We start from the raw sequence: 71,442 nt of genomic DNA on the forward strand, positions 1-71,442 counted from the left end.
ATCAATATTTTCAAAGCATTTTAATTTCACACTGAATATAAGTAGGCGAGAGGAAAATAAAATGAGCTCTCAGTACATCAATCGAAGTGGAAGGAGAAATTTAATTTGATCAAAAGATGGAGCAATAATGAGATGAATTACAACATTTTGTTGTATAATAAAGGTAATCAAGAGACTGAAGGACAATAGGAAATGACATCTGTTTCATTTACTGAAGGAGAAATCAATTTTTTATCTTGCATAGTACAGAAAAAGGACTGATGTACGTGATTTTTCTGAAATGCATATTGTTTATGTGTTAAATGTTTATTGAAACTCTTTTGCAGGATTGAATTCAGAGAATATATTATATGTGAACATTCCTGAGCTGATTGGCAGTAAAATGCTATTGCTCACCATATGGATCCTAATTGGATTTTTTTTTAGTTCCCTACAGTGTGAAAACAGGCCCTTTGGCCCAACAAGTCCACAGCGAACCTCCGAAAAGTAACCCATTTCCCTTTCACTAGTGCACCTTTCACTACGGGCAATTTAGCATGGCCAATTCACCTAATCTACACATCTTTTGACTGTGGGAGGTAGGCGGAATGCCCAGACGAAACCCAGGCAGACACGGGGAGAATGTGCAAACTCCTCACAGACAGTCGCCCGAGGCTGGAATCGAATCTGGGACCCTGGTGCTGTGATACCACAGTGGTAACCACTGACCCACCGTGCCGCCCCCCCCCCCCCCCCCAATTTTTGTAGGATATTTTAAACAAAAAAATCATTATTTAGATAGTTTAAGTTTTAAAAACTACAATGTTCTCAAATTTAAAATTTTCAGATACTATAATGAGATACATAGTTTTGTTAGTGACCTGAAGATAATAAATCGCAGAGTTCTGTGATTATGGAAATGAACAACAGGTAGAAGCAAATCCAATGTTGGATTGAAAAACAATTCAGTCTCCGCTTCGATATTTTTGAACCAACATTCTTGGCTGCTCTGACACATGTCTGCTGAAGGTGGGAATTCAATCCACGCCTCGTCGTCTTGTAGTAGACACATTACCAGAGCTCCACAAGAGCCTTTCATTAAGTTCTCATCAAGGAATGGTGGGAGTATTGTCACATCCTCACTTTGGTTATGCGAACGAAAAATAAACAAGATTCATTGCGATAATTTGCCTGATTCTGTGTGTAATGGACTAACAATGAAATAGTAATTCACAATAATAACGGTACAAAGCACAAATGGTCATACTTAAAAATTAATATCATGATAATTAAATGAAAGACATGTAGACATAATCGTGTGATATTGTAAATTCATTAAAATAAATAAAGCTATTCAATATATTCAAAGTATTTGTTCTTAAAATAAAAAGACAATCAGAATTTTTTGCAACATTAAGAAATCAGAAAAAAGTGTTATTCAATGTGACTATTCAGTTGCAGCCAAATTCCCTTCCTTCCACTACTGTACAACTTTCAACAATTCAAAATTTACTCTTATTGAAAAAGGAAAGAGCAAACAGCTGTAAATTCTTTTTCTTGTTTGCACAAAAAACTCACAAAAATTGAACAATTTTTTCACATTAAAATATTTAACTCAGTTTGGTCAGAAATGTAAGCATTGAAGAAAAATATAATCAATTCAAAACACACATCAATATTCACAATAATTGGGAGATTGAACACTGCAAATCCTTTTCATCCGTTGATGTACTGACCCATAATTCAACTGTTATACCCCTTAATGTACTGAGCAACTATTAGATATTAGCAATAACTAAATTACTAATATGCTATGAGTGAGCTGAATATTAATGAGAAATCTCACATTGCTAGTTGAACAAGCAATATGTATAAATAAACAGTATTTATTGGATAAAATGTCTTTAGATATCTCATTATGGATGGCGCTGTGATTACTTTGACTGTTAATATGAGTAGCAATCAGCTATTTCCAATGAGCATTGTATGGAAAATTAATGCTTTTGTTTTATGAACATGAATAAAATGCTTTGGTTTATTGTAGTATTGGCACTAAGAAATAATGGATTAAGGTAAGATATGAATTTCAAAAGTTTTCTGACAGGTTTCTAGTCAAACTATCAGTGAAAAATTATGGCTCAGTACAAATATTTTAAACACATGCCTTAAAGATATTTGTTAATTCAGAACAAAAAATGAAAAATTACCTCTGTAAATGTCATTGACCATATCTTTCGATTTTCCTCAAGTTTGTTGTTTTCCTATTTTATTCCTAATTTTGACAGTTACGGTTAAATATTCATTATATTAAATGTCATGTGAGTTACACATTATTGCACTTGGAATGAGCATAGAACATTGACCTATGCAGCACAGGAATGGACACTTTCCCAATGACATCATCCCGAGCATGATGCCAAATGAAACTCCTCCCTTCTGCCTGCCCTTGGCCCATAACCCTCCAGTCCTTCTATATTCATGTGCCAATCTAAATGACTGTTAAATGCTCCAATTGTATCGGCCTTCACCTCCACCCCAGAAGTCCATTCCAGACACCTAACACTCTCTGTAAAAATTTATTTGCCCCTTGCATCTCCTTTGAAGTCCCCACCATCCACCCACCCCACCCCTCCAACTTAAGTGCATGCCACCTAGTTTTTGACATTTCAATTCTCAGAAAATCATTCTGACTGTTAACCTTATCTATGCATCTCATAATTTTGCCTGATCTGATCAAGTCTCCCCTCAGAGTCCACTGCTCCAGAAAAAAATATCCTGAGCTTTTCTGGCATCTCATTATAGGTCATATCCTCTAAAAAAGGCAGCATCCTAGTAAGCACCCTCTGCGTCCTCTCCGAAGCCACTGCATCCTTCCTGTAATGTGGTGAACACAATTGAACACAGTACTCTCAGTATGACCTAACCAAAGTCTTATAAAGCTGCAACATGACATCCTGACTCTGGTAATCAATTTGCTCACCAATAGAGACAGGCATGCCAAATGCCATCTTTACCACCTTATCTACTTGCATGTTCTCTTTCAGGGAGACGTGGACTTGAATTACACGATTCCCATGAACAACAAAGCTGTTCAGGGTCCTGTCTTTCACCATATACTTTTTCTTATTATTTAATCTCTCAAAGAGCAGCATCTCACACTTACATGATTAAACTCCATCTGCTATTTCTCCGCCCATATCTGCAGCTTTTCTATGTCCCACTGAAATATTTCGTAACTCTCCACACATCCACTATTCCCCCAACCTTTGCATTGTCTGCACACTTACTAATACATCATTTATATTTTCATCTAAGTCATTTTTTGTACGCCATAAACAACAGAGTCCCAGTACAGATCCTGTGGAAGAACGAGGGAAAATAAGGGAAATATAGAATTCTTGAATAAATGAGACTCTTGAATGACAAAACAATTCTGATCAATAATCTCTGAATGTTATTAAAAAGAAACAATATTTTAATCCTCAGTTTACCAATCTTAATGAATATCTAGTCAAGATCCAAGCAAACCGTTTTGGAAATATTGAATCATTTTAATTGCTGAGTTCTAACATTATATGCCTTTACAGAATGAGGGTGTCGCTGTACAGGCCAATAGTTATTTCCCATTCCTAACTGCCCAGAGGACAGTTGAGAGTCAGCCACGTTGTTGTGGGTTTGGAGTCAGACCTGCCGTGGTGGGATTCAAATTTGGGTCCCCAGAACATCATCTGGATCTCTGGATTAACAGGCTAGCAATAATGCTACTAAGTCATTGCCTTCTCTATAAAGATTTTTTTTATTTTAATTATCACACCTTAATGAAATTTAGTCTTTCTAACAAGCATCATGAGATTCCCCCTTTATTTTTAATCCATTATTTCTTAATGCCAGTATCATCATGAAATATTAACATTTTTTCTGGTCAACACACCAGCAATCAACCAAAGATTTTTCATCCAACACTCATAGTAAATATCTCATACTCTTTCATCTCACTACTCATTTTAATGGAAGGATTATTAATCAGCTTTATCAATTATAAGAAGTCTAATGAATTTTCACAACAATATTTCAGTTCTCGCCAACATATCGAACAGTCACATTGCAATACAAATTTTCTCATTATTCTTAAATTTGTTTTCAGCTATTTTAAACCATTTTCTAGCGAATAACGAACAGGTTTAACTCCAATATATCCAGCTGTAGATGTGGAATTATAGCTTAGTACATCAATTGACTCAAAGACACATTGCACTCTACAATCTCCCAAACATAGCTAAATTTAATTTCATAGGTGGAAACTTACTTAGATTGATTTGATTAAATTTCACTTGATTGTTCACATTTATTGTAGTTCTTGCTAAAAATCCATTAAATTTCCAATGATTTAATTAAATACCACATGTTTGGAAAAAGGGAATTTGCTTTTAGCTGATCTGTCATCTTTAATACCTTTTCTTCTTTCCCAATTCATGCATATTGTTTTTAAATTTTTAGTTCAATGTATGAAAAAGTGATTTGAAGATACAGAAATGTTATAGCTTTTATCCCAAATTATTTGTCAATGTACAATATTTCACAAGTGTGTCACATTTCTTCTTTCTACCAAATGTCATGGATTGTACCTTTCACTAAAAAGGATAATCACATTCATTATCTATTCACGTTCTGTCTAATTCTGTCCCAAACATCTTACCACTGATTGGGGTTAAAATTTGACAAATTATAAATTACCTTTCTCTCCAAGAAATACAATGGAAAGAAGAGAGAATTCTTGAATCGCCTGCATTTTTGAATGAAAATATAATTCTGTTTGATAATGACCATTAGTTTTCTATCAACCTAGTTACTTTGTTTTAATTCTGTTTACTGATCTTAATGAATATTTTATCAACATCAAAGTAAGCTACTTTGAAAGCACTGAAACAGTTTTCTTTTTTAGAATTCTAACATTAGTTATAAATAAAAACGGAAAGATCTGTAGATGCTGTAGATCAGAAACAAGAACTTGAAATTTCTGGGAATAGTCAGCAGGTCTTGCAGCATTCGTGGAGAGAAAGCAGAGTTAATGTTTTGGGTTGACTGACCTTCCGCAAAAGCGTCCTCATTGTCAACACATCTGCCAACTATAAATAACTTCACATCTAGTTTTGTCGAAAATATCACATTTTTACCTTATTTGAATACTCATAATAATCATTGCTTATTATTCAGCCTAATCAATAAACTCCAATAACTGCTGTTGATTGTTTAGTCAAATAACAATGAGATATGTCAAATTTCTTTAGTTTACAACTTCCAGTTTTTTAAAAATCTAATTATTTCCAATATCTGGTATTAGATTTTTTCCATCCAGGTTTCCTACATTGTGGAAATATAGCTCAGTTCATCAACTGATGTAAACGTTTTAATTGTATATTCTCCTGATCATTGTGAATATTGATTTCCGCTTCAACAGTGGAAACTGTGCTGAAGTGAATTGGTTGTGAACAAAAATGTGTTTTGATGAAGGGTCACTGGACCCAAAACATGAACTCTGCTTCTCTCTGCAGATGCTGCCAGACTTGCTGAGCTTTATTCCAGCAATTTCTGATTTTATTTCTGATTTCCAACATGCACATTTCTATGGTTTCTTGCATTGATTGTCTTTCACAATAACGCTAGCATTTCTATATTTCTAACTATTACAATAAGGGTTTAATATTTTTCAGGCTCAAAAGCATTTAAATTTCATGGGTTACTTATGTATTCAAAACAGAATTAACATATGTTTGTTCTTTTCTTCAACAGTGGATCTTGAATTGGTCCAAATCACAAATTTGTGGAAACAAGGGACGTTTTCTTCAGCTGAGGAGTCATATTGAATCAAAAATACATTATTTCCAATTTATGACCTTTGCAATGCAGTTTAAGTTTCATTTAGGTAAATGAATAACTGTTGAATTATATTGAATCATTTGATTTATTGTTAGTCTTCACTGATTCTCCCTTCAACTTTCTGCGAATTATCACACGATTTATATTTAATCAAGACCATTGTTATTTAGCTCCAACATTATTATTTTTGTCAGTCCATTACACACAGAAAGTATCTGATTCCATCCCAGTCCAATTATTTTCATAAATATCTGAGCAGTTTTCATGAGAGTATCTACAGTAAACATGTGATTATAGTCCTCCCATTCCTGAGTGGGAACATTATGGAAAACTCTTATGGAGCTCTGGTAATGTCTCTACGAGTAGACCAGGATTCAATTCCCACCTTCCACAGAGGTGTATCAAAGCACCTCTGAAATTTGATGAGAAAATATATAAATATCTACCGAATTGCTTTTCACTCCAACATTAAATCCACTTGTAAGTTTTGTTCATTTTAATGATCACAATACTTCCAAATTATTTGCTTCGGGTCACGAATTAAGTATGAATGTCATTATGCTGCTTTTAAATTCCTCCAAAATTTAAAGAACTTTGTTGTCGTAAAGAGTTTACAGTCTTTACGACTGTAAAGGTGAGAGGGGAAAGATTTAAAAGGGGCCTGAGTGTCAACGTTTTGCGCCGAGTGTGGTGCGCATATGAAATGAGCTGTCAGAGGAAGTGGTAGAGGTTGGTACAACTACGACATTTAAAAGACTCTTGGACAGTTAGGTGGTGAGGAAAGGTCCAGAAGGTTATGGGCCAAATGCAGGTAATGGGATTAGTTCAGTTTACAAAACCTGGTCGGCATGGACAAGTTGGGCTGAATGGCCTGTTTTCGTGCTGTATCCATCTCCGTTTCTTCAATACACAAATTGTTACGATTGATAAAGAAAAGAGCAAATGGGTTTTAAGTTCACTTTGCGACCTTAAAAAGTGACATGAATTATAAAGAATTTTGTAACATCTAAAAAAGTCTGTGATTAGAAATACAAATAAATATGATAATTGAAGTGAAATATAATGAAATCAATTCAACTCTTTTTCCATGGTTAAAATATAAATTGATACTCAGAATGATTGTGAGTTTGTACACTGCAATGTCTTCACATTAGTTCGTATGCTGATATATAATTCCACATTTACACCCATTACTGAACTGAGCAATTATTGGCTATTAGCAACACATAGATTTTCAAAATTCTGTTAGTGCAGTTAGAAGAATATGAAATGTGATTTTGCAATGTGTAGCGATGAACAGAAATTATTGCAGTGAAAACCTCAATCTACAAGGGTGAGATTACTGTGATCATTCATATGAGCAAAAGTCAGATACCTGTACTTACAATGAGATTTGGATGGTAAGTTGTAGATTCCATTATGGGATAGTTGACCTGAAAGAAAAATGCATTTTCATATTGTAGTATTGTTCCAATGGATTAAGTTAATGAATAGATTAAATTAATTCATGAATTTCACTATCACCTTCAAAGGACAAACTTAAATTATTTCACAATTATTGTAATGATAATGACTCGATAATTATTTTTGTTAACCTGAACAAATAAATTGACTAAATATTTTGAAAGTACTTTGCTCTGATGTTGATTGGATGTTCATTAAGATCGGTAAACTGAAGAATAAAATATATTAATGGATTGAAGAAAAAATGAGCCATTCAGTAATTTTGCTCAAAAATGCAGATGATACAAGAATTATGTATTTCGTTCTATTGATTACTTGAAGGAACATGTATTTTTAATTGATGTAAGTTTGCAGTGCAAATGATCCATAAAAGCAAACATTCATTTAATGTGATTAATCAGCTGAAGGACACATTCCTCTTTTGCTTTTTTTTTAAAGCAGGACTTTCAAGAATTCAAAAATGATTAAATTTGTTGAACTGAACAGCAAATCTATGTGACTTCACTTCGCACAAAAAACAGCACAGGAAATTTAGAACATTTTTATCACGAGCTGGATGTGGCATTCAAAACAAGATAAATGTTTGTACTGAATTGAAATCGAAGCAAGTCAAACAGGATTCCACTATTAAAATAAAAATCAATTTGCATCCCATTACTGAACTAAAAATCAACTAGGATGGCACTATTACCATAAAAACCAGCATTTGCTATAATTGTACAATGATACCATGCGATATGTGTACATCAGTTGATGTACTGAAACATGATTCCAAACTTAAAGCTGGATCTACTGTATTTGAACAATTATTAAATATTGGAAACAAGTATTAATTTGTATTTAAATCAGTGAATGTCAAACTTTAAATTGGCAAGAAATCTCATATTGCTGTGCAACTGTGTGATGTGTAGAAATGCACAGAAATTATTGGAGTGAATAGCAATCTAACATGTGTTAAATAATAAGACTGAATATTAATTTCTGCTAATAAGACTGAATATTAATTGATGCTAATAAACAATGGATTAAACTAAAATGTGAATCTCACGATGCCTGGCACAAAGACTAAACAAAATTACTGTCTGATTATTGGAATGGCAATAAATTGATAATTAATGTTAGAGGTCTGGCAAATTAAATGATTAAATATTTTCAAATTAGTTTGTTCTGATGTTGATTAGACATTCATTAAGATAGTGAATTGAAGATTAAAATGACATGGTGATGTTTTGAAAAACAAAAGACATTGAGGGATTATTAATCAGTATTGTTTGGTTCATAATTCTCAGTTATTTAAGAATTCCTTTCTCTGCTTTTCTTCTCAATGAAAATAGTACATTTCCTGCAATTTTTCATATCATCAATATTTAGACATTCAAGTCACAATTAGGACAAAAATAACGAGATGAGGAATGTGGGTATCCTATAAAAATACAGTCACTGGCATTTACAGAGGATTTTTTCAATATTTGGTCTGAATAAACAAATGAGTAATTTTCATGGAGATTTGTTTTAAAATCTTGCAGGTATTGATGTACCCAGTCACAATTACACATTTATAATTGATTATTGCACTGGAAAATTATTGGAAATCTTTCACATATTCAGGAAGATCATCACATATACATTTTAATATTAATATCCTCAGGCATTATTATTAAAGAGTGATAATCAATCTGATCAACATGTAGTGGGCGGCACGGTGGCACAGTGGTTAGCACTGCTGCCGCATAGCGCCAGAGACCCAGGTTCAATTCCTGCTTCAGGCGACTGACTGTGTGGAGTTTGTGCGTTCTCCCCGTGTCTGCGTGGGTTTCCTCTGGGTGCTCCGGTTTCCTCCCACAGTCACAAAGATGTGCAGGTTAGGTGAAATGGCCATGCTAAATTTCCCGTAGTGTTAGGTAATAAGGGGTATGGGTGGGTTGCTCTTCAGTGGGTCGGTGTGGACTTGTTGGGCCGAAGGGCCTGTTTCCACACTGTAAGTAATCTAATCTAATCTAGTGGATGGGGTGATAACCAGATGTGTGCTGTGGATATACAACCCAAGCAAATTTTACCTACGAAGCATTTTCCACTGAACAGTAATTACATGGCCTTGAAGACAGTCATGTGTTTTTATGTATCACAGTGTTTGTGTGCACATTGATTTCAATAATGTTAAGCGGTTTTTAATGGTTTGGAAATGACTAATTGTCGAGTGATAAAGGTCCTACTATGTCCATGAACTGGATTGAAAGCTTCCAGCAGGGTGACTCCAACACCCTTTAATATTGCCATTGTGGAGAAGTGTAAAGTGCTGAGCCACTGGCAGGAAGTCAAGATGACAGCAACTCTGGATGAAACTCCTCCAATACACAACTATTCAGCTGGTTGTAACTGGATCTCCCTGAAACTTTGTGATCTCTTTGACTTGGGTTTCCACTGTTCTCCGCAGCCAACTGATACTAGCTGCTGTTTCATTGAGTTTAGCGAATTTTCTGCTCAGCCCAGTTAGTCCACCTTTGGGTGAATTGAGAATGTCCAATTTAGGATCGATGGTCATTTGACCTCTGTGGATAGTTAAAATATAATTCACTTTTGTAATAACAATTAAGTGATAATTATTTTAGTCATTTAACAAATAAAACGATTCAATATTTTCATGCAGTTTACACTGACATTGATTAGATACACATTAAGATCGATAAACCGAGAATTAGAATATTTTGGCAGGATTGATGAATTGTAGAAGTGTATACTAGAAGGAATTGTTTTTCATTCCATTGTATAGGCTGTTCAATAATTCTGTCTATCCTTCCATTTGTTTCCTTGTAGAGAATACTCATTTCTAATAGATATAATTTTACTATGAGCAATGTTTTGACATTTTAATTCGAGTTAGAAAGAAAATGAGGAGCAATTAACAGGAATGTTTTACAGAATTAAAGACACAGTAAATTTAAGTTACAGTGGCAACTTTCAGTATTTGCTCTGAATAGGCAGATATTTTTTTTTAATGGACACGAACTCAAAATATTTACATCTATGATTGTACTCAGGCAAAATTGCACAATTTTTTGTGATATTTGAACTGGAAAGCAGTTTGGAAGCTTGCTACAAATTAGAACTATCAACATTTCAATCTTTTTGCTGTTGCATCCTTGATAATTTATGATAAAGTATGACTATTGCTTTAAGCAACAAGAATCATATGCAATTACTGAATTGCAATATAAGATATCAATTGCATTTATTGGATGGAATGACAACCCAATGTTTACTGGGTTTATGGATCTCTGGAACAATAAGATACTTACTCAGATTGCTATACTGAACAGTAATTATGGAATTTCCTCAGCGTGGAAGCATATTATTCAGCCCATCAAGTGCACACTACTACACCGAAGATTATCCCACCCAAACTCATCTCCCTTCCATATTCCTGTAACCTGGCATTATAGCCAAGAAGACCTTTGTGTGGCTTTATGTGCAATAGTTTGTGTGAGTATTGATTTCAATAACATTGATATATTTTATATGATGTAACAACAGATTGATAATTGGGTGTTAAGATCTTAGTTAAAGTCAACAAATGTTTGGCTTTTACTGGAATTCCACCAGGAAACATTCTTAATCCACAATGCAATAAGCAAGATATATGAGAGATGTGAAAAGCTTATTTTCAAATGAACACATTCCAATATTTTCAAAGCATTTTAATCTTACAGTCAAAATGAACAGGTAAATGGAAAAATAAAAACAATTTTCTGACAATTCATAAATTGAACAATAATTTAAAAATCATTTTTATGAAAGGACAGAGTAATATTTAGATGAATCACAACATTTAGTTACAAAGTAGTTAATCAGTTGACTGACAAGAAATAGGTAGTGGGATTTGTTAGTTTACTGAAGAAGAAATCAACTTTATTTCAAATTTGTAGTATGAATGAATAATGTTTCATGTGTTTCGGTTTTTTCACAGGGGCAAGTCCAAACAAAAAAGAATGATCAATTGGATTTAGACATTTTAACCTTTAGATTACATTAGATTCCCTACAGTTTGGAAACAGGCCCTTCGGCCCAACAAGTCCACACCAACTCTCCAAAGAGAAACCCACCCAGACTCATTCCCCTACATTTACCCCTGACTAACCCATCTAATGCTACGGGCAATTTAGAATGGCCAATTCACCTAACCTGCATATCTTTTGGACTGTGGGAGGAAACCGGAGCACCTGGAGAAAACCCACGCAGACACGGGGGGCATGTGCAAACTCGACACAGACAGTTGCCACACAGAATCGAGGCAGCGGTGCTAACCACTGAGCCACCGTGCCACCCAAATTCTGCGCCATTTCTGCAACATTCTCAAATATTCTTCAGGAACTTATAAGCAACGTATTTAGATACAGGTATCCCCCGCTATCCGAAAGTAGAGCATTGCAATGAAACCTTTCATGAGCTGAAATGGTGTAAATCGAAAAAGCATTAATTTGTATGGGAAAAAAAATCCCCCAATTCCCTAAAAGCAAAAATCCACTTTGGATTTCTTTCAACGAGAGAAAACACGTGCTAAGGTAATTATTTTGGAAAAGCAAAGTGGCGTAAAACAAATTTTTTCAAAGTGGGGAATACCTGCACACATATTTCTTGGTAATGTGACAAAAATAACAATCAGATTTTGTGATTATTGCAACAAATAATAGATAGAAGCAGATCTAATGTTGGATTGAAAAGTCTGTGCTTAGTTACTTTCTAATCAAATTCAGAGTTGTTCTGATACAGCTCAATTGAAGGTGTGATTTGAAACCTTGCCTCCTGGTCTTGTAGTAGAGACACTACCACAGCTCCACAAGCTCCTTTGAAAATGTTCCCACCCAGGATGGGCAGGACTGTAATGGCATATTTAATGTGGTTACTCAAATGAAAACTAATTAGCTGTTTATTGTAGTAATTGGAGTGGGAATTAATTAGGTAGTTTGTGTGTGTAATGGACTGGAAATGGAATAGTAATTTACATTAATGATACAGTAAAGGAATGATGTTCTTAAGTAAATAGGAATCTCATGACAATTCTTCAAACGACAAATTGACTGCGTGATCATTGTACGTTGATTTTTTTTAAAAATGCATCAGTCATTCAATGTGAATATTCAGCTGAAGACATTTTCTCTTCCTTCCAAGAATGTACAACTTCTACAAATTCAAAATGAACAGTCTTTGATAAAGAAAGGAACAAACAGATGTCAATTCTACTTTCTGTACATAAACGTGAGATGAATTTTAAGTAAGTTTTACGAATGAGAAAAGGAAACTCTTATTGTTAGCATGAAGTGAAATATAACCAAATCAATTCAAATTTGTTTCCTCAGTTAAAATACAATTTGATAGTCACTGTAATTGAGACGTTATAGACTGCAATATCGTTACATTAATTCAGTACTGAGACATAATTCCACATGTATACCCCTAACAGTGAAGGGAACGTGGGCCACGAGTTGGAAGAGGTATGGGAGGTCCTTAATGGTTGATGTGCTCCAACAGGTTGATGTTAAGATGGAGGATGTGCTGAAAATATTGCAAAACATGGGGATAGATAAGTCCTGGGCCAGAACGGATGAAACTAAGGTCGTTATGGGAAGCAAGGGAAGGGATTGCTGTGCATTTCGCAAAGATCTTTGCATCCTCACTGTCCACTGGAGTTCCACCGGATGGTGGAAACCATTATTCTCTTGTTCAAGAAAGGGATTGGGATAATCCTGGAAATTATAGACAAGTCAGTCTTGCATCAGTTGTGGGCAAATTACTGGAAAGGATTCTGAAAGACAGGATTTATGATTATTTGGAATAGTATAGTCAGCATGGAGCAGATTATGCCTCACAAACCTTAATGAATTCTTTAAAGATGTGACAAAACACATTGATGGCAGAACAGTGTATGTGATGTATATGGATTTTAGCAAATTGTTTGATATGGATCCTATTGTAGATTCATTCAGAAAGTAAGGAGACATGGGATACAGGAAACCTGTCTGTCCAGATAATAAATTGGCTGGCCCACAGATGACAGAGTGACAGTAGATGGAAACTATTCAGCTTGGAGCATGGTGATGAGTGGTGTTCTGCAAGATTCTGTTCTGGGACCTCTGCTCTTTGTGATTTTAATAAATAACTTGGATGAGGAAGTGGAAGTGTGGGTTCGTAAGTTTGCCGATGACACAAAGGTTCGTGGAGTGGTGGATCGTGTGGAAGGCTGTTGAAAGTTGTAATAGCACATTGACAGGATGCAGAGCTGGGCTGAGAATTGGCGGATGGAGTGCCACCTGGGAAAGTGTGAGTGATTCATTTTGGAATTTCAAATTTGAATGAAGAATACAGGGTTAAAGGCAGGATTCCTGGCAGTGTGGAGGAACAGAGGGACCTTGGGGACCATATCCATAATGCCCTCAAAGTTGACACTCAAGATGATAGGGTTCTCAAGAAGGCGTATGGTGTGTTGGCTTTCATTAGCTGGGGGATTGAGTTTCAGAGCCAGGAGGTTATGCTGCAGCTTTATAGGGCCCTGGTTAGACCACACTTGGAATATTGCGTTCATTTCTGCTCGCCTAATTTTGGGAAGGATATGGAGGCTTTTGAAAGGGTGCAGAGGAGATTTACCAAGATGCTGCCAGGACTGCAGTGCGGGTCATATGAAGAAAGGTTGAGGGAGCACGGGCTTTTCTCATTGGAGTGAAAGAGGATGAGAGGTGGCTTGATATAGACGTACAAGATAATGAGAGGCATAGATAGAGTGGATAACCAGACACTTTTTCCAAGGATGGATGTGCTGATCACAAAAGATAATTTTTAGATAAATGGAGAACGTTTTAGGGGATGTCATAGATAGTTTTTTTACAGATAATGATGGGTGCGTGGAATGCACTGCCAGTGGTGGTCAGAGAATCATATCCATCAGGGACTTCTAAGTGACTTTTGTATAGGCACATAGATGATAGTAAAATGAAGGGTATGGAGGTTAGTTTGATCGTAGTGTAGGATAAAAGGTCAGCGCAATGTCGTGGGCCAAAGGGTCTGTGCTGTGCTGTTTTATTCTCCATTCTATGTGCTGAAATGAACAATTATTATATATTAGCAACAAAGAGATTTTCAAACTGCTATTAGGGAACTTCAGAATAATGATAAATCTCATCTTACAATGTGACTGTGCCATGTGCAGAAATGAACAGGAATTGTTGCAGGGAAAATTACGGTTTTCTAAATTTAAAGGGCTGAGATTACATCGACCATTCAAGTGAGCAAAAATCAGGTTTTTACAATGCGTGTTTCATCAGAAATGATTGATTCTTTTGGAGGTGTGTTGATCTGAAATAAAATGGATTTTTATCTTACTGTATTGGTACAAGGAAACAGTGGATTAAATTCAAATATGAACCCACTGTACTTGTCAGCAAGACTAAGTTAAAGCATTGTGTAATAATTGTAATGCCAATGACTTAATAATTGCTGTTAGAATCCTGAAAAAAGAATATATTGTACTATTTGCCCTACCAGTCAATAAATTAATTTAAAATGTCAACCTCAGTATACTTGTTAGCCAGACTGATTTAAATTATTATGCAATTATTGTGATGGTAATCACTTGATAACTAATGCTGGAGCTTAAACGTCTAGACTGGGTCTGCGGCTGGTGGTGAAGGAACCAACAAGAGAAAAAAGACATACCTGACCACATCCTTACTAATCTGCTTGCTGCAGAAGTATCTGTCCATGAGAATATTGGTAAAAGTGACTACTGCGCTTGTGGACATGAAATCCTGCGTTCACATTGAGAATAACCTCCATCGTGCTGTGTGGCACTATCACCGTGCTAAATGGGACAGATTTCAAACCATTCTAGCAGCTCAAGACTGGGCATCGGTGAGGCGCTGTGGGCCATCAACAGCAGTAGAACTGTACTCCAGCACCCCCATGACTGGCATACCCTCCACTGAATGATGAACATGAAGCCAGGGTATCAACGTTGGTTCAATGCAGACTGCATGAGGGAATGCCAGAAGCAGCATCAGACAAACCAAAAAATTAGGTGTCAACCTGGTGAAGCTACCAAACAGGGCTGCTTGCGTGCCAAATGGCATAAACAGCAAGTGGTAGACAGAACTAAGCAATCCCACAACTAATGCATCAGATCTCAGAATTGCAGTCCTTCCACATTCAGTTGTGAATTGTGGTGGACATGGAAACAGCTCACTGGAGGATGAGGCTTCACAAATATCCCCATCGTCAATTATGGGGAAGCCCAGCACATCAGTGCAAAAGGTAAGGCTGATGCATTCGGAACAATCTTCAGTCAGAAGTGCCGAGTGAATGATCCATCTCGGGATCCTGCAGTGGTCCTAGCATCACAGATTCCAGTCTCCAGCCAATTCGTTTCACTCCACGTGATATCAAAATGTGGCTGGAGGTACTGAATACTGCAAAGGCTATGGATTCTGACAACATTCCAGCAATAGTACTGAAGAAGTATGCTCCAGAACTTGCTGCTCTCTTAGCTAAGCTCTTCCAGTACAGTTACAACATTGGCATCTAACCGACAATGTGGAAAATGGCCCAGTTATGTCCTGTACACAAAAAGCAGGACAAATCCAACCCGGCCAGTTACTGCCCAATCATTCGCCTCTCCTTCATCAATGAAGTGATGGAAGGACTCAGCAACAGTGCTATCAAGCAGCATCTCCTCAGCAATTACCTGCTCGGTGACGCCCAGTTTGGGTTTCCCCAGCGTCATTCAGCTCCTGATCTCATTACAGCCTTGGTTCAAACATGGACAGAACAGCTGAATTCCGGAGGTGAGGGAAGACTGACAGCCCTTGACATTAAAGCTGCTTTTGACTGAGTATGGCATCAAGGAACTCTCGCAAAATTGGTAACAATGGGTACCGGGGGCAAACACTCCGCTGGTTAGATTCATACCCGGCATAAAGAAAGATGGTTGTGGTTGTGGAGGGTCAGTCATCTCAGCTCCAGGACATCTCTGCAGGAGTCCCTCAGGGTAGCGTCCTCGGCCCAACAATCTTCAGCTGCTTCATCAATGACCCTTGCCACGGTCAGAAGTGGAACGTTTGCCGATGAATGTACAGTGTTCAGCACCATTCGCGATTCCTCAAGTATTGAAGAAGTCCATGCTCAAATGAAACAAGATCTGCACAATACGCAGGATTGGGCCGACAAGTGGCAAGTAACATTTGCGCCAGACAATGACCATCACCAACGAGAGACATTCTAACCACTGCCCCTTTACATTCAACAGCATTACCATCACTCCATCTCCCACTGTTACCATTGACCAAAAACTCAACGGACTCACCACATAAACACAGTGGCTACAAGAACAGGTCAGAGACTCGGGTACTGTGACAAGGAACTCACCTCCTGGTACCTGAAAGTCTATCCCCCATCCACCAGGCACAAGTCAGGAGTGCGATGGAATACTCTCCACTTTCCTGGATGGGTGCAACCCCAATGACACAAGAAGCTCGACAGAATCCAGGAAAAAGCAACCTGTTTGATTGGCACTACATCTACAAGCATTCAATCCCTCCACCGTCAGCGATCAGTAGCAGAAGTGTATACTATCTACATGGTGCTCTGCAGAAATTCACCGAAGCATCTTAGACTGCACCTTCCAAACCCACGATCACTTCCATCCAGAAGGACAAGGGCAGCAGGTACTTGGAAACATCACCACCTACAAGTTTCCCTCAAAGCCACTGACCACCTTGCCTTGGCAATTTATATTTGTTTCTTCACAGTCATTGGGCCAAAATCCTGGGATTCCCTCCCTAATGGCATTGTGGGTCAAAAACCCACAACAAGTGGACTGCAGCGATTCAAGTAACCAGCTCAGCACCATCTTCTCAAAGGCAAATAGGGATGCCCAAGTCACACAAATGAATTATAAAAAAGCAAATGAAGGAATCACTGAGGATGGAAAGGACACAAAATGTACTCTGTGTTGAGGATTTCAATGTTCACCATCAAGAGTGGCTCAGTGGCAGTACTACTGATGGAATTGGTTGGGTCCTAAAGGACATAGCTGTGAGCCTGGGTCTGCAGTCGTTGGGGAGGGAATCAACAAGAGGGAAAAACATACCTGAGCTCATTCTTACCAATCTGCCAGTTGCAGATGCATCTATCCATGACGGTATCAGTAAGAGCAACCACAGTATAGACATTGTGGAAACAAGTCCCACATTCAAATTGAGAATAACCTCCATCGTGTTGTGTGGCAGTATGACCGTGCTAAATGGGACAGACTTTGAAACGATCTAGCAGCTCAAGACAAGGTGTCCATGAGGCACTAGGCCCCCAGGAGCAGCAGAACTGTACAGTAGCACAATCTGTAACCTCATGGCATGACATATCCCCCACGCAACTATGACCATAAAGCCAGGGGGTCAATCCTGATTCAATGGAGAGTGCAGGAGAGCATGCCAGGAGTAGCACCAGGCATGCCTAAAAATGAGGTGCCAATCAGGTGAAGCGACCAAACAGCAAACTTGCATGTCAAACTGTATAAGCAGCAAGTAATAGAGCTAAGTGATGCAGCAACCAAAAGATCAGATCTAAGTTCTGCATTCCTGCCACATCCAGTCGAGAATGGCTGTGGACAATTTAACAACTCACTGGAAGAGGAGGTTCCACCAGTATTCCCATTGACAATGATGGAAAAGCGTAGCACATCAGTGCAAAAGATAAGGCTGAAGCTTTCTCGGAGCTAAATATTCAAAGTCTTACATCCAAACGAAAAGACAAGCAGGTGGGCAGGGGTTGCCTGATCAGTAAGAAATGAAGTTAAATCAATAGCATAAATGAAGTGGAGTCAGATAATGTAGATTCACGAAGGTAAAAACACCATAATGGGAGTTACCTAGAGACCTCCAAGAAATAGTCAAGATTTGGGGCATAACACACATGAGGAAATAGAAAAAGCATGTAAGAAAGGCATGGTTACACTAATCGGGGGGATTTCAAAATGCAGGGGTACTGAGAAAATAGGGCTGACAGTAGATTGCAACAAAATTAATTTATGGAATTTCTGGAAGATGGCTTTTCAGAGCAGCTTGTGGACCCCAGTAGAGAACAGGCAGTACCGGATTTAGCGTTGTGCAATGAGGCACCCTTCACAAGGGAGATTAACTTGAATGAACCATGAGGTGGCAGTGACCCTAATATGATAGAATTTATTTGGCAGTTTGACAGAGGGAAGTTGGAATCAGATGTAACTCTATTACAGCTAAATAAAGGCAACTACTGAGACATGAGGGAGAAGCTGGAGAGAATTGACTGGGAGAAGAGCCTAATAGGACAGATAATGGAACAGCAATGGCAGGGGTTTCTGGGAGTAATCCGGGTGACACAGCAGACATTCATCCCGAGGAGAAAGACACGTATTAAAGAGAGCATGAGGCAATCATGGCTGACTTGGGAAGTCAGGGACAGCATAAAAGCAAAAGAGAAATCACATCATGTGGCAAAGTGCAGTGGGAAACCAGAGGATTGGGAAGCCGAGAAACACCAATGGACGACAATGAAGAAAGAAATAAGGAGGGAGAAGATTAAGCATGAGGGAAATCTAGTCAGTAATATTAAAAACAAGATTGCCAGTGTTTTTCGAGATATACAAAGTTCAAAAGAGGCAAAAGTGGACATTGGGCCGTTGGAAAATAAGGCTGGCAGAGTAGTTACGGCTAACAAAGAAATGGCTGAGGAACTGAATAAGTACTTTGCATCAGTCCTCACGGTGGAAGACACGAGCAATATCCCAAAACTTTAAGAGAGTCAAGGAGACAGAGATGAGTACGGTGGCCATCACCAAGGAGAAGATGCTGGAAAACTGAAAGGTCTTAAAGTAGATAAAACAACTGGAACAGGTGTACTACTCCCCAGAGTTGTGAAGGCAATAACTGAAGAGATAGTGGTGGCTTTAGTTGTGAGCTTTCAGGTATCACTGGGCTCAGGGCGGGTCCCAGAGGACAGGAAAATTGCTAATATAACCCCCCCAGTATAAAAAGGATGTAAGGTAAAAGAAGTTATCAGCTGATAAGCCTGACCTCAGTCGTTGATAAATTGTTAGTTAATATTACTGACAAAATGTTACCAACTGGTTACTTCAATTCCAATGCAATCTTTACAAACAGACCAAGTACCTTTAAGGTGACAACAACTTTTGTAATAACTTTTCTCAATCTCTCTCTCTCTCTCTCTCCTTGTTTTTCGTTAGACAATGGAGGGAGGGGTGGAAACACCACAGTGATGTAAGGTATATGTAATACAGTGAGGCATTGACTTGTAGACCCCTCGTAGTGAAGCAACACATTCACTGCATCATAAACAGAAAACAACATTTCAACCCCACGCACACCCAGCGTGACAGAAATAAAATGTAGATTGGTTGGACAGGCTGGGTTTGTTTCAGCTGGAGTTTGGGAGAGTGAGAGGTGACATGACTGAAGTGCATAAGATCCTGAACGGTTTGAGAAGGAGGATGTGGAAAGGATGTTTCACTTGTGGGTCATTCTTGAACCAGAGGGAACTGCTTTAAAATTGGGTTTCTGCTTTCAGGACAGAGTTGACGAGATTTGTTTCCTCTCAGAAGGCTGTGCAACTTTGGAACTCTCTGCCCCAGAAGGTGGGTGTACTGAGTATTTTAAGACACAGGTTGATAGATTCTTGTTAAGGAGCGTTGGGGGGAGATGGAATGCAAATCACGAACAGATCAGGCCTGGTCTTTTTGAATTTTGGATCAGGCTCGTGGGGATGAATGGTCACCTTCTGATTCTCTCTCACATGATCACAGGACTGAGAGCTTTGTTTAAAATACATTCACTGGATGTAGTTACCACTGGCTAGGGCAGCATTTATTACTCAGACAGGCAGGTAAGAGTCAACCACATTGCTGTGGGTCAGGAGTCACATGTAGGCCAGACCAGGTAACAATGGCAGCTTCCTTCCCTAAAGGACATCAGTGAACCCAGGTGGGTTTTTCCTGACAATCGACGATAATTCATGGTCATCAATAGCCTCATATTTCTAGATTTACACTGAATTCAAATTCCACATCTGCCGTGGTAGGATTTGAATCAGGGTCCCCAGAATAATAACGGTTCAGCAATGATACCATGAGGCTGTTACCTGTCTACAAAGGGAGAGTTTTAAGTTTGGAAACCAAAATCTTGATCAAACAAGTGGATGTTAAGGAGAGCCTATGGAATGGAGGAGAGTTGAAGGGAATATGGGAAGAGAATTATCAAGCCTGGATTCAAGGCAGCTGAAACTAAAGCCACCAACAGGGAGGAGAATAAAATAAGAAACTGTCAAGCAGCTGGAATTTGATAAGTGCAGATACCTCAGGGAGGTGTGGAATTACACTGATGGACAGGGTGAAGGCACGGGTAGGTTTAGAAGCAGCAAACCAAATTTTGAAATTATCTTTCTGAACGCAATGCATTTCAGGTTAAACCTGAGGTAGATGTCTTACGCAACTTGCTGTAAGGACACAGACAGTAGAATCTGAGATGATCATGAAGAAATGGAGGTAGAAGTTTCGAGACAAGCTTGGACTGTATTGGAGTAGTCACGCTGAGAGGGATCAAATGTTGGATGGAGGGTTTCAGCAGCTGATGGACTGATGCTGAGGAGAGACAGTGAAAACTGAGCAAGTGACCATTGCCTAATAGGACAGAGAAACTGATCGTCACCAGAAACTGACTGACCACATGGCTGTCAGTGAATCCAACACAAGTGAATGGAAACATTGCCCAGAGCCTGTTTCTGAAACATTCAACACAACCAGGAAATGGAAAGTGAATAATTAGCTGAAACCAAGGCCACTGCTCTGTTAGAGTCAAAACCATTCAATGTTGAGTTACTGAACATTACTGATTAACAGAATAGTCTAAGCTACAGAAAGTAATCTCCCAGAATCATGGTAAAAGGGGAAGTAAAAAAGCAGTGACATAATAAAACAACTGCTTGTATGAAAACAGCTCAGACCAAAGGGGCTGAATCCTCAACAAACTGACAAACGCAGATACCATCAGATTTGTAGACAGAGATTGGAATTCTTTGGAAAAACCCTTCCCTGCTAATGGTGTGTGCTGAAAACCATTCTCAGTGTGATCTGCCACTTCTTTCCTTCGAAATGAATTTTTGCTTGCCCTAAGAAAAGCAGGCGTATTGCTCACTGGCCCCCTGATTTACAGACAAAGGAAACCTGATCAGGGTCTCTCAGATAAATTAAGCTATTAGCGACAGTCCATCCCACACAACAAGAGTTTAGAATACAACAGATTCTAGTGAAACCAACAATGCAACGAAAAAGGCGAATTAATCGTTATACTCATGCAGCCTCTCTCAATCAAATAATCCCGGTCAATTTCTAAACGTTTTTAAACTATTCATATCAAGGTATACATGTTTGTTTCCTATCCTAATTTCCTCCAAAAATATCTGATTATTCTCTTGAAAATATATTTTAGATGTTCAATTAAAAATCACAATTTATTTCAAATTATTCCTAGTGCAGAACAACTTGCAAACTAAAATATTTTTTCATGTCAATATGGACACTCTATAACAAAGTTTTCAGTTCAGTCATATGTCCAAATATTGTTTCGGTTCATTATTGCAGTGAAGCGAAAATTAAAGTCTGTTTTTTTTTTCTGATATCCTTCCATTACTTTATGCCCTGATTACAATGTATGGTCTAACAGTTGACAAGCATTGAATAACATTGAATTTTCAATGCAAGAACTGGTACAAATAATCACATATTATTGAGCTCATTTATGGTTGTTGATTTCCAGGATTATTTTCACAGTATGATCACGTTAATTTCACTTAAATACTGACAGTAGAATTTTCACCTCTATAATTATGTCGAGTGAATCTCAAATTATTCTTATTTCAAGTAAAACCAAATTTACATTTTGTTCTGTTTTATTCCAGGAATGACAGGATGTGTTACATTATTATGAGAAACAGGAACAAGTGAAGGTGGTGGCTCTCAGATGTGAGGCCTTAAAGCCAAAGGGCCAGATCGTAGTTATAGTGGGGGAGGTACCTAGTGCCCCGCTCTCCTCAGAAAGCAGTGAGGATGGTGACACTGACTGGAACGGGTTAGATGATAAAGCTCCCATGCATGGACAGAGGAACGGCCATGGATGGTATGGCCCACCATTCTGTAAGGCCAGGAAGGCAGTGTCTATGGCACCACTGGGCATCAAAGCTCAAACTTGGACAGACGGGAGGGGCAGCGAATGGAACTGACAGAAACCAAACCTGAACCGTTCACCTGGCTGAACGACAGATGTTGGTGAATGAACACCCAGCCTGGTAGAGAAATGGTAATAATGGGCCTTATTGGGAGAATATGGATGAATTATTTGAGGTACACAGTCTCATCAATGATGATGTGCATATCCTCCTTCAAGCCAAGATGCCCTGACGTGTACAGCAGAACCTGTCGCTGTAATGAGAGGTTGCAGGTGTGTCCCGGTTCCCCCCAGAGCACAGCCGATCAATGGCTCCAGGCATTTACAGATATTGCAGGAACACACTGGGGAAGAGGACAGACTGAATGGGCTAAAATAACCTTGGTGACTCAGGGACCCATGGGTAATACAGAGGATAATACAGAGAGGAAGCCTGAGGTGTGTAAGGACCACAGGGATTACCAAACCCCATCCTGCGATGATGAAATCAGTTTGATGTATTTAAAATGGTACTACATTTAAATGTAATTATAAACATGGGACTCCCAGTGGGAGATAATTCTGACAACATTCTGAATTGGACCGTGAGAACTGAGGCAAACTCAGAAACACAAGGGAATACCCTGGGAGGGTAACCAGATCCATAATGTTACAAGGGAAGCAGGAAAGAGCACAGAGCCAGGGAATGTAGGCAGAGAGAGGGAGTTAGGTTTGTGGCCTGTATTCACATGTGCACATGCATAATTCATGAATATTTATTGACGCACTGTTAAGGGGCCAGCACCGCATTATGCTAATATGGAGCATCTTTTTCAGTTACCGATAAGGATTTACTACTCACCCCCTCAATGACTAAAATAAGAGCAGTCGGAGAGGGAACTCAGGAAGCTGGATGAAATAAACCTGTCCCTATGTAGACTGGGAGTATGACAAAATGTATTCAGATATCGAGGTGTGAAACTCAAAAAGGGACCATTCTGGGAGTTGCTCCTATTTATTCTAAAATGGCAACTATTGATGTCAACACGTGAATTTAAACATGGGGATGCTCCGGCCGGGACTGGGACAGAAAGAAAAGGAGAGGCAACCTCTTTGGAGTAGCTACATTGCAGGGAGACTGGGGCAGTCAGAGAATCTGGTGGGTTATAGCTCGGACCCACTCAGCGGTGTGCGTAACTCAAACAGGAATGTGGGTTATTATCTATCGACCCTGTAGAGATCGAGGGCCCTCTCACTCCCCACACAAATGGGATCTCATCAAAGCTGGGGCAGGGGAGGCAGTAATTGTGACAGTGATAGTTTGACAGAAGCTGGAAATAGTCTGGGTCCATACCTGTGGACATTGAATGGCAGACGAGAGTGGCGTTTACTGACCGAGGAGAACAGGCCACCAGGATACTATTACCTCAGGGATCCCGCAATACTCCAGTATATCCCACCGATGTGTGTTTGATGGATTTAGTCACCCTGATCTTACCAACACCTCATCACCTCAAGCAGTGAGAAAGAACATATCCAGATATTAAACAGGGTATTGGAGCAGGTTAGCCAGGCCAGGCTTAAAATTAACGCACAGAGAGTGCAACTGGGAAGGTAGGGAGAGACGGAACTGGGACATCATATTGGGGAGATCAAATCAGGAAGGGAGAGGGGACAGTCCCAGCGGGAACAAAAACTATGATGATAAAATTATCTACCCACACACCGTAAAGGGATCAGTCAAATTTTAGGATTGTTTAATTATTGTGGGAATTTTGTGAGGAATTATCCAGAAATAGAGAACCATCACGAGCCCTGGCAGAAACGCGAACATTAAGCAGGGGGTGAGGGAGGCAAAATGCACACAGTCAGCATGCCTTTGGTATAGTTCATGACTGGGCTCAGTGAAGGTATATCACCCTGTCTGGGGGCCACATTGAGCATGAAGAACAGGTCACAGAGTTAGTGGAAGCAGCTAACTTTCCCAGTGAAGCAGCAATAATGAAGATTAGTGCTCACAGGAAAGTAGAAACCCCACACCAACGGGGTAGTGAGCATGGGTGAGCATACTTACTGAAACGGTGCAGACATTTGAGGAGGATGCAGTGGCAGTAGCTTCAGAAGCAAGAAAGGAAAGTTTAAAGACATTCCCAGAAACAGTCCCACAGCAGGAGAAACAGGAATGGGAAAAGGGTGGGGCAGTAATAGGACATAGGATGATCCAGCAGTGCCACTGTATAAGACAAACATTATTAAGATCATATCATGGGCTGGCCCATATTGAGCAGGATAAAATGCTATATCAGATGATCAACTACAGGGATGTTCTGGAACAAGAAGGTTTTGTCGAAGGGGTGTAGTCTGTACACAGTGTGAGCCAGGGAAAACAATCAGGATAAAATGTAGGAAGCCACAGGGACCCAGGGGCCCACAGGAACAATTACAGATGGATTTTACGTACTCCCCATCCCAATCCCAGGGAAGGAAATCCTGCTGGGTCTTAATAAACAGGTTTACTCAGTGGGCGGGAGCATTCCCCTGCAGATTCTGACCAAGGGACACATGTTCCAGGAAACTAAGTTAAGCAGCTCTGTGGCCTGTTTGGTACTGAGCAGAAATCCCATCTCACATACCACCCCCAGAGCTCAGGGACAGGAGAAGGAATGAAGCAGACACTGAAAGCTAGTCTGACTAAGGCCCTGACAGAGACAGGCAGGGATGGGTTAGTGTACTCCCCACAATCCTAATGAAACTGACGTCAAGGATAGGGTGAAACAATTTGTGAAAGAACTGACAAAGCAACTGCATGAACTGAGAGGGGAAGTTGCAGACGGACAGAGAATCAGAGACTGGGAAAGAGAGCTCACAAACATCCGAGCTGACATCCCGAACCCAGGAGATCGGGTCAGGGGGGAAATATTAGTGGAAAGTATGGAAGAAACACATCAAAATGCTGGACTTGGCTGGGGGAGCCACAGAATTCCAGAGAGGGAACTATTCCATCATGCATTAGTAAGGAGCTCTGAATAAACATTGGTCGTGCTGCTCAGCACAGAACTCAAGGCTCCTCTTTGATATTTCTCCCAGCAACAGATGTGCAGGGGTTGTCGGCTGGAGGTCTGTGACCAGTGCCTCTGTTCTACAAGGGTCAGAGATGGGACATCTGTTGTTTTTAATACATATAAATGATTAGCCTGAAAATGTAAACAATTTAATTAGCAAGTTTGTAGATGGCACAAAGTGAAGAAGTTGTGAATTGTGAAGAATGTTGTCAAAGGAAACATCAAGGACGCGATCAGTTGGAAGGTTATGCGGAGAAATTGCAGATAGGTTTTAATTCAGACAAGTGTGACGTGATGCGTTTTGGGCGGCTCATTGTAAGAGGAATGTATACACTAAAAGGAAGTGCCCTGAGCAGAATTGATATACAGAGGTGCAAGTTCACAGCTCCCTGAATGTGGTGAAGGAGGTGGATGGCAGGCTTGCCTTCTTCTGTCAGGGGACTGAATATAAAACTGTCATCAGGCCACATTTGGGGTATTGTGGGGCGTTTTGAGCACCGCATTATAAGGAGGATGTGGAGGCTTTGGAGAGGGTGGAAATGGGTTTACCAGGTTGTTGCCTGGAATGGGAGAAGTTGGAAAATCTTGGATTGTTGTCTTTGGAAAGTCAGTGGCTGTGGAGTGATCCGAGAGGCACAGACAGAGTGAATAATCTGAATCCTTTTCCAAGTGGAAATTACCAATTCCACAGGTCATAGATTTAAGTGGAGAGGGGGCAAGTTTAGAGGAAATGAAAACCGCAAGAACAGCAGATGCTGTAAACCAGAAAGAAAAACAGAAGTTTCTGAAAACGCTGAGCAGTTCTGGCAGCATCTGTGAAGAGAAAATAGTTAACATTTCTGAGGAAGGGGGACTGTACCCGAAACATTAACTGATTTTTCTTCACAGATGCTGCATGACCTGCTGAGCATTTTCAACAACATCTGTGCAAGTTAAAAGGGAGTTGTGTCAGACAAGTTTATTATGCAGAAGGTGGTCAGTGACTAGAATGTACTTGCCTGAGAGATGGTAAAAACAGAAACAATCACAATGTTTAAGAGGCATTTGGACAGACAGATAAGCAGGCATGGGTTGGCAGGGATATGGATCATGTACAGGCAGATGGAATCAGTTTGGAATGGCATCATGATCCACACAGACATTCAGGTGCTGTACTGTTCTGTTTTCCAGGGGGGTGGAATGATAATATTTTGAGTATAATATGTCTCTTCTTTAGAACACACAGTAAGTTGATGCATTTTGAGAGAAGCAATGTAGAAAGGGAATATATATTTGAATGGCACAGACACAGGGAGCAGGACAGCAGGAATGCGGGACAATGTGTACAAATCCTTAAAGGAGAGAGAACATAAAGTGTTTTGAGTAAACGTATAGGATGCTGGACGTCATTAATAGAGGGAATGATAACATACTCATGCAAAAGATGCTGACCGTTGACAAAGTTCTAGTTAGGTCACAGTCAATCAGTGCATCCAATTGTGGTTAACAGATTCCTGGTCAGGATGAGGAAGTTAAAATACCACAGAGGGGCCTGTTCCATACTTTGCTTCTCTTTCAGGATGCATTGGTGACTCAAGGGTTAAACATTATCCTGCCAAAGGTCTTACTGCCGTATTGTAAGAGTACAAGGCCTGTACTCTTTCAATACAGACTGAACACCTCAGTAGGGGTGAGGCAGACCGTATCTTCGAAATTGAACCTCTTGGAGCCACACATGTGGATTCCACCATAACCCCAGACAGAGCAATTTACCCTTTCCAGACAAGACTGAGAGCCCTGGGCACAACCCTGTTAAACTGCCTCCTGCTCTCATTGTCTCACTTCCCCTCCATATGAGCATAGGTAAGTGAATCCCCCATTTACTGAAAGAAGAACCCTTCTGCCTTAATCTCTTCCCATCAACATATAATCATGGACAATACGATAATCAGTTTCTGTAATCCATCACACATTATCACAGGACATTGGCATTCATCAAGCTTTGTAAATTCATAATTACCAGCTTTAAACTATGTAGTAGCAATCGCCCATGTGACTGATATGTCTTTGTCTAATTCTTATTAAATATACTGTCTCTGTGGGTAAGGCAGAGGTTCGTGAAGATGAGTCTGTACAGGTAGACACTCGGCTACTTTAGAGATGCTTTGAAATTCTTGCCAGCTGTCCGATAATAAAGCTACTGCTGTTGTACAGAAAACTTGTGTCGTCTGGATTTGTGGAACAAAACATACATTAACAAGGAAGGATATGAGTGATCTTCAGGGTGTGGAGTACAGACTTACTGGAGTGGTTCACTGATGAAGAAAATGCAGTCACTGGATTGATTTGAAGAGATTGCTATTTTCTTTGAAATAAACAAGTTAAATACATTTTTGATAAAGCCGTATAAAATTATAACAGACCTAGATATAGCAGACAAAAATATCTGTATTTGATAGGTGATGGCACAATAATTAAGACCAGATGTAAGGTTTTGTGACAGCGGAAGATGAGCAAGTGTTTCTGTTGACTGTATTGGCTGGAAGTATGCAGAACATGTTGCCTATTATGGTGGTGCAAGTAGAGAATATCAATGATTGATAAAAACAATTAGATCAGTTCTGAGTGAAATAAACTTGCAGAGTTTGGGGTAAGTATGGGGAATGAGAATATGGGATTCTGCAACAGAGAGCCAGCTTGGATTTGATGGCCTCTTTCTGTGCTATAATGATTTTATTTGGACTTGCTTAACTTGCTCTGGTCACCGATTAAGTTGTCATATAGGTAAATCAGCTCAGTGTTCCCACTCAGACTAATACAGGCTGTCCCTCCACAGCAGGAGATAATGTTTACTGCTTTATACTGGGTTCTTTTGGTGGGGGGTTGGGGGGGGGGGGGGGGTGCGGGCGAACGGTGTGTGTAACAGTCTGCTAGCATTTATCTGAAATGGCAAAACAACAGTGCAGCCAGACTAGGGATCGACTCTGGAAATGTGGGGAATGCCAGAAGGGAATTCTTTACCCATCCCACCTGGAAACTGGCCAAACCAGTCAGACTGGGGAGCTGTTCACTTGCTCTGTGTGTATGGGGGGGGGGGAAGGGATTCACTCAGGCATCCATCCTGCTGAGACACCAGTCAATTTACTGATAGCCACAGTTGAAGGATTTTTTCTCTTTTTCACGCCAAGTAATGAACAATGGGTTTGGCAGCTCACAAAATTGTGCACATAGAGATCTTAGCTTTGGAAATGTTCACAACATTGTTGAACATGCACAGGTTCACACTGGGTACAGATTTTTATTTTCCTTTATTCATTCACAGGATGAGGGTGTTGCTGGCCCGGCAGCATTTACTGCCTATCCCTAATTGCCTAGGGGGCAGGTAAGAGTAAACCACATTGCTGTGGGTCTGAAGTCACAATGTTGGCCAGACCAGGTAAGGATGGCAGCTTCCTACCTGAAAGGGCATTAGTGAACCAGATGGGTTTTTCTGACAATCGATTAATGGTTATCATTAGACTCTAAATTCACAAGTTTTTTTTTATTGAATTCAAATCCCCCATCTGCTGCAGCAGGCTTTGAACCCAGGTCTTCAGAACACTATCTGGGGTTTTAGATTAACTGTCTCGCGACAATACCACTCGGCCAATACTTCCCCACATCGCTGTCCATCTGCACAGAGTGAACAGTGATTTTCTGGTTCATCAGAACAGGGTAATCAGACATACGTTTGCTCAATGATTGCAAGACTTGGATGTTGACGGGCTATTGACATCCATCTCCGAACCATGTATTCTGGGGTTTGTTTCTGATGATGATTGGAAGCACCGTCAGTCTTGTTATCTTTTGGGGATAAAACCAGTTTCAATTAGCTTTCTGTTAAATGCATGGCAATCAATTCTATCTCACAACTCTCAGGCAGATTAGTTTTTGTAGAAGGACTGTCCATCTCCCCAACCTCCTCCATCCTCACCTCCAACAGTACAATAATCTCATAGAGTCTCTTTATGATTATGAATGAGACAATCTGATCGGCTGCTTCTTTCCCTACTCCTATGTCAAGTTGGATCTTAAACTCCCCTTACTGCAGCTGTGATCCTGCATCATTGTAGTGTTGCTCATATGTCATGTCTTGGCCTATCAGTGTTCGTGATACTGCATGTAGTATATGGGGCCAACAGTGTAAGAGTTTAGCTCTTTCTTTCCAACAACAGCAGTAGAATTGTACTCCAACAAAACTTATAGAATCACGGCCAAGAATATCCCCCAACGTACCTCTTACCATCAACCCAGAGTATCAATCCTCATTCAACTGAGAGAATTCAGGAGGGCATGTCAGTCACAGCAGCATGAATACCTAAAAATGAGGTGTTAACCTGATGAAGTTCCCAAAGAGGACTACCTGTGTGCCAAACAGCATAAGCAGCAAGTGATAGACAGAGTGAAGCAATCCGGGAAACAATAGAACAGACCCAAGATCTGCAGTCCAGCCATGGACTGTTGTCAATGAAGTCAGAGCACAGCTGGAGTTCTGAGGACAGTTCTCTTCAAGATATTAACCAACAAGAATGTCAGACTGGATTAATTATCATAAAACTCAAGTTCTTTTGATATTCATATATTTACAATCAGTGTTCAATTCACCAAATGTAGCTGAAAGGAAAGATAATCTTCAAGTGATTGTAACAGTGGAGACATCTGAATACTTGATCAGCAAATTAAAGCCTGCTGTGTTGAGATAGTAATAATTTTAAAGATATTTTTAAAAAGTAAGGTGGCTTGAGTATAATGGAAGAAGTTGGTGGGTAGCTGATAATCTTGTTTTAATCTGAAGTTAATTTAGGATTAGTTAACAAATAAACACATGGTAGGGAATCCCAGCCCCATGGAGTGCACATCCAGTTCCATGTGGGAAATGCAAGACACTTCTTGTCTGAGCGACGACCACAAGAACATGTAGGTGACACGGGAAATGTCCGGAACACTCGTTTGACCACAGCTAAAGTACTGCACACACTTCTGATCCCCTTATTCCAGGATTGATGTGATCACACCAGAGAGGGTACAGAGGAGACTGATCAGAATGTTTCTACAATTGGAAAATTTCTGCTCTGAGGAAAGGTTGGAAAGGCTGGGGATGAATTCCGACGAGGATGAGCTGAGATTTTATTGAAGTGATAAAATGCTGAGGAATCCAGATCGAGTGGATAGGGAGGAGCTATTCATTAACTGAGAGGTCAGAAACTGGAGGATTTAGATTGAAACTAATTCCCAGAAAGGAGGGGAGAATTCATTTCACTCGGAGATGGTGGGGAGCAGGAACGCATTGATGGGATGGAAGAGGCAGTAACCAGCATCACATTAGAATAAAAGGACATGGATGTAACTGAGATGCTGGAACATGCAAGGTTGTGGACTAAAGTCTTCAGAATGGGATCATTGTGATTTATTTAACATTTCCCCAGAATATTAAACTCAAGTCCAATTTGAGAATTTATGAACATCATCCGACCTGAATTCCAAATGTCAGAATAAATTTATCAGAAAGTACAGCACAGATCGAGGCCACTTGGCCTATCCTGCATGTATTGGCTGTAATAGAATGACCCAGGCTTTACAGCGTTCTGTACTCACCAATGAGAGCAACAATTTCAGACTGCGTACTCTGCCATCTATGTTGTTATAACCTGTTTATTCAATGTATTTCTTTGACAGCTGCTCACCTTGTTTCCTGGTTTCTTTCCCAGCCCTAACTCCATTCCCCGTGGCCTTGAGGGGCTACCATTTCTGCTGTTTAATCTCTCCTGCCTTCTCCCGTGTGACAGACTGTCTTTTTGTCCATGTCTCACTCCCACCTTGCTCACAACTTGTTACATTTCTGATGGTTCCCAGACCTCTGTGACTTCACTGCGTCCACCGGGTCAGTGGCACGAGTTTTGAATTCTCTTCCTCATGAGATAATCGGAAATCTTTCTGGCTGCAGTTTCCCCCAGATTTTATTTTGAAAAAAAAAAGAGGATTTGCGTCAGAGTCAAGTACTTGTGAGCCTTCATCCACAATCCTGAGCACTTAGACATAATATGTGACCCTCCCACAGATGTGCAAGTTTGATTGATTGGCTGTGCTAACATGGCCTGTAGTGTGTAGGTTCGGTGGGTTGGGTTAGCCATGCTAAATGTGGGGTTATGGAGATAGGGTGGGACAGCAGGTCATTGCAGACTCGACGGACCGAATAGTCTCTTTGTGCGCCTAAGGGACTCTGTAATTCTAACTAGTTGTGATTGTTGTCACATTTTCCTAAGTCCAGGTTCATTCAACTCAGGTACACATGCTGCCTTTTGTGTTTCTGTGGGTGCTCACTCAACCCTTTCCTTCTGTTTTACATCAATTTCACACTGTATGTGAGGGTGGGAATGAATGTGTAAATTTAAATGCTCCAACCGAAACCCCTCACAAGTCATGAACTGTTTCTGCAACTAGCATTCACTCACAACAGGAAAATAAAGGTTCAGTCACAAATCTGACAGAAATACAGTAGTTATAATCACCAGGAAAGGCTTGACAGCTTAAAACTCTTTTCTTAAGAAAAAAGGAGGCTGAGAGACAACCTGGTACAAGTAGGAAGCTTTGTGTCTGTGTTTTCAGAGGTTTGAGGTTGAAATCATTGGGTTAAAGCATGTTTCATTGCCCCAGGTCATCGAAGGTGCTATCTAAATGTGCATCTTTCTTTTTGCCTAACTGTCTGAGTCAACAATCAGATGGATATGTTATTGTCTGAGTGTTTTCCCAAATCCCTGATTGAATTTGCCTCCCCCCACAATCTCAGGTGCCAGCTGCCTCTAGTCCACCCACATGGGCATGTTGAAGAGCATGACAGGAGAATGGATTGAAACCGAGAGTTCAATGCCAGAATGAAATAGGAAGAAGGAAATAGACGGGACTTTTGGATCCCAGGGGATACAGACTCCAGGATTAGTCCTTGTGGGCATTCCCGCAGTAACACGATACAGCATTCCATGATGAGAGTTAAATCCGGGTGGCAGTAGAGGGAATCACTGAGCATGAGCAAGTTTAGTTCAAACACAGGAGGTTTGTTCAGTCAGTAACAGTGTGTTAGACATGGATGTGAAGTGAGCATTGAGGGGAAATGTTACCGCAAGCTGCAGATGGATAACTTTCATTGGAACAGGAGGAAGCCATTCAGCCCTTCAACCCTGCTTAGCCATTCAAGAGATCATAGCTGATTTGTGGCCTAAGTTGCAATGTTCAAAACTCTCCAAACTCATCAATTACCTCCTCTGCAACAGACAAGATCAATATACAAAAACGAAACATCTGCAAATGCTGAGAAATCAGGAACAAAAACAGAAATTGCTGGAAAAAATCAGCAGATCTGGCAACATCTGTGGAGAGTGAAACTTTGGGTCCAGTGACCGGTCAGGTGACCACCTGCAGCTGACCTTTCTGCCTTTTCTGCAACACTCTCTGGAACAGGTTCCAGTGCAAGGGGAATGAGATTGTCAATAACAACTGAGAGAAACAGGAGGACGTGCTCAATCAGAATAAAACCCATTTTGGTCTTTCACTTTTAATTCAACTGTAAAAATTATTCATTATCATTTCAGAAATAATAGGCCAGAAATCAACTCTTCATGTCATTGGGTCTGGGAGACTGTGTTAATTCTGACCTGGTCCAGCCTACATGTGAATCCAGACATTGAATAACGTGGTTGACTCTGAACGATCTCTTGGGCAGTTAGAATGGATGACAAATGCTGCCCCAGCAAGTGATGCCGTGATCCCATGAACAAACAAAACAAATCCAATCGCTGTGGTTACTTGTGAACTCGCCGGTGTTATTGGAAATGGACGAATGGGAAGGTTTATGGGGTAAAGGGAGAAGAATGCATTCGGTGAGGTGATCCTTTGGAGAGCTGATAAGCCAATCAGCCTCCTTTCGTACAGTAACAATTCAGTAAATATTTCATTCTGAGCCATCTAAGGAAATATCAGGGCAGGGTTTATAAAGAGGTCAGATTGAATGAGTGTCTCGGTGAACACAAGTGAGACACAGGTACAGAGAGGTTTTGGGATGGATTAAATTAGATTTTATATATTTGCATAGTCATCAACATTACAGCAGTTAAAACTGGGGGTTATTTATGCAGCTAAAGGGGATGCTGGGTAAAGATACCGTAGTTAGTGCTTATTTTATTCCAGGCACACCAGCCGAGGAGCACATCCTTCCTGTATCTATCCTCTCGAGCTCTTGAAGATTTTTCTTCCTTTGAAGTGTTTCATGTTTAGATACTCCAGAGAAGACAGCTTCAAGTTCGTCAATCTCTCCTGCCAGGGCATGTTACTGGCTGCTTCATGGACTGGAACTGGCAATTGAGACTGAAAGGTTACTGTATAAAATATCTTCAATGGTATTGCCAGACGAGAGTGGTTTTAGGGAAATGACCTTGACTTACGGGCATTGAGTGTCAGAGCACTTCCTGGTTAGATACAATCTATTGATAATTATTAGAACTGACTTGCACTGGCTCCGTCAAAGTGGTCAGAGCATTATGGCTGTCATCGAAGCTGGTAACAAACTTCCCATGTTAAAAATCCTAAATGATAGAGTAGGTACGAGGTCTGATGGCACTGTTGGAGTATTGATGTTGCTGTTAATCACATTAACTCGGCTGGAGTTGACTGGATTGATATTGTCTCTTTCTGAATCTCAGGATGTCTCTCTGGGCAGTAAGTCTCCACAAACAGCAATGTGACAATGAGCAGGGATCATCTGTTTTGATTTAAATTGTGACTGTAGCACTGCTGCTTCACAGCACCAGGTACAAGGTTGGAGTCCAGCCTTGGCCAACGGCCTGTGTGGAGTTTGTACATTCCCCTATGATTGTGTGGGCCCCCTCCAGGTGCTCTGGTTTCCTCCCACAGTTCAAAAATTTGTGGGTTAGGTGGATCAGTTGTGCGAAATTGTCCACAGCGTCCAGGATTGTGCAGACTCGGTGGATCAGCCATGGGAAATGCAGTGTTACAAGGATGGAGTGCTCCAGGTGGGATGCTCTTTGGATGGTTGGTGGGGTTTGATGGGCCAATGCTCTCCTGCCACACTGTTGGGATTCTACTCTATGATTGAGGATAAAGCAGGGTGTTCTTAGAGAAGGAGCATGTGGTATGTTTCAATGCTCTCGATGCCTTTAGATAGAGGTTGGCTTCGCAGGGGATACCGTGCTTTATCTCCACTGCTGCCCCCTCACCCCTAACTCTACTTTATTGTGGAATAAATAGCTACAATATTTTACAACCAACTTCACAAACCTTGTATTAAAGATAAATGTTAAATAAAATCCATCAAACCATCCCTCACTGAAAACTGTTGTGGAAGTACAATCTCCTGGAGAATCCCTGCCTACTTCTTCCTACCCGGGCTCCATGACTATATACATACCTGGGAGATAGCAGCAGGAGGCCATTCGGCCTTTCAATCCTGCTCCACCATTCAAGGGAAAACAGCTAACCATACAGCTCAATCTCCTGCTCCTGCTGTGCTCCAATCCCCTTTCATGACTTTACATTGAAGAACTATATCTAAGTCCTCCTTTGGCTTCACCACCTTTTGTTCCAGTGACGTTGCTGTGTTACTGTGTGGGTATAGGCAGGGTTAATGTGATAGTGCTGCCTCCTGGAGGATGCACTCAGCGTCCCTCATCATCCTGCAGTAACATCAACTGGGTTTCCGCAACTAGAGATAGAAACCATTTCCAGGATATGGGCATCACTGGCTCAGCCAGCATTTATTCCCCATCTCTAGTTACCCTTCAGAAGATGGTAGTGAGCTGCTGTCTCGTATCATTCACAGTCCATTTGGCGCAGAGAGACCGACAATGCTGGGAGGGAGAGTGTTGCAGGATTTTGGCCGAGTGATTCTCTATCTTTGGTTCTTCAAATGTTGTTTAACTTAATCACAATCTGCATATGATTTTGAGATTTCAGTCTGCAAATCGTCACCATCTAGCACCCTGTATAAAGGAATATGTACAGATTAGAAATTCAGAGCAGACAATTCTAGTTTCTCTGGAATATCTTTTTCCCCCTTTCTTCCCTCAAAGCTGTAACCCTCCAGCCCACTTACTCTCTCCCACCATTCTGACTCTACTACCCTCTAAGGTACACCCTCCCCATTCTCATGGAGTTACTGATAAACAGATCCATGCCACCCCTTCCCGCACCTGGTTAGACGCTGCACCCTTTCTGGGTTCACTTCCTTTCCCTTCAGTTGCTGCAAGTCAATAATGTAACAGCAGAATGAAACAAAAGGGAACAGACAGGGAGGTGGCAGACCCTGGACAGAAGAGGAACCTTCTGGCTGGGAGAATGGGTCAGATCCTTCTTTGTTTCTCATTGGTTGATTCCAGTGTTATAACAAGTTGGGGATGGAACTTGGTTCCATGTGGGTGTTGTGACACTTTGACACTCCAACAGATCAATACTACAAAAAATACGTTCCTCCTCCAGCCAATCACAGTGTGAAATCCTTTCCACTAGTTACCCCAAAACACATGCTCCAAAACTTACCCACATTCTGTACTTGTGCACTGCCAGGTTTCCCCACAGACGTGTGGTCCGTGCCTCAGAATTTGGGAGTTGCAGTCCTCATGCAGCCACTGGATCCCTGTCTCTGGAACATGAATTAAAAGTGTGGGGTGGAAGATGTTGTGTATTGGATCCCCATTCAGACACACGGGACTTCTGGGCTGTCACTGGGACTTACTGAGACATCCGCTTAGACAACCTGATTTCTGATGTAAGGAACATAGATTCAGCCAATTGGGGGTTAGCGAGGTTAATAAGGGGCAGCAGAGGTGGCTCAGTGGCTAGCACTGCTGCCTCACAGCGTCAGGGACCTTAGGCGACTGTGGGGAGCTTATACATTCTCCCCATGTTTGCATGGTTTTGTGCAGTTCTCCAGTTTCCTCACACAGTCCAAAGATGTGCATGTTAGGTGGATTGCCCATGCTAAATTGCTGACAGTGTCCATGCATATGCCGGTCAGACAATTAGCCATGGGAAATGCAATGTTACAGGGAATGAGTGGGTCTGAACGGGATGCACATCATAGGGTTGGTGTGGACTCGATGGATGAATACCCTGTTTCTGCACTATAGGGACTCTATTCTATTCTCATGAGGAAGAATATATTTATCTCGATATGTTGTGAATCTGTGGAATTCCCTATTCAAAATGTGGTGGATGCCAGGACAATGAGCCAATGTAATGAAGAGATACAGATATTGAATTTGCAATGGGTTGAAGGGTGAGAGAGAGCTGGCGGGAAAATCCAGCTGAGACCGATGTGAGCTCAATGATCACCGTATTAAATAGTGGGGCTGGTTCTCCTGTGCCCAGCGCGTCTCTTCTTACGGTAATAACTGGAAAGCTGAATCCAAAACTCACCACCTTCAACAAAGCAGATTTTTCGGAAAATGATATAGTCAGGTGGATTAGCGTTCAAAACTTAGACAGTGAGGAAGTATGTAGGAGATAATGATTTTGCAATTTTAAACTGAGGGGAGACAGTGATTTATGGTTTTAGATTGCGTCGTACATTCGCAGAGTCCAGTGTACGCTGTTGTGAATATCTATCCTGTACTTTATTACAAAGCCAAGGTCACTGACAATGAAAACCAAAACACCCAGATAACATCGTCTCACCTCGTAATCTGATAAAAGACTTGTGATAAGTCTGGTTGAACTTAGAACACAGATGGAAAGCTGGAAGATTAGATCCACTCCCAAGATCCTGTGCTTTTTAAACAAAAGGAGACTACAATAGGATGAGGCAGAAGTTGGCTAATGTAGACTGGAAACAAAGACTTTACGGTGGGAAAGTTGACAGACTGCGGGAATATCAAAGCAAATGTTTGAAGTGCTCAGCAAAAGTATATATCAGTGAAAGGGAATGACTGTAGGAAAAGGAATAATCTGCCATGGCCTGGGTAAGAGAGTCTATCAAACTGAAATAGAATGCATACAAATTGCCAAAGACCAAGGAGATTAAAAAAACTTTAAAGATCAACAGAAAGCGAGATGGGATTGGGGGAGAAAAGTGATGAGTAGCTATCCCCAGGGCCAGAATAGCAGTTTACACTGCTAGAGGGGAACTTATTGTGTGGGGAACATATGGCGTCTAATTGTTGAAGCATTGAACTGTTACCATAGAGATAATCCTGATCAAGTTAAAAATCACAGCACACTCCAAAAGCTTGTACTTCCAAATAATCCTGTTGCACTATAACCTGGTGATGTGTGGTTTTTAAACTTTGTCCACCCCACCACCGGCTCCTCCACATCAGAATCCTGATAGAAAGCCCCACTGAAACTGAAGTGCCTGTCAGATACTTGAGGGAGCCACGGGGGCGTGGTGGAGGGGTGTGTGGTTTAACCACAAAGTGCTGAACTGAACTAGACTTTCTAACTGACCGTTGCCATGGAGATAATACTGAGAGACAGTCTCTATTCAAAGTCCCAAACCACAAAGGTATAAGAATGGGAGCGGCACATCGGACAGGAGGGGAGTTACCTGATGCTGCCTGGAGGTGTTTTGCATGTACACTATCCAGGTAACTGCCATGTCTCATCAATAAAGACTCAAAGAAGACCTCTCAGAGTTCTGTACCTGGTTATACCTATCGAGCAGGGTTCAGGAATATGAGTACACAGCAGTCAGTCTTCACAGTGGAGGATACGAAGAACATGCCAGTAATTGATAAGGAGACTGAGGAAGGTGAGGACCTAGATAACCATTATCATGAAAGAGTTATAGCTGGTCAAGGTATTGGAGCTAAAGGTAGACAAGTCTCATTGCCCTGATGGAATACATCCCAGGATACCAACAGAGTTAGTGGGAGAAATAGCAAATGCACTTAGAGTTATAAAATCCTACAGCAGAGACAGGACCTTTGGCCCAAACTGGCCCATACTGACCAGAATGTCCATCCATGCTAACCCCATTTCCCTGCACTTGGCCCATCTGCTTCTGACCCTTTCCTATCCACGTATTTGTCCAAATGTCTTTTACCTGTTGTGAGTGTTCCTGCCTGAACCACTTGCACTGGCAGCTCATTTCATATACATATCACCCTCTGTGTAAAACAGTTCCCCCCCCCCCACCCCTCCAGCTTCCCTTTTATTCTTTCTCCTCTAACCTTAAACTGATCCAATCAAGCCGTCCAATCCTTGAGTTCCTGGGAAAAAAAGACTGAGTGCATTCACCTTATTAAGGCCTCTCATGGTGTTATACACTTCGAGAAAAGAACCCCCTCTGTTTCCTCTGCTCTAAACATAAAATCCTCACTTGTCCAACCTCTCCCTATAACTCAGACACCTGAGCCCTGGCAACATCCTTGTAAATTGTTCTGCACTTTTTACAGTTTAATTTCTGAAACCTACATTACATTAATCATATTTCCAGTATTTCCACACAGCGCTGGAACCGACGTGACAATGTCAATGGATTAGAATCCATGATCGAGAATGAACTCCTTTACAACAATCCCGTTTTCATAGTGTTTCCCATGGTGCAGGTATCCTTGTGTCTTTCTGGTTGCATTATTAATTAAAGACTTGTCCTTCTACAAAGCAAAGTTGTGGCTTAATTGTTCCTGGGAAATGTGCCATGATTTTCCAGCCTTTCAAAAACAAATGAAATCTCTCTCCCCAGTCACCATGCTGACATGGACTTGGCTGTGTCTCAGTACTTTTGCAGTCACACTGAGATTTGAAATATTCACCCACGGACAGGATGCACACCTTTCCTTCCAGATGAAAAGGCCAATGATATTCAGAGCGGCACGGATCAAGTAACGATCAGATCTGAACATGAAGTTCAATTTGAATTTCTCATCCGCAAATCCACCCTTTCAGTACCTTACAACAGAGCACACAAGTTACCACTGTTAATACAGGATGGAAATTCATAAGGCAATTATAGTATTAAACTGTAGCTTCCTTGTTCCTCCAAAGCTTTAAGCCTCAGTCTCACAATTTCTCTCTTCTGTGAACTGAAATCCAAACCAATCCCCCCACTCCTTTCCTCCATACCCAGTTCACTCACATATTCTCTTCGAATTCAGTTTCCGAGCTCCTGATGAGAACCATCCTGCATACACTGCTTCCTGCACACTCTGGCCAAGACCCATCTTACTAAAATGAGCCAAATTAGAATTCTAATTGCAGGCCCATCGTTGTCCCTTTCCATAACAACTCTGAATCTTCACAAAAGAGTTCTAGAACATAGAACATAGAAGAATACAGCGCAGTACAGGCCCTTCGGCCCTCGATGTTGCGCCGATCCAAGCCCACCTAACCTACACTAGCCCACTATCCTCCATATGCCTATCCAATGCCCGCTTAAATGCCCATAATGAGGGAGAGTCCACCACTGCTACTGGCAGGGCATTCCATGAACTCACGACTCGCTGAGTAAAGAACCTACCCCTAACATCTGTCCTATACCTACCCCCCCTTAATTTAAAGCTATGCCCCCTTGTAATAGCTGACTCCATACGAGGAAAAAGATTCTCACTGTCGACCCTATCTAAACCCCTAATCATCTTATACACCTCTATCAAGTCACCCCTAAACCTTCTTTTCTCCAATGAAAACAACCCCAAGTGCCTCAGCCTTTCCTCATACGATCTTTCTACCATACCAGGCAACATCCTGGTAAACCTCCTCTGCACCCGTTCCAGTGCCTCCACATCCTTCCTATAGTATGGCGACCAAAACTGCACAAAATACTCCAGATATGGCCGCACCAGAGTCTTATACAACTGATAATTTTCTGCAAAACGCTGCACCACTGATAGTCTGATCACATGTCAGGGTAGCAAGAATGGGGCCATTCCCCTGGGTCCTGCTCCCAGAGGGATGAAGCTGCTAATGATAGATTAATTCTTCACACCCACAGCCTCCTTCCCAGGCACTGACCTAGACTGCACATACTCCCACAGTTGCCAGCACTGCGACCGTGCACTGGTCTCCCTCCTACAGCACGTGCTCCCGATCATACAGGAGTCCGGGTGATTGACAGCAGCTGCTGCCCAATATATCAGAATCCCTACAGTATGGAAAAAGTCTCTTCGGCCAAACAAGTCCATACTGTCCCTGCAAACAGTAACTTAGACAGACCCATGCCCCCTAACTATTGTAACTAATACTATGGGCAATTTAGAATGGCCAATTCATCTGCCCTGCACATCTTTGGATTGTGGGAGGAAACCCGCTCAGACACGGGGAGCACACTCAAACTCCACACAGACAGTCGCTCGTGGCCGGAATCTAAGCCGGGTACCTGATGCTGTGAGGCAAAAGTGCTAACCACTGAGCCGTCTCTATCGAGTGGAGGGGGCGTGGCTGGAGGACTGGGTCAATGGGAGTGTGAACAGTGAATGAATGTGGAGGACACTGGGGGATGGATATGTCAGTGAGGGACAGGAGCAGTGCAGCAGCAGGAGGGGTTCCTGGACAAACTGAGCAATGGGAGAGTCTGACCGGAGAGAAACTACAGGAAAGTTCTGTTTGGAGGCTCAGGCAGGGACAGCTGGGAGACAGCATGGCCTGGTGGCTTGGGCAGGTTTACTAATCAGCCTCTTCAAAGATGCTGTTACTCAACTCTGAGCCTGATCCTCCTAGTCCAGAGGTAAGGACACTTACACTATTTCCTGGTGGGCAAAGGATACAGGGACTGCCTTTCAAAAGGAACTCACCTGTGTTGGTGACATTAACAGGACTCAATACAGACTCACTGACAAAATGCTGGTGTACTTGAACTTCATTCAGAATATTAACACCTATAACTGGGCAACGCAGACCCCAATGTACAGAGTTAAATCCTGAATACTAATAACAGCTTTGTGCATGGGAAATCATATCTCATGAATTTGACACAGTTTTTTTGAAGAAGTAACAAAAAGGATTGCTGAGGTCAGAGCATGGACATGATCTACATGGACTTCAGTAAGGTGTTTGACAAGGTTCCTCATGGGAGACTGGTCAGCAAGGTTAGATCGCATGGAGTACAGAGCTGGCCCGAAAGTGAAAGGCAGAGGGTGCTTTTCAGGCTGAAGGCCTGTGACCAGTGGAGTGTCACAAGGATCGGAGCTGGATCCACTACTTTTCGCCATTTATATCCATGATTTGGATGTGAACATCAGAGGTATTGTTAGTAAGTTTGCAGATGACACCAAAATGGGAGGTGTAGCAGACAGTGAAAAAGATTACCTCAGAGTACAAGGAGATCTGGATCAGAAGGGTGAATGGGCTGAGGAGTTCAGTTCAGAAAAATGCAAGCTGCTGCATTTTGGAAAAGCAAACTTTAGCAGGACTTATACAGTTTATAGTAAGTTCCAGCGGAGTGCTGTTAAACAAAGAGTCCTTGGAGTGCAGGTTCATAGTTCCTTGACAGTAGAGTAGCAAGTAGATAGGATAGTGAAGGCAGCAGTTGGTCTGCTTGCCTTTATTGGTCAGAGCATTGAGTGTAGGTTGGGAGGTCATATTGTGGCTGTACAGGACATTGATTCGGCAACTTTTGTAATATTCCATGCAATTCTGGTCTCCTTCCTATCAGATGGATGTTCTCAAACTTGAAAGGGGTCAGAAAAGAATTACAAGGATGTTGCCAGGGTTGGATAGGCTGTTTTCGCTGGAGCGTCAGAGGCTGAATGGTGACCTGAAAGAGATTTTTAAAATCAGGCCGGGCATGGATAGGGTAAATAGACAAGATATTTTCCCTGCGGAGGGGGGAGTACAGAATTAGGGGGCTGAGAGGGGAGGGTAGGCAGAGAGGGGGTGGGCGGAGGGTAGGAGAGGGTGGATGGATCGAGAGGGTTGGGACAGAAATGGGTGTGGTCAGAGAGGGGGGATAGAGAGGGGAGGCACAGAAATGGATGGGGACAGAAAGCGGGATTAGAGAGGAGGGGAACAGACAGGGCGATCAGAGGGGGCGCCCCACCGACGGTTGGGGGGGCGACCGACAAAGAGGGGGAACAGACTGAGGGGGGCAACCGATGGAGGGGAGAAAAGACGGGTGTGCGACCGACAGGGGGGCGACTGACAGAGGGGGGACAGACCGAGGGGGCAAAAGATGGGGGGACAGACCGACAGATTGTGGGACAGACCAACGGGGGAGGGACGACCAACGAGGTGGGGGAGCCGACAAAGGACTGACAGACAGAGGGGGGGGGGGAAACCAGACAGAGTAGGGGGAGACGCGGGGAACAGAGAGGGGGAAGATGAAGAGTTATTTTATAGATCTACAACTCAACCCTGTTCGTGTTTTCTCCTCCTCACCTTAATTTCCTCTGAAGGGCTCAGAACAACTGCATAGTTCCTGGAAAGTGGAGTTTCAGGGAGATCAGGTGCTGAATGTGGCATTTGGGACACTGACCTTTCATGGAATGTGCTGATCAATACATTGACTCTGGTTTGATTCCACTGTCTGTGTGATATTTGCACATTCTCCGCGTGTGTCTGCGTGGGTTTCCTCTGGGTGCTCTTAATTTCCTCCCACAATTCCAAAGACATGCAGTTTAGATGGATTAACTTTGGGTAATGGTAGGTTACAGAGTTAGGGTGGAATACTGTTCCGATGGTTGGTATGGTCTCATAGGCAGAAAGGCTTACTTCCACACTGTGGGGATTCTGTCACTGAGTATAGGGGTTAGGAGGTCACGTTGCGGCTGAATAGGGCATTGGTGAGGCCAGTTTCAGAATACTGCATTCAATTGTGGTCTCCATGATTTCAGAAAGATGTTATCAGAATAGGACTCAACCTCTTAATGGCAAGTTCTTGGGAAGTGTTGACAAACAAACAGACCATGCAGTGTAGGTTGATTGTTCCTTGAAAGTGTGGTTGAAGGTAGACAGGTCAGTGAAGGTGGTATGCTGTATGCTAGCTGATATTGGGCAGTGCATTGAGGATAGGAGTTGGGAGATCATGTTTCGGTTGTACAGTTTATTGGCTCGGCCACTTTTGGAATCCCCAGACTGCTTTCAAGTCCAGTCTCCCTGTTACAGGAAAAATGTTGGGAAACTTGCAAGAGTTCAGCAAAGTTTTACCTTGTGGTGCCAGTATTGGAACATTTGAACCATAGGGAGAGGCTGAATAGGCTGAGGCTATTTCCCTGCAGCACTGGACATTTTAGGTGGCTTTATCGAACTTGATAAAATTATGAGGAGCAATGATAGCGTGACTAGTCATGGTTTCTTTCTTTCCCAGGGTAGGGGAGACCAAACAAACGTGAATCTTTTTTCCAATATGGAAATGACAAATTCTAGAGGAGAGATGGCAAGTTTAAAGGATGTGAAAACCGAAACAACTGAAGATGCTGGAAACCAGGAAGAGAAACAGAAGTTTCTGGAAAAAGCTTAGCAGGTCTAACAGCAGGTGCGAAAATAAATTAGAGTTAACGTATCTGAGGAAGGGTGACCAGACCAGAAACTTTAACTGATTTTCATTCACAGATGCTGCACGACCTGCTGAGCATTTCCAACAACATCTGTGCAAGTTTAAAGGAAGTTGTTTGGAGTATATACCTGAGAGGAACTTTATAAAGTGCGAGTCAGACCACATCTGGAGAAATGACAGAAGTTTTGGTCCCTTTATTTAAGGAAATACATCATTTCATCAGAGGCATTTCACAGAAAATTGACTGGGATGATCCCTGGTTTGCAGGGATTATTTTTTAAGAAAAGACTGAAGACGTTGGGACTCTACTCACTCTATTTGGGAGGAATGAGAGGGGATCTCATTGTAACATGCAGGATACTTAAGGAGTTTGACAGGGTAAATACTGAGTGGATTAGATTACATTAGATTAGATTAGATTAGATTAGATTAGATTAGATTAGATTACTTACAGTGCGGAAACAGGCCCTTCGGCCCAACAAGTCCACACTGCCCCGCCGAAGCGCAACCCACCCATACCCCTACATTTACCCCTTACCTAACACTACGGGCAATTTGAGCATGGCCAACTCACCTGACCTGCACATCTTTGCACTGTGGGAGGAAACCAGAGCACCCGGAGGAAACTCACGCAGACACGGGGAGAACGTGCAAACTCTACACAGTCAGTCGCCTGAGGCGGGAATTGAACCCGGGTCTCTGGCGCTGTGAGGCAGCAGTGCTAACCACTGTGTGCCGCCGTGTGATGTTTCCCATGTGAGGGGTTTCATTAGCAATGGAGCTGGAATGAGGTGGAGATCAGCAACATTTTAAGAGATTGGAATTCCTGGTGTTTGTGATTGTGTAGGTGTCTGATCAGAAGGTCACCTTGGGGTCAGATATGAGAGCAATATTGTGAAGAGTGCGGTTCTGCCTCAGACAGTTCCCGGGGAGAGGGAGGGGCTCAGCAGTAAGGGAAATTAATTTGTAATAGCAACTGAAGGCAATGGGTTTAATCATTGCAACGTTCCGTTGTAGGAAATTGCAGCCAATCGCGTAGTGGGAGTGTGATGAGCAGTTTGATAACTGAGTAATGGAGAGGGATGATGGGGAGGGAGAGCTGGGCATTGTCAGTGTACATGTGAAACCTAACACGGTGCTTTTGGACGATGTCACCTCTTGGCAGTGTGTAGGTGAGAAACAGGACGGACCAAGGCGAGATCCTTGAGGGACACCAAATATAAGGAATTCAGAAAGAAAAGGGAGAGTTGGAATGGAGCAGGTTTTCCAACAACGGTGGGGTGAAATATTAGTTTGTAGCAGAATGAGAGAGAAAGACATAACCAGAAAAAAACAGACAGGTAGAACAAGGAACAATATGTGATTTGGTGAGGGGGAGTGATGAGGAGGAGGAGCAGCCCAACTCCAAAAGCACTATTTCTACATTAGTGACATCACCCAACTCCACCCTAGTCTCAGCTCATTGACCGAAATACTCGTCCATCCCTGTGTTATCTCCAGACTTCATTATCCAAACACTTCTGGCCAGCCTCCCACATTCAACTTAAATGTATTCTCAAGAGTATCTAAAACCCTCCTGCCCAAGTGCTCACTTGTACCAAAACTTGTTGATCCATCAAAAGGCTCCTATTAACAAGCAAAAATTTCAAATTCTCACCCATGATGTAATTCCTGGCTGTGAACACCCCTGTCTCCCTGCACCACACAACCTGTGAGACCCCGACAACTCATTTTCTTTCAGACTCCCAACGATGTGTTTATTCATTGCTTCAACTGTCCAGCTGTTTCTACTGTTGCCAAGGCAACGCGGTCTGGAATTCCCACCCGAACGCCCTCAGACCTGCTTTCCTCCTTTAAGGTATTCCTGAAAACCAGCTTATTTGGCAATTCTTTTGATCACCTGACCTAATATCCCCATCGGTGGCCTTATGTCAGAAGTTCTCAATAGTATTTCTGTGGAATTATAAACATGTTAAAAAAACTGTTGTTGATTTGCACATACATTGTCAACTCTTCACTGTCGCTGAGTGAATAATCTATAACAGCTCTTACCCAACTACATTGTGGGAGCACCTTCACCACACGAACTGCAGCTGTACAAGGAATTCAAACATCACCTTCTCCACAGGCAATGGGGCTTTGGCACTGATCAATGGTATCTGTGGAGGGAAAAACATAGTTGATATTTCAGGGAGTGCAAAATGCATTATAGGGAGGGAAAATGGTGCAGGAATTTGGGATTTTGAAATTTGTGTTTTACAATGTGCACTAAGTTCTATAAAACCTCTTATCCCATACCATGAAAATCTCCTACTCTTCCTGGTCTATGTCCTTCCTTTCCCCTACCCTTCACCTTCACACATTTCCAATGCCTTGGTCACAACAACACTGTGCTGTCAGTGAAGTTTATCATGTGGTTGAGTATTGTCCCGCCCCTCATTCACTCCGATTGGTTGAAGGACCAACTAGCACCTCGAGCCCCCGCTCCCCCACTCTTATTGGTCCTGCGCTGACATCAATAATTCGAGGCCCATTGTGGGCTTGAGCATGCTCAGTGCTTCCTGCTTTTGCTGTTGTTCATCAGGTGTAAGAAAGAGAGGGCTCATCCTGGTTTCTCCTGATGTCAGACAATAACAACAACTACCTGCATTGTATGGAGCCTTTCACATTGACAAATCTCCTAAAATGCATCACGAATGATGGAAACATTGATTAAAGAGAACGATTTTTAGATACATCCTTAAGGCGGACAGAGGGGCTTCGGGAGGATATTCCAAAGGTTTGTGTCCTTGGCAGCTTCAATCGTGGAGTGATATAGGTGGGCAACAGCTTACAATGGAGACAGTGGCTAACCATAGGTTAACAACCTCATGTCGTAGCCCCCTACCCCACACACCAGGCCTTGTTCTCACAGCCTGCCATTACACTTTACCTATGGTTAGCCACTAACTGTCTCCATCAACAGCTCGTCACCCTCCCCCAGCCAGATGGTTATCCTTTATCCAACTGTTCCTCTCACTCTATCCCCACCTATCCTTTACTCCTTTTATCCTTCTCCCACACTATCTTCTGAACATAAACTTACTTTTATTCTCAGTAACATCTGTTCTGTGGAAGGGACATCGGATCTTAAACTTTAACTCTGATTTCTCTTCACAGATGCTGCCAGACCTGCTGAGCATTTCCAGAACCTCCCGGTTGTTGTTTCTGATTTACATCTTCTGCAGTTCTTTTGGTTTTAATTTGCCGGGAGTTTGTAATTTAGGTCCAACAGCATCTGTCCCAGTCTCTGCTGTCTCTCCCAACCCCAAACAGTGACACTGCACTTGCACAGCTCATGGACAGGTGTTGTCTTGCTGGCCACACCCCCATTCAATCCCATTGGCTGCAGGACCACACAGACCCTCCTCCCATTAGTCTAGAGCTGCCGTTAATCAGCCGGGCACAATTGTGATGAGAGTGGAGGGCTAATCCCTCTCTCTGCCCTGGGATGAGCTTCATCATTCAAAGTGAATGGGGCAGTATCACAGAGCACAGGGCCTGGGGGCTATTCAGCCCATTGGGGCTGTACTCTCTCCCTTTGGAGATGCTGCAAGTCTGTCCCAAGTCCCCTCCCATGTGCCCACAGCCCCCCAAATCTTTCCTTAAAAAGTAAAATTCCAAGTCTGTTTCAGAATACCTGCTGAATCTGTGTCGTTCAGACTGTTCCAGATGCTCAGAACTTTGAGTAAAATAGTGTTCACATTTTCACCTTGTATTATTTGCCAATTACTTGAAAGTAGTTACTAAAAATTGTGACAGTGTTAACAATTCCTCTCTCTCTCTGCAAATTCAAGACCTTGGAACCAAATCTGCACCAGATCGAAATCACTGCTTCACCTTCTCAGCTGCAAGGATAATTATTTGTGCTTCAGCTAGCTCTCCACACAATAGAGGAATACATCTTAATTTATTAAGATCAAAGAAACAGACCTTCGGTCCAATTCGTCCGTGCCAACAAGGAATCCTAAACTAATGGATTCCCATTTACCATCTATTGTCCTGCATCCATCAAAACCCTTCCTATTCATGTACCCAATTGGAAGCCTTTTAAATGTTGTGATTTTATCAGCCTCCACTACTTCATCTGGTAGCTCCTCCCATACACACACCACACGCAGCTTGAAAACGTTGCCACTTATATCCCTTTTAAATCTTTGCCCTCTCAACTTAAACCCATGTGCTCTAGTTTTGGACCCACCTAACCTGAGGAAATAGGACTCCGGCTGCTCACCTTATTCACATCCCTCGTGATTTTATAAATCTCCATAAAGTCACCTCTCAGTCTTTGACTCTCCAGAGAAAATAGCCCCAGCCTATTCAGCCTCTCCATGTAGCCCAAATCCTCCAATCCTGGCAACGTTTTTGTAAATCTCGTCCAAACCTTTTCAAGTTTCACAGCATCCTTCCCAGAACAGGGAAATTCAAACTGAAATCAGAATTCCAGATGTGGCTTAATCAACGTCCTGTCCAGCCACAGTATGACGTCCCAGCTTCTATATTCAATGCATTGACCAAAAACGGAGTGTGTTAATGGAGTCCCATTTGCCAGCGGTTCACCCTTATCCCTCTAAAACCTTCCTCTTCATATACACAATCAAATGCCTTTTAAATGCTGCAATTGTACTAGCCTCCATCCCTTCCTCTGGCAGCTCATTCCCTACTTGCAATGCCCTCAACATGAATAAGATGTCCGTTAGATCCCTTTTAAATCTTTTGTCTCTCACCTTAAGCCTGTACCCTCTAGTTCTGGACCCACCAGACTTGTGAAAAAGTCCCTGACTGCTCACCTTATCCATGCCCTTCATGATTTTATAAGATCACCTCTCAGCCTCCAACTCTCCAGGGAAAATAGTCCCAGTCTATTCAGCCTTTTCCAATAGCTCAAACCGTCCAACCCTGGCATAATCCTTGCAAATATTTTCTGAACAATTTCAAATTTCTCAACATTATTCCAAGAACGGGGAGATTGGAACTGAAAGCAGAATTCCAGACGGGCTTTAATCAGTACCCTGTCTTGCCACAATATGACGTCACAACAGCTGCATTCAATGCATTGACCAATAACAGGGGGGTGGGGGTCCCAAATGCTGCATTCACTCCCCTGCCTACCTGTGACTCTACTTTCAAGGAACTATAAACCTGCACTCCAAGGTCTCTTTGTTCAGCAATGTTCCCCAGGACTTTACCATTAAGTGTATAAGTCCTGCCCTGATTTGCCTTTCCAAAATACTACAGCTCACATTTATCTAAATTGAACTCCGTCTGCCATTCCTCGTCCCATTGGCCCATCTGATCAAGATTCTGTTGTATTCTGAACTAACCTTCTTCACTGTCCACGACACCTCCAATTTTGGTGTCTTCTGTAAACCTACTGACCATACCTCATATATTCACATCCAAGTCATTTATTTAAGGGCTCAATATCTATCCTTGCAGCACATTGCTCCTCACAGGCTTACAGTCCGCAAAACAACCCTCCATCATCATCCTCTGTCTCCTACATTCAAGGCAGTTTTGTCATGGCTTGCTCTCCCTGCATTCCATGTTATCTAACCCTGCTAACCAGTCTGCTTTGTGGAACCTTGTTGAATGTCTATATAAACAACGTTCACCGCCTGGCTTCATCAATTTTCTTTGTCACTTCAAAACATTCAGTCAAGTTAGTGAGACACAATTGTGCATGTACAAAGCCACATTGACTCTCCCTGTCATTCCTTACCTTTCGAAAATAGATGGATATCCTGTCCCTCAGAATCCCTTCCAACAACTTGCCTGCCACTGACTTCAGGCTCACTGTTTTCTTGTTCCATGGCCTCTCCTTACCAGTTTTTTAAAATAATGGCACCTCACCTGTCGCTATCAACGATACAAATACCTCAGGAGAGGCCCAACAATCACTTCACTAGATTTCCAGAAAGTTTCAGAATACACCTGATCATATTCCAAGGCTTTATCCACCTAGATGCGATTTAGGACATCCAGTACCACCTCCTCTGTAACATGGATACTTTTCAAGTTATCACTGTTTATTTCTCCAAACTCTCGAGCTTCCATATACTTCTCCAGTAAAAATAACGTGAAATATTTGCATATCTTTTGCACTCCCAGTGGTTCCATAGACAGCCTTGTTGACCTTTAAGGGTTCCTATTATCTGGGCCAGTTAATCTTTTGTCTGTGATATATTTGTTTAATCTCTTTGGATTCTATTCCAGGACATCTGAGAAAGACCTACTTCACGGACCGTAATTTTCCTCTGACTGGATCAACAATGCCCTCCAACACATACCCTCCACTTCCCGCACCTCCGCCTTTACCCCACCCCTTCAGCCACAATAAAGAATATAACCCTGCGGTCTTCACCTTCCACCCACTAATCTCCAGATACAGCACATTAACCTCTGTTATTTCTGCTACCTAAAGTCAGACCCCACCACCAGAGACATATTTCCCTCCCCACCTCTACCTGCGTTCCACAGAGACCATTCCCACTGTGCCTTCCTTGTTCGGTCCACTCCCTCCCACCAACCCACGCTCCACCCCCTTGACCCTCCCTTGCCGCCACGGGAGATGTAAAACCTGCGGCCACACCTCCCTCTGACATCTGTCCAAGTTCCCAAAAGGATCTTTTCACATCAGGCAGAGATTTGCCTGCACATCCCAAAACCTCATATACTGCATCTAGACACTATGGGAAGAAGGGCCTATGCCCGAAACGTTGATTCTCCTGTTTCTTGGATGCTGCCTGACCTGCTGCGCTTTTCCAGCAACACATTTTCAGCTCTGGGGAGAATGTGCCAACTCCAACAAAGACAGTTGCCCAAGGCTGGAATCAAACCCAGGTCCCTGGTGCTGAGGAAGCATTGCTAACCTCTGAGCCACAATACTCTGGGATCTTTGGTGCTGATGCGCGGCCCCACTGATACCTCAGTCACCCACCCTGCCTCATTTCCTAAGAGGCAGTGATGACGGAGTGAAATTATCGCTAGACAGTTAATCCAGAGACCCAAATAAGGTTCAGGGGACCCGGGTTTGAATCCCATCACTGCAGATTTTGGAACGTGAATTCAATAAATATCTGGAAAAAATAATCTAGTGACGACAAGGATTCCACTGTCAATTGTTGGAAAACCCATCTGGTTCAGTAATGACCTTTAGGGAAGGAAAATGCCATCCTTACCTGGTCTGGTCTGCATGGGACTCCAGACCAAAAGCAACATGGTTGACTCTTACCTGCCCTCTTGGTAAACGCAGCAATAAATGCTGGCTGAGCCAGTGACAGCCTTATCCTGTGAATGAATAAAGAAAACAGATCAGGTTTTGTTCCTTCTCTAGTAGGTACATCCTACAAACTGATTCTGAAATGTTCTCGTACACACTGAACAAATACATTTCCATCCAAGCCCTCAACACTACAGCACTCCGAGGCTATGTTGGTAAAGTTAAAACCACTTATCATGCATCCATAATATTCTTACAGATAACTGAGGTCGCCTGGTAAAATTGTGTCAATTCCCCGCTGACTATTGGGAGAGAGTCTATAATACAATCCCAGTAAGATGGTCATCCCTTTCTTATTTCTCAGTACCAACCAAATAACTTGCCTGGATGTACTCCAAGGAATACCCTCCCAAAGCCCAGCCATAATGTTATCCCTAATCAAAAACACCTCTCCCCCTGCTCTGTTGCCCCCTTTCTATCCTTTCTATAGCATCTATACCCTGGAACATTAAGCTGCCAGTCCTATCCATCCCTGAGTGAAGCCTCTGTAATTGCTGTAATATCCCAGTGCCATGTTCAAAACCATACCCTGAGCCTACCTCCCTGACTTGTAAGGCTTCTTGCACTGAAATAAATGCAGTGCAACTGGTCCGTCGCACCTCATTCTGTGACTTGCTCTTCCCTACCTTGACAGTCTGACTGGTGAACAGTACCAGCCTCAGACTCACCTCTTTTCTCACTATCTCTTGAGGATTACCCCGACTCCCTCACTGGTTTAATGCCTCCCGAGTGGCACTAGCAAATCTCCCTGCTCGTCAGGACCCCATGCTTTCCCCTTCCAATACCATTGGTACCATTGTACAATGTACAATGGTTATTTTCCCTTTTGAAAATACTCTGCTCCCTCAGAGACATCCTTGACACTGGCACCAGGGCAGCACCACCCCATATGTATGTATGCGCGTCACTCCCTCGCTTTGTGTGTGAGTCCATCCCTTGTGTGTGTGTGTGTATGTGACCAGCTTGCTGTGTGCGTGTCTCACTCTTGCCGTGTCTGTGTATGTCCTCTCTCGCTATGTGTGTGGGGCTCCTCTCAATTTCTGTGCACATGCCCTCCCCCTCGACATGTGTGTGCTTGTCCCTCCTTCGCGGTGTGTGCGTGTCCCTCCCTTGCAGTGTATGTGCGTGTTCCTCCCTCACTGTGTGTCTGCGTGTATTCCCCTCACCGTAAGTGTGTGTGTTTGTCCCTCCCTCGTGTGTGTGTGTGTGTGCCTCTCCTTCGCTTTGCGTGTGTGTGTCCCCGTCTCTCGCAGTGTGTGTGTGTATCCCTCCCTCGCTGTGTGTCTGCGTGTATCCCCCTCACTGTGTGTATGTGCGTGTCCGTCCATCGCTGTTTGCGTGTGTCCCTCTTGCTGTGCATGTGTGTGCGTGGTCCTCCCTCGCTGCGTGTGCATGTGTCTCCACCTCGCTGTGTGTGCGTATACCCCTCTTGCTCTGTGTTTGTGTGTGTGTGTGTGTTTGCATGTGACCCTCCCTCGCTGTGTGTGCATGTCCCGCCCTGGCTGTGTGTGCGCGTATCCCTCCCTTGCTCTATGTGTGTGTGTCCATCTTGCTGTGCGTGTGTGCGCGTGGCCCTCCCTCGCTGTGTGTCTGCGTGTATCCCCCTCACTGTGTGCATGTGCGTGTCCATCCATCGCTGTGTGCGTGTGTCCCTCTTGCTGTGCGTGTGTGTGCTTGGCCCTCCCTTGCTATGTGTGCATGTGTCTCCCCTTCGCTGTGTTTGAGAGTGTCCCTATCTTGCTCTGTGTGTCTGTGTGTGTCTCCCTCCCTCGGTGTGAGGGTGCGTGCCGCCCCTCACTGTGTATGTGTGCGCGCGTATCCTTCGCTTGCTGTGTATGTGCGTGTCCCTCCCTCACTATGTATGTGTGAGTTTACCCCCTTGCTGTGTGTGTGTGTGTGTCCTTCTTGGTGTGTGTGCGTGGCCCTCCCTCTCTGTGTGCATGTGTACCTCCCTGGCTGTGTGCGCATGTCCCCCTCTCGCTGTATATATCTGTGTTTGTGTGCTTCCTCATGCGCATGTCGAACCCCACTATATGTGCGCGCCCCACCCTCGCAGTGTGTGCGTGTCACTCCCTCACTGTGTGTGTGTCCCTCCCTCACTGTGTGTGTGCGTGTCCCTCCCTCACTGTGTGTGTGTCCCTCCCTCACTGTGTGTGTGCGTGTCCCTCCCTCACTGTGTGTGCGTGTCCCTCCCTCGCTGTGTGTGTGCGTGTCCCTCCCTCGCTGTGTGTGTGTGTGTCCCTCCCTCGCTGTGTGTGCGTGTCCCTCCCTCGTTGTGTGTGTGTGTCCCTCCCTCGCTGTGTGTGTGCGTGTCCCTCCCTCACTGTGTGTGCGTGTCCCTCCCTCGCTGTGTGTGTGTGTCCCTCCCTCGCTGTGAGTGTGTGTGTGTCCCTCCCTCGCTGTGTGTGTGTGTGTGTCCCCCTCGCTGTGTGTGTGTGTCCCCCCCTCGCTGTGTGTGTGTGTGTCCCCCTCGCTGTGTGTGTGTGTCCCTCCCTCGCTGTGTGTGTGCGTGTCCCTCCCTCGCTGTGTGTGCGTGTCCCTCCCTCACTGTGTGTGTGTGCGTGTCCCTCCCTCACTGTGTGTGTGTGCGTGTCCCTCCCTCACTGTGTGTGTGTGTGTCCCTCCCTCGCTGTGTGTGTGTGTGTCCCTCCCTCGCTGTTTGTGTGTGTGTGTCCCTCCCCCGCTGTTTGTGTGTGTGTGTCCCTCCCTCGCTATGTGTGTGTGTGTGTCCCTCCCTCGCTGTGTGTGTGTGCGTGTCCCTCCCTCACTTTGTGTGTGTGTGTGTATCCCTCCCTCGCTGTGTGTGCGTGTCCCTCCCTCGCTGTGTGTGCGTGTCCCTCCCTCGCTGTGTGTGTGTGTGTCCCTCCCTCGCTGTGTGTGTGTGTCCCTCCCTCGCTGTGTGTGTGTGTGTCCCTCCCTCGCTGTGTGTGTGTGCGTGTCCCTCCCTCGCTGTGTGTGTGCGTGTCGCTCCCTCACTGTGTGTGTGTGCGTGTCCCTCCCTCGCTGTGAGTGTGTGTGTCCCTCCCTCGCTGTGAGTGTGTGCGTGTCCCTCCCTCGCTGTGTGTGTGCGTGTCCCTCCCTCGCTGTGTGTGCGTGTCCCTCCCTCGCTGTGTGTGCGTGTCGCTCCCTCGCTGTGTGTGTGTCCCTCCCTCACTGTGTGTGTGTGTGTGTGTGTCCCTCCCTCGCTGTGTGTGTGTCCCTCCCTCGCTGTGTGTGTGTGTGTGTCCATCCCTCGCTATGTGTGTGTGTTTCCCTCCCTCGCTGTGTGTGTGCGTGTCCCTCCCTCGCTGTGTGTGTGTGTCCCTCCCTCGCTGTGTGTGCGTGTCCCTCCCTCACTGTGTGTGTGTGCGTGTCCCTCCCTCTTTGTGTGTGTGTGCGTGTCCCTCCCTCACTGTGTGTGTGTGTGTCCCTCCCTCGCTGTGTGTGTGTGTGTCCCTCCCTCGCTGTTTGTGTGTGTGTGTCCCTCCCTCGCTGTTCGTGTGTGTGTGTCCCTCCCTCGCTATGTGTGTGTGTGTGTCCCTCCCGCGCTGTGTGTGTGTGTCCCTCCCTCGCTATGTGTGTGTGTGTGTGTCCCTCCCACACTGTGAGTGCGTGTGTGTCCCTCCCTCGCTGTGTGTGTGTGTGTGTCCCTCCCTCACTGTGTGTGTGTGCGTGTCCCTCCCTCGCTGTGTGTGTGCGTGTCCCTCCCTTGCTGTGTGTGTGTGTGTCCCTCCCTCGCTGTGTGTGTGTGTGTGTCCCTCCCTCGCTGTGTGTGTGTGTGTGTCCCTCCCTCGCTGTGTGTGTGTGTGTCCCTCCCTCGCTGTGTGTGTGTGTGTCCGTCCCTCGCTGTGTGTGTGTGCGTGTCCCTCCCTCGCTGTGTGTGTGCGTGTCCCTCCCTCGCTGTGAGTGTGTGTGTCCCTCCCTCGCTGTGAGTGTGTGCGTGTCCCTCCCTCGCTGTGTGTGTGCGTGTCCCTCCCTCGCTGTGTGTGTGTGCGTGTCCCTCCCTCGCTGTGTGTGCGTGTCCCTCCCTCGCTGTGTGTGCGTGTCCCTCCCTCGCTGTGTGTGTGTCCCTCCCTCACTGTGCGTGTGTGTGTGTCCCTCCCTCGCTGTGTGTGTGTCCCTCCCTCGCTGTGTGTGTGTGTGTCCCTCCCTCGCTGTGTGTGTGTGTGTGTGTGTCCCTCCCTCGCTGTGTGTGTGTGTCCCTCCCTCGCTGTGAGTGTGTGTGTCCCTCCCTCGCTGTGAGTGTATGTGTCCCTCCCTCGCTGTGTGCGTGCGTGTCGCTCCCTCGCTGTGTGTGTGTTTGTGTCCCTCCCTCGCTGTGTGTGTGTATCCCTCCCTCGCTGTGTGTGCGTGTCGCTCCCTCGCTGTGTGTGTGTGTGTCCCTCCCTCGCTGTGTGTGTGTGTGTCCCTCCCTCGCTGTGTGTGTGTGTGTGTCCCTCCATCACTGTGTGTGTGTGTGTGTGTCCCTCCCTCACTGTGTGTGTGTGTGTGTGTGTGTCCCTCCCTCACTGTGTGTGTGTGTGTCCCTCCCTCACTGTGTGTGTGTGTGTGTGTTTGTGTCCCTCCCTCGCTGTGTGTGTGTCCCTCCCTCGCTGTGTGTGTGTGTCCCTCCCTCGCTCTGTGTGTGTGTCCCTCCCTCACTGTGTGTGTGTGTGTGTGTGTGTCCCTCCCTCGCTCTGTGTGTGTCCCTCCCTCGCTCTGTGTGTGTGTGTCTCCCCCTCACTGTGTGTGTGTGTGTCTCCCCCTCGCTGTGTGTGTGTGTCTCCCCCTCGCTGTGTGTGTGTGTGTCTCCCCCTCGCTGTGTGTGTGTGTCTCCCCCTCGCTGTGTGTGTGTGTCCCTCCCTCGCTGTGTGTGTGTGTCCCTCCCGCGCTGTGTGTGTGTGTCCCTCCCTCGCTGTGTGTGTGTGTCCCTCCCTCGCTGTGTGTGTGTGTCTCCCCCTCGCTGTGTGTGTGTGTCTCCCCCTCGCTGTGTGTGTGTGTCCCTCCCTCGCTGTGTGTGTGTGCCGCTCCCTCGCTGTGTATGTGTGTGTGTGTGTGTGTGTCCCTCCCTCGCTGTGTGTGTGTGTGTGTGTGTGTCCCTCCCTCGCTGTGTGTGTGTGTGTGTGTCCCTCCCTCGCTGTGTGTGTGTGCGTGTGTCCCTCCCTCGCTGTGTGTGTGTGTCCCTCCCTCGCTGTGTGTGTGTGTCCCTCCCTCACTGTGTGTGTGTGTCCCTCCCTCACTGTGTGTGTGTGTGTCCCTCCCTCGCTGTGTGTGTGTGTCCCTCCCTCACTGTGTGTGTGTGTGTGTGTCCCTCCCTCACTGTGAGTGTGTGTGTGTGTGTGTCCCTCCCACACTGTGTGTGTGTGTCCCTCCCTCGCTATGTGTGTGTGTCCCTCCCTCACTGTGTGTGTGTGTTTGTGTGTCCCTCCCTCACTGTGTGTGTGTGTGTCCCTCCCTCGCTATGTGTGTGTGTCCCTCCCTCGCTGTGTGTGTGTGTGTGTGTGTGTCCCTCCCTCGCTCTGTGTGTGTGTCCCTCCCTCACTGTGTGTGTGTGTGTGTCCCTCCCTAACTGTGTGTGTGTGTGTCCCTCCCTCGCTGTGTGTGTGTGTCCCTCCCTCACTGTGTGAGTGTGTCCCTCCCTCGCTGTGTATGCGTGTGTCCCTCCCTCGCTGTGTGTGTGTGTGTCTGCCCCTCGCTGTGTGTGTGTGTCCCTCCTTCACTGTGTGTGTGTGTCCCTCCCTCGCTGTGTGTGCGTGTGTCCCTCCCTCGCTGTGTGTGTGTGTCCCTCCCTCGTTCTGTGTGTGTGTCCCTCCCTCGCTGTGTGTGTGTGTGAGTGTGTCCCTCCCTCGCTGTGTGTGTGTGTCCCTCCCTCGCTGTGTGTGTGTGCCCCTCCCTCGCTGTGTGTGTGTGTGTGTGTTCCTCCCTCACTGTGTGTGTGTGCGTGTGTCCCTCCCTCGCTGTGTGTGTGTGTGTGTCCCTCCCTCGCTGTGTGTGTGTGTCCCTCCCTCGCTCTGTGTTTGTGTGTCCCTCCCTCGCTGTGTGTGTGTGTCCCTCCCTCGCTGTGTGTGTGTGCGTGTCCCTCCCTCGCTGTGTGTGTGTGTGTGTCCCTCCCTCACTGTGTGTGTGTGTGTCCCTCCCTCACTGTGTGTGTGTGTGTCCCTCCCTCGCTGTGTGTGTGTGTCCCTCCCTCGCTGTGTGTGTGTGTGTGTGTGTGTGTCCCTCCCTCGCTGTGTGTGTGTGTCCCTCCATCGCTGTGTGTGTGTGTCCCTCCCTCGCTGTGGGTGTGTGTGTGTCCCTCCCTCGCTGTGTGTGTGTGTGTGTCCCTCCCTCACTGTGTGTGTGTGTGTGTCCCTCCCTCACTGTGTGTGTGTGTGTCCCTCCCTCGCTGTGTGTGTGTGTGTTCCTCCCTCGCTGTGTGTGTGTGTGTGTCCCTCCCTCGCTGTGTGTGTGTGTCCCTCCCTCGCTGTGTGTGTGTGTCCCTCCCTCGCTGTGTGTGTGTGTGTCCCTCCCTAGCTGTGTGTGTGTGTGTCCCTCCCTCGCTCTGTGTGTGTGTGTGTCCCTCCCTCGCTGTGTGTGTGTGTCCCTCCCTCGCTATGTGTGTGTGTCCCTCCCTCGCTGTGTGTGTGTGTCCCTCCCTCGCTGTGTGTGTGTGTGTGTGTGTGTGTCCCTCCCTCGCTGTGTGTGTGTGTGCGTGTCCCTCCCTCGCTGTGTGTGTGTGTGTGAGTCCCTCCCTCGCTGTGTGTGTGTGTGTCCCTCCCTCGCTGTGTGTGTGTGTCCCTCCCTCGCTGTGTGTGTGTGTCCTTCCCTCACTGTGTGTGTGTGTGTGTGTGTCCCTCCCTCGCTGTGTGTCCCTCCCTCGCTGTGTGTGTATGTGTGTCCCTCCCTCGCTGTGTGTGTGTGTCCCTCCCTCGCTGTGTGTGTGTGTCCCTCCCTCGCTGTGTGTGTGTGTCCTTCCCTCACTGTGCGTGTGTGCGTGTCCCTCCCTCGCTGTGTGTGTGCGCATGTCCCTCCCTCGCTGTGTGTGTGTGTGTGTGTGTGGTCCTCCCTCGCTGTGTGTGTGTGCGTGTCCCTCCCTCGCTGTGTGGGTGTGTCTCCCCCTCGCTGTGTGTGTGTGTGTGGTCCTCCCTCGCTGTGTGTGTGTGCGTGTCCCTCCCTCGCTGTGTGTGTGTTTCCCTCCCTCGCTGTGTGTGTGTGTCCCTCCCTCACTGTGTGTGTGTGTGTCCCTCCCTCACTGTGTGTGTGTCCCTCCCTCGCTGTGTGTGTGTGTGTGTGTCCCTCCCTCGCTGTGTGTGTGTGTGTGTCCCTCCCTCGCTGAGTGTGTGTGTCCCTCCCTCGCTGTTTGTGTGTGTCCCTCCCTCGCTGTGTGTGTGTGTGTCCCTCCCTCTCTGTATGTGTGTGTGTGTCCCTCCCTCGCTGTGTGTGCGTGTCCCTCCCTCGCTGTGTGTGTGTGTCCCTCCCTCGCTGTGTGTGTGTCCCTCCCTCGCTGTGTGTGCGTGTCCCTCCCTCACTGTGTGTGTGTGTGTCCCTCCCTCGCTGTGTGTGTGTCCCTCCCTCGCTGTGTGTGTGTGTCCCTCCCTCGCTGTGTGTGTGTGTGTGTGTCCCTCCCTCGCTGTGTGTGTGTGTGTGTGTGTGTCCCTCCCTCGCTGTGTGTGTGTGCGTGTCGCTCCCTCGCTGTGTGTGTGTTTGTGTCCCTCCCTCGCTGTGTGTGTGTGTCCCTCCCTCGCTGTGTGTGCGTGTCGCTCCCTCGCTGTGTGTGTGTGTGTCCCTCCCACGCTGTGTGTGTGTGTGTCCCTCCCTCGCTGTGTGTGTGTGTGTGTCCCTCCCTCACTGTGTGTGTGTGTGTGTGTGTCCCTCCCTCACTGTGTGTGTGTGTGTGTGTGTGTGTGTCCCTCCCTCACTGTGTGTGTGTGTGTCCCTCCCTCACTGTGTGTGTGTGTGTGTGTGTGTGTGTCCCTCCCTCGCTGTGTGTGTGTGTCCCTCCCTCGCTGTGTGTGTGTGTCCCTCCCTCGCTCTGTGTGTGTGTCCCTCCCTCACTGTGTGTGTGTGTGTGTGTGTGTGTGTCCCTCCCTCGCTGTGTGTGTGTGTCCCTCCCTCGCTGTGTGTGTGTGTCCCTCCCTCGCTGTGTGTGTGTGTGTCCCTCCCTCGCTGTGTGTGTGTGTGTCCCTCCCTCGCTCTGTGTGTGTGTGTGTCCCTCCCTCGCTGTGTGTGTGTGTCCCTCCCTCGCTATGTGTGTGTGTCCCTCCCTCGCTGTGTGTGTGTGTCCCTCCCTCGCTGTGTGTGTGTGTGTGTGTGTGTGTCCCTCCCTCGCTGTGTGTGTGTGTGCGTGTCCCTCCCTCGCTGTGTGTGTGTGTGTGAGTCCCTCCCTCGCTGTGTGTGTGTGTGTCCCTCCCTCGCTGTGTGTGTGTGTCCCTCCCTCGCTGTGTGTGTGTGTCCTTCCCTCACTGTGTGTGTGTGTGTGTGTGTCCCTCCCTCGCTGTGTGTCCCTCCCTCGCTGTGTGTGTATGTGTGTCCCTCCCTCGCTGTGTGTGTGTGTCCCTCCCTCGCTGTGTGTGTGTGTCCCTCCCTCGCTGTGTGTGTGTGTCCTTCCCTCACTGTGCGTGTGTGCGTGTCCCTCCCTCGCTGTGTGTGTGCGCATGTCCCTCCCTCGCTGTGTGTGTGTGTGTGTGTGTGGTCCTCCCTCGCTGTGTGTGTGTGCGTGTCCCTCCCTCGCTGTGTGGGTGTGTCTCCCCCTCGCTGTGTGTGTGTGTGTGGTCCTCCCTCGCTGTGTGTGTGTGCGTGTCCCTCCCTCGCTGTGTGTGTGTTTCCCTCCCTCGCTGTGTGTGTGTGTCCCTCCCTCACTGTGTGTGTGTGTGGCCGTCCCTCACTGTGTGTGTGTCCCTCCCTCGCTGTGTGTGTGTGTGTGTGTCCCTCCCTCGCTGTGTGTGTGTGTGTGTCCCTCCCTCGCTGAGTGTGTGTGTCCCTCCCTCGCTGTTTGTGTGTGTCCCTCCCTCGCTGTGTGTGTGTGTGTCCCTCCCTCTCTGTATGTGTGTGTGTGTCCCTCCCTCGCTGTGTGTGCGTGTCCCTCCCTCGCTGTGTGTGTGTGTCCCTCCCTCGCTGTGTGTGTGTCCCTCCCTCGCTGTGTGTGCGTGTCCCTCCCTCACTGTGTGTGTGTGTGTCCCTCCCTCGCTGTGTGTGTGTCCCTCCCTCGCTGTGTGTGTGTGTCCCTCCCTCGCTGTGTGTGTGTGTGTGTGTCCCTCCCTCGCTGTGTGTGTGTGTGTGTGTGTGTCCCTCCCTCGCTGTGTGTGTGTGCGTGTCGCTCCCTCGCTGTGTGTGTGTTTGTGTCCCTCCCTCGCTGTGTGTGTGTGTCCCTCCCTCGCTGTGTGTGCGTGTCGCTCCCTCGCTGTGTGTGTGTGTGTCCCTCCCACGCTGTGTGTGTGTGTGTCCCTCCCTCGCTGTGTGTGTGTGTGTGTCCCTCCCTCACTGTGTGTGTGTGTGTGTGTCCCTCCCTCACTGTGTGTGTGTGTGTGTGTGTGTGTGTCCCTCCCTCACTGTGTGTGTGTGTGTCCCTCCCTCACTGTGTGTGTGTGTGTGTGTGTGTGTGTCCCTCCCTCGCTGTGTGTGTGTGTCCCTCCCTCGCTGTGTGTGTGTGTCCCTCCCTCGCTCTGTGTGTGTGTCCCTCCCTCACTGTGTGTGTGTGTGTGTGTGTGTGTGTCCCTCCCTCGCTCTGTGTGTGTCCCTCCCTCGCTCTGTGTGTGTGTGTCTCCCCCTCACTGTGTGTGTGTGTCTCCCCCTCGCTGTGTGTGTGTGTCTCCCCCTCGCTGTGTGTGTGTGTGTCTCCCCCTCGCTGTGTGTGTGTGTCTCCCCCTCGCTGTGTGTGTGTGTCCCTCCCTCGCTGTGTGTGTGTGTGTCCCTCCCGCGCTGTGTGTGTGTGTCCCTCCCTCGCTGTGTGTGTGTGTCCCTCCCTCGCTGTGTGTGTGTGTCTCCCCCTCGCTGTGTGTGTGTGTCTCCCCCTCGCTGTGTGTGTGTGTCCCTCCCTCGCTGTGTGTGTGTGCCGCTCCCTCGCTGTGTATGTGTGTGTGTGTGTGTGTGTCCCTCCCTCGCTGTGTGTGTGTGTGTGTGTGTGTCCCTCCCTCGCTGTGTGTGTGTGTGTGTCCCTCCCTCGCTGTGTGTGTGTGTCCCTCCCTCACTGTGTGTGTGTGTCCCTCCCTCACTGTGTGTGTGTGTCCCTCCCTCGCTGTGTGTGTGTGTCCCTCCCTCACTGTGTGTGTGTGTGTGTGTCCCTCCCTCACTGTGAGTGTGTGTGTGTGTGTGTCCCTCCCACACTGTGTGTGTGTGTGTCCCTCCCTCGCTATGTGTGTGCGTCCCTCCCTCACTGTGAGTGTGTGTGTGTGTGTCGCTCCCTCACTGTGTGTGTGTGTCCCTCCCTCGCTATGTGTGTGTGTCCCTCCCTCGCTGTGTGTGTGTGTGTGTGTGTGTGTCCCTCCCTCGCTCTGTGTGTGTGTCCCTCCCTCACTGTGTGTGTGTGTGTGTCCCTCCCTAACTGTGTGTGTGTGTGTCCCTCCCTCGCTGTGTGTGTGTGTCCCTCCCTCACTGTGTGTGTGTGTCCCTCCCTCGCTGTGTGTGTGTGCCCCTCCCTCGCTGTGTGTGTGTGTGTGTGTGTTCCTCCCTCACTGTGTGTGTGTGCGTGTGTCCCTCCCTCGCTGTGTGTGTGTGTGTGTCCCTCCCTCGCTGTGTGTGTGTGTCCCTCCCTCGCTCTGTGTGTGTGTGTCCCTCCCTCGCTGTGTGTGTGTGTCCCTCCCTCGCTGTGTGTGTGTGCGTGTCCCTCCCTCGCTGTGTGTGTGTGTGTGTCCCTCCCTCACTGTGTGTGTGTGTGTCCCTCCCTCACTGTGTGTGTGTGTGTCCCTCCCTCGCTGTGTGTGTGTGTCCCTCCCTCGCTGTGTGTGTGTGTGTGTGTGTGTGTCCCTCCCTCGCTGTGTGTGTGTGTCCCTCCATCGCTGTGTGTGTGTGTCCCTCCCTCGCTGTGTGTGTGTGTGTGTCCCTCCCTCGCTGTGTGTGTGTGTGTGTGTCCCTCCCTCACTGTGTCTGTGTGTGTGTCCCTCCCTCACTGTGTGTGTGTGTGTGTCCCTCCCTCGCTGTGTGTGTGTGTGTCCCTCCCTCGCTGTGTGTGTGTGTGTCCCTCCCTCGCTGTGTGTGTGTGTCCCTCCCTCGCTGTGTGTGTGTGTCCCTCCCTCGCTGTGTGTGTGTGTGTCCCTCCCTCGCTGTGTGTGTGTGTGTCCCTCCCTCGCTCTGTGTGTGTGTGTGTCCCTCCCTCGCTGTGTGTGTGTGTCCCTCCCTCGCTGTGTGTGTGTGTCCCTCCCTCGCTGTGTGTGTGTGTGTCCCTCCCTCGCTGTGTGTGTGTGTGTGTGTGTGTGTCCCTCCCTCGCTGTGTGTGTGTGTGCGTGTCCCTCCCTCGCTGTGTGTGTGTGTGTGTCCCTCCCTCGCTGTGTGTGTGTGTGTCCCTCCCTCGCTGTGTGTGTGTGTCCCTCCCTCGCTGTGTGTGTGTGTCCTTCCCTCACTGTGTGTGTGTGTGTGTGTGTGTCCCTCCCTCGCTGTGTGTCCCTCCCTCGCTGTGTGTGTATGTGTGTCCCTCCCTCGCTGTGTGTGTGTGTCCCTCCCTCGCTGTGTGTGTGTGTCCCTCCCTCGCTGTGTGTGTGTGTCCTTCCCTCACTGTGCGTGTGTGCGTGTCCCTCCCTCGCTGTGTGTGTGCGCATGTCCCTCCCTCGCTGTGTGTGTGTGTGTGTGGTCCTCCCTCGCTGTGTGTGTGTGCGTGTCCCTCCCTCGCTGTGTGGGTGTGTCTCCCCCTCGCTGTGTGTGTGTGTGTGGTCCTCCCTCGCTGTGTGTGTGTGCGTGCCCCTCCCTCGCTGTGTGTGTGTTTCCCTCCCTCGCTGTGTGTGTGTGTCCCTCCCTCACTGTGTGTGTGTGTGTCCCTCCCTCACTGTGTGTGTGTGTCCCTCCCTCGCTGTGTGTGTGTGTGTCCCTCCCTCGCTGTATGTGTGTGTGTGTCCCTCCCTCGCTGTGTGTGCGTGTCCCTCCCTCGCTGTGTGTGTGTGTCCCTCCCTCGCTGTGTGTGTGTCCCTCCCTCGCTGTGTGTGCTTGTCCCTCCCTCACTGTGTGTGTGTGTGTCCCTCCCTCGCTGTGTGTGTGTCCCTCCCTCGCTGTGTGTGTGTGTCCCTCCCTCGCTGTGTGTGTGTGTGTGTGTCCCTCCCTCGCTGTGTGTGTGTGTGTGTGTGTGTCCCTCCCTCGCTGTGTGTGTGTGCGTGTCGCTCCCTCGCTGTGTGTGTGTTTGTGTCCCTCCCTCGCTGTGTGTGTGTGTCCCTCCCTCGCTGTGTGTGCGTGTCGCTCCCTCGCTGTGTGTGTGTGTGTCCCTCCCTCGCTGTGTGTGTGTGTGTCCCTCCCTCGCTGTGTGTGTGTGTGTGTCCCTCCCTCACTGTGTGTGTGTGTGTGTGTCCCTCCCTCACTGTGTGTGTGTGTGTGTGTGTGTGTCCCTCCCTCACTGTGTGTGTGTGTGTCCCTCCCTCACTGTGTGTGTGTGTGTGTGTGTGTGTGTCCCTCCCTCGCTGTGTGTGTGTGTCCCTCCCTCGCTGTGTGTGTGTGTCCCTCCCTCGCTCTGTGTGTGTGTCCCTCCCTCACTGTGTGTGTGTGTGTGTGTGTGTGTCCCTCCCTCGCTCTGTGTGTGTCCCTCCCTCGCTCTGTGTGTGTGTCTCCCCCTCACTGTGTGTGTGTGTCTCCCCCTCGCTGTGTGTGTGTGTCTCCCCCTCGCTGTGTGTGTGTGTGTCTCCCCCTCGCTGTGTGTGTGTGTCTCCCCCTCGCTGTGTATGTGTGTCCCTCCCTCGCTGTGTGTGTGTGTCCCTCCCGCGCTGTGTGTGTGTGTCCCTCCCTCGCTGTGTGTGTGTGTCCCTCCCTCGCTGTGTGTGTGTGTCTCCCCCTCGCTGTGTGTGTGTGTCTCCCCCTCGCTGTGTGTGTGTGTCCCTCCCTCGCTGTGTGTGTGTGCCGCTCCCTCGCTGTGTATGTGTGTGTGTGTGTGTGTGTCCCTCCCTCGCTGTGTGTGTGTGTGTGTGTGTGTCCCTCCCTCGCTGTGTGTGTGTGTGTGTCCCTCCCTCGCTGTGTGTGTGTGTCCCTCCCTCACTGTGTGTGTGTGTCCCTCCCTCGCTGTGTGTGTGTGTCCCTCCCTCACTGTGTGTGTGTGTGTGTGTCCCTCCCTCACTGTGAGTGTGTGTGTGTGTGTGTCCCTCCCACACTGTGTGTGTGTGTGTCCCTCCCTCGCTATGTGTGTGTGTCCCTCCCTCACTGTGAGTGTGTGTGTGTGTGTCGCTCCCTCACTGTGTGTGTGTGTGTCCCTCCCTCGCTATGTGTGTGTGTCCCTCCCTCGCTGTGTGTGTGTGTGTGTGTGTGTGTCCCTCCCTCGCTCTGTGTGTGTGTCCCTCCCTCACTGTGTGTGTGTGTGTGTCCCTCCCTAACTGTGTGTGTGTGTGTCCCTCCCTCGCTGTGTGTGTGTGTCCCTCCCTCACTGTGTGTGTGTGTCCCTCCCTCGCTGTGTATGCGTGTGTCCCTCCCTCGCTGTGTGTGTGTGTGTCTGCCCCTCGCTGTGTGTGTGTGTCCCTCCCTCACTGTGTGTGTGTGTCCCTCCCTCGCTGTGTGTGCGTGTGTCCCTCCCTCGCTGTGTGTGTGTGTCCCTCCCTCGTTCTGTGTGTGTGTCCCTCCCTCGCTGTGTGTGTGTGTCCCTCCCTCGCTGTGTGTGTGTGTGTCCCTCCCTCGCTGTGTGTGTGTGTGTGTGTGTGTGTCCCTCCCTCGCTGTGTGTGTGTGTGCGTGTCCCTCCCTCGCTGTGTGTGTGTGTGTGTCCCTCCCTCGCTGTGTGTGTGTGTGTCCCTCCCTCGCTGTGTGTGTGTGTCCCTCCCTCGCTGTGTGTGTGTGTCCTTCCCTCACTGTGTGTGTGTGTGTGTGTGTCCCTCCCTCGCTGTGTGTCCCTCCCTCGCTGTGTGTGTATGTGTGTCCCTCCCTCGCTGTGTGTGTGTGTCCCTCCCTCGCTGTGTGTGTGTGTCCCTCCCTCGCTGTGTGTGTGTGTCCTTCCCTCACTGTGCGTGTGTGCGTGTCCCTCCCTCGCTGTGTGTGTGCGCATGTCCCTCCCTCGCTGTGTGTGTGTGTGTGTGGTCCTCCCTCGCTGTGTGTGTGTGCGTGTCCCTCCCTCGCTGTGTGGGTGTGTCTCCCCCTCGCTGTGTGTGTGTGTGTGGTCCTCCCTCGCTGTGTGTGTGTGCGTGCCCCTCCCTCGCTGTGTGTGTGTTTCCCTCCCTCGCTGTGTGTGTGTGTCCCTCCCTCACTGTGTGTGTGTGTGTCCCTCCCTCACTGTGTGTGTGTGTCCCTCCCTCGCTGTGTGTGTGTGTGTCCCTCCCTCGCTGTATGTGTGTGTGTGTCCCTCCCTCGCTGTGTGTGCGTGTCCCTCCCTCGCTGTGTGTGTGTGTCCCTCCCTCGCTGTGTGTGTGTCCCTCCCTCGCTGTGTGTGCGTGTCCCTCCCTCACTGTGTGTGTGTGTGTCCCTCCCTCGCTGTGTGTGTGTCCCTCCCTCGCTGTGTGTGTGTGTCCCTCCCTCGCTGTGTGTGTGTGTGTGTGTCCCTCCCTCGCTGTGTGTGTGTGTGTGTGTGTGTCCCTCCCTCGCTGTGTGTGTGTGCGTGTCGCTCCCTCGCTGTGTGTGTGTTTGTGTCCCTCCCTCGCTGTGTGTGTGTGTCCCTCCCTCGCTGTGTGTGCGTGTCGCTCCCTCGCTGTGTGTGTGTGTGTCCCTCCCTCGCTGTGTGTGTGTGTGTCCCTCCCTCGCTGTGTGTGTGTGTGTGTCCCTCCCTCACTGTGTGTGTGTGTGTGTGTCCCTCCCTCACTGTGTGTGTGTGTGTGTGTGTGTGTCCCTCCCTCACTGTGTGTGTGTGTCCCTCCCTCACTGTGTGTGTGTGTGTGTGTGTGTGTGTCCCTCCCTCGCTGTGTGTGTGTGTCCCTCCCTCGCTGTGTGTGTGTGTCCCTCCCTCGCTCTGTGTGTGTGTCCCTCCCTCACTGTGTGTGTGTGTGTGTGTGTGTGTCCCTCCCTCGCTCTGTGTGTGTCCCTCCCTCGCTCTGTGTGTGTGTCTCCCCCTCACTGTGTGTGTGTGTCTCCCCCTCGCTGTGTGTGTGTGTCTCCCCCTCGCTGTGTGTGTGTGTGTCTCCCCCTCGCTGTGTGTGTGTGTCTCCCCCTCGCTGTGTGTGTGTGTCCCTCCCTCGCTGTGTGTGTGTGTCCCTCCCGCGCTGTGTGTGTGTGTCCCTCCCTCGCTGTGTGTGTGTGTCCCTCCCTCGCTGTGTGTGTGTGTCTCCCCCTCGCTGTGTGTGTGTGTCTCCCCCTCGCTGTGTGTGTGTGTCCCTCCCTCGCTGTGTGTGTGTGCCGCTCCCTCGCTGTGTATGTGTGTGTGTGTGTGTGTCCCTCCCTCGCTGTGTGTGTGTGTCCCTCCCTCGCTGTGTGTGTGTGTGTGTCCCTCCCTCGCTGTGTGTGTGTGTCCCTCCCTCACTGTGTGTGTGTGTCCCTCCCTCGCTGTGTGTGTGTGTCCCTCCCTCACTGTGTGTGTGTGTGTGTGTCCCTCCCTCACTGTGAGTGTGTGTGTGTGTGTGTCCCTCCCACACTGTGTGTGTGTGTGTCCCTCCCTCGCTATGTGTGTGTGTCCCTCCCTCACTGTGAGTGTGTGTGTGTGTGTCGCTCCCTCACTGTGTGTGTGTGTGTCCCTCCCTCGCTATGTGTGTGTGTCCCTCCCTCGCTGTGTGTGTGTGTGTGTGTGTGTGTCCCTCCCTCGCTCTGTGTGTGTGTCCCTCCCTCACTGTGTGTGTGTGTGTGTCCCTCCCTAACTGTGTGTGTGTGTGTCCCTCCCTCGCTGTGTGTGTGTGTCCCTCCCTCACTGTGTGTGTGTGTCCCTCCCTCGCTGTGTATGCGTGTGTCCCTCCCTCGCTGTGTGTGTGTGTGTCTGCCCCTCGCTGTGTGTGTGTGTCCCTCCCTCACTGTGTGTGTGTGTCCCTCCCTCGCTGTGTGTGCGTGTGTCCCTCCCTCGCTGTGTGTGTGTGTCCCTCCCTCGTTCTGTGTGTGTGTCCCTCCCTCGCTGTGTGTGTGTGTGAGTGTGTCCCTCCCTCGCTGTGTGTGTGTGTCCCTCCCTCGCTGTGTGTGTGTGCCCCTCCCTCGCTGTGTGTGTGTGTGTGTGTTCCTCCCTCACTGTGTGTGTGTGCGTGTGTCCCTCCCTCGCTGTGTGTGTGTGTGTGTCCCTCCCTCGCTGTGTGTGTGTGTCCCTCCCTCGCTCTGTGTGTGTGTGTCCCTCCCTCGCTGTGTGTGTGTGTCCCTCCCTCGCTGTGTGTGTGTGCGTGTCCCTCCCTCGCTGTGTGTGTGTGTGTGTCCCTCCCTCACTGTGTGTGTGTGTGTCCCTCCCTCACTGTGTGTGTGTGTGTCCCTCCCTCGCTGTGTGTGTGTGTCCCTCCCTCGCTGTGTGTGTGTGTGTGTGTGTGTGTGTCCCTCCCTCGCTGTGTGTGTGTGTCCCTCCATCGCTGTGTGTGTGTGTCCCTCCCTCGCTGTGTGTGTGTGTGTGTCCCTCCCTCGCTGTGTGTGTGTGTGTGTGTCCCTCCCTCACTGTGTCTGTGTGTGTGTCCCTCCCTCACTGTGTGTGTGTGTGTCCCTCCCTCGCTGTGTGTGTGTGTGTCCCTCCCTCGCTGTGTGTGTGTGTGTCCCTCCCTCGCTGTGTGTGTGTGTCCCTCCCTCGCTGTGTGTGTGTGTGTCCCTCCCTCGCTGTGTGTGTGTGTGTCCCTCCCTCGCTCTGTGTGTGTGTGTGTCCCTCCCTCGCTGTGTGTGTGTGTCCCTCCCTCGCTGTGTGTGTGTGTCCCTCCCTCGCTGTGTGTGTGTGTGTCCCTCCCTCGCTGTGTGTGTGTGTGTGTGTGTGTGTGTCCCTCCCTCGCTGTGTGTGTGTGTGCGTGTCCCTCCCTCGCTGTGTGTGTGTGTGTGTCCCTCCCTCGCTGTGTGTGTGTGTGTCCCTCCCTCGCTGTGTGTGTGTGTCCCTCCCTCGCTGTGTGTGTGTGTCCTTCCCTCACTGTGTGTGTGTGTGTGTGTGTCCCTCCCTCGCTGTGTGTCCCTCCCTCGCTGTGTGTGTATGTGTGTCCCTCCCTCGCTGTGTGTGTGTGTCCCTCCCTCGCTGTGTGTGTGTGTCCCTCCCTCGCTGTGTGTGTGTGTCCTTCCCTCACTGTGCGTGTGTGCGTGTCCCTCCCTCGCTGTGTGTGTGCGCATGTCCCTCCCTCGCTGTGTGTGTGTGTGTGTGGTCCTCCCTCGCTGTGTGTGTGTGCGTGTCCCTCCCTCGCTGTGTGGGTGTGTCTCCCCCTCGCTGTGTGTGTGTGTGTGGTCCTCCCTCGCTGTGTGTGTGTGCGTGCCCCTCCCTCGCTGTGTGTGTGTTTCCCTCCCTCGCTGTGTGTGTGTGTCCCTCCCTCACTGTGTGTGTGTGTGTCCCTCCCTCACTGTGTGTGTGTCCCTCCCTCGCTGTGTGTGTGTGTGTGTGTCCCTCCCTCGCTGTGTGTGTGTGTGTGTCCCTCCCTCGCTGTGTGTGTGTGTCCCTCCCTCGCTGTTTGTGTGTGTCCCTCCCTCGCTGTGTGTGTGTGTGTCCCTCCCTCGCTGTATGTGTGTGTGTGTCCCTCCCTCGCTGTGTGTGTGTGTCCCTCCCTCGCTGTGTGTGTGTCCCTCCCTCGCTGTGTGTGTGTGTCCCTCCCTCGCTGTGTGTGTGTCCCTCCCTCGCTGTGTGTGCGTGTCCCTCCCTCACTGTGTGTGTGTGTGTCCCTCCCTCGCTGTGTGTGTGTCCCTCCCTCGCTGTGTGTGTGTGTCCCTCCCTCGCTGTGTGTGTGTGTGTGTGTCCCTCCCTCGCTGTGTGTGTGTGTGTGTGTGTCCCTCCCTCGCTGTGTGTGTGTGCGTGTCCCTCCCTCGCTGTGTGTGTGTGTGTCCCTCCCTCACTGTGTGTGTGTGTGTCCCTCCCTCACTGTGTGTGTGTGTGTCCCTCCCTCGCTGTGTGTGTGTGTCCCTCCCTCGCTGTGTGTGTGTGTGTGTGTCCCTCCCTCGCTGTGTGTGTGTGTCCCTCCATCGCTGTGTGTGTGTGTCCCTCCCTCGCTGTGTGTGTGTGTGTGTCCCTCCCTCGCTGTGTGTGTGTGTGTGTCCCTCCCTCACTGTGTGTGTGTGTGTGTCCCTCCCTCACTGTGTGTGTGTGTGTCCCTCCCTCGCTCTGTGTGTGTCCCTCCCTCGCTGTGTGTGTGTGTGTCCCTCCCTCGCTGTGTGTGTGTGTCCCTCCCTCGCTGTGTGTGTGTGTCCCTCCCTCGCTGTGTGTGTGTGTCCCTCCCTCGCTGTGTGTGTGTGTGTCCCTCCCTCGCTGTGTGTGTGTGTGTCCCTCCCTCGCTGTGTGTGTGTGTGTGTCCCTCCCTCGCTGTGTGTGTGTGTCCCTCCCTCGCTGTGTGTGTGTGTGTCCCTCCCTCGCTGTGTGTGTGTGTGTGTGTGTGTGTCCATCCCTCGCTGTGTGTGTGTGTGCGTGTCCCTCCCTCGCTGTGTGTGTGTGTGTGTCCCTCCCTCGCTGTGTGTGTGTGTGTCCCTCCCTCGCTGTGTGTGTGTGTCCCTCCCTCGCTGTGTGTGTGTGTCCTTCCCTCACTGTGTGTGTGTGTGTGTGTGTCCCTCCCTCGCTGTGTGTCCCTCCCTCGCTGTGTGTGTATGTGTGTCCCTCCCTCGCTGTGTGTGTGTGTCCCTCCCTCGCTGTGTGTGTGTGTCCCTCCCTCGCTCTGTGTGTGTGTCCTTCCCTCACTGTGCGTGTGTGCGTGTCCCTCCCTCGCTGTGTGTGTGCGCATGTCGCTCCCTCGCTGTGTGTGTGTGTGTGTGGTCCTCCCTCGCTGTGTGTGTGTGCGTGTCCCTCCCTCGCTGTGTGGGTGTGTCTCCCCCTCGCTGTGTGTGTTTGTGGTCCTCCCTCGCTGTGTGTGTGTGCGTGTCCCTCCCTCGCTGTGTGTGTGTTTCCCTCCCTCGCTGTGTGTGTGTGTCCCTCCCTCACTGTGTGTGTGTGTGTCCCTCCCTCACTGTGTGTGTGTGTCCCTCCCTCGCTGTGTGTGTGTGTGTCCCTCCCTCGCTGTGTGTGTGTGTGTGTCCCTCCCTCGCTGTGTGTGTGTGTCCCTCCCTCGCTGTGTGTGTGTGTCCCTCCCTCGCTGTGTGTGTGTGTGTCCCTCCCTCGCTGTATGTGTGTGTGTGTCCCTCCCTCGCTGTGTGTGCGTGTCCCTCCCTCGCTGTGTGTGTGTGTCCCTCCCTCGCTGTGTGTGTGTCCCTCCCTCGCTGTGTGTGCGTGTCCCTCCCTCACTGTGTGTGTGTGTGTCCCTCTCTCGCTGTGTGTGTGTCCCTCCCTCGCTGTGTGTGTGTCCCTCCCTCGCTGTGTGTGTGTGTGTGTGTCCCTCCCTCGCTGTGTGTGTGTGTGTGTGTCCCTCCCTCGCTGTGTGTGTGTGTGTGTCCCTCCCTCGCTGTGTGTGTGTGTCCCTCCCTCGCTGTGTGTGTGTGTCCCTCCCTCGCTGTGTGTGTGTGTCCTTCCCTCACTGTGTGTGTGTGCGTGTCCGTCCCTCGCTGTGTGTGTGCGCATGTCCCTCCCTCGCTGTGTGTGTGTGTGTGGTCATCCCTCGCTGTGTGTGTGTGTGTGTGTCCCTCCCTCGCTGTGTGTGTGTGTCCCTCCCTCGCTGTGTGTGTGTGTGTCCCTCCCTCGCTGTGTGTGTGTGTGTGTGTGTGTGTCCCTCCCTCGCTGTGTGTGTGTGTGCGTGTCCCTCCCTCGCTGTGTGTGTGTGTGTGTCCCTCCCTCGCTGTGTGTGTGTGTGTCCCTCCCTCGCTGTGTGTGTGTGTCCCTCCCTTGCTGTGTGTGTGTGTCCTTCCCTCACTGTGTGTGTGTGTGTGTGTGTCCCTCCCTCGCTGTGTGTCCCTCCCTCGCTGTGTGTGTATGTGTGTCCCTCCCTCGCTGTGTGTGTGTGTCCCTCCCTCGCTGTGTGTGTGTGTCCCTCCCTCGCTGTGTGTGTGTGTCCTTCCCTCACTGTGCGTGTGTGCGTGTC

The 71,442-nt window shown here is 47.0% G+C and overlaps 1 long non-coding RNA gene across 2 annotated transcripts; it reads right to left on the reverse strand.

Moving 5' to 3' along the window:
- Positions 1–35,223: 35,223 nt before the first annotated feature.
- Positions 35,224–39,527, reverse strand: LOC122546206 (uncharacterized). Of its 2 annotated transcripts, none has more exons than XR_015754437.1 (3): positions 39,413–39,527; positions 36,179–36,281; positions 35,224–35,622 (listed from the first exon to the last, which is right to left on the reverse strand). It is a non-coding gene; the product is annotated as an uncharacterized LOC122546206 (long non-coding RNA). The 2 variants fall into 2 exon arrangements; XR_015754436.1 differs by having other exon boundaries at positions 36,179–36,402; positions 39,413–39,519.
- Between the last annotated feature and the right edge of the window lie 31,915 nt (positions 39,528–71,442).

The sequence above is a fragment of the Chiloscyllium plagiosum genome, unplaced genomic scaffold (assembly GCF_037043375.1).
Source record: "Chiloscyllium plagiosum isolate Xiang-an unplaced genomic scaffold, Cpla_swu_hap1 HiC_scaffold_45, whole genome shotgun sequence".
NCBI classification, from domain to species: Eukaryota; Metazoa; Chordata; class Chondrichthyes; order Orectolobiformes; family Hemiscylliidae; genus Chiloscyllium; species Chiloscyllium plagiosum.